The 72,089-nt window shown below is 37.9% G+C and overlaps 3 protein-coding genes across 3 annotated transcripts; 1 reads left to right on the forward strand and 2 right to left on the reverse strand.

Annotated features, from left to right (window-relative positions):
• Positions 1-488: 488 nt before the first annotated feature.
• Positions 489-4,558, reverse strand: LOC139739643 (C-type lectin lectoxin-Lio2-like). Its single transcript, XM_071650252.1, has 4 exons — positions 4,289-4,558; positions 3,357-3,623; positions 1,679-1,807; positions 489-901 (listed from the first exon to the last, which is right to left on the reverse strand). Exons 1-4 carry the CDS (start codon positions 4,362-4,364, stop codon positions 633-635), a joined length of 741 nt encoding a protein of 246 aa, XP_071506353.1. The 5' UTR covers positions 4,365-4,558; the 3' UTR covers positions 489-632.
• Positions 4,559-5,629: 1,071 nt separating this feature from the next.
• Positions 5,630-10,422, forward strand: LOC139739620 (uncharacterized). Its single transcript, XM_071650222.1, has 4 exons — positions 5,630-5,846; positions 7,157-8,009; positions 9,216-9,354; positions 9,937-10,422. Exons 1-4 carry the CDS (start codon positions 5,630-5,632, stop codon positions 10,420-10,422), a joined length of 1,695 nt encoding a protein of 564 aa, XP_071506323.1.
• A 15,588-nt stretch (positions 10,423-26,010) lies between these two features.
• Positions 26,011-48,600, reverse strand: LOC139739644 (tetraspanin-15-like). Its single transcript, XM_071650253.1, has 7 exons — positions 48,438-48,600; positions 39,994-40,179; positions 38,411-38,485; positions 37,591-37,686; positions 35,721-35,831; positions 32,695-32,868; positions 26,011-26,345 (listed from the first exon to the last, which is right to left on the reverse strand). The coding sequence occupies exons 1-7, from the start codon at positions 48,513-48,515 to the stop codon at positions 26,244-26,246; spliced, it is 822 nt and encodes a 273-aa protein (XP_071506354.1). The 5' UTR covers positions 48,516-48,600; the 3' UTR covers positions 26,011-26,243.
• Positions 48,601-72,089: the final 23,489 nt, after the last annotated feature.

A 72,089-nucleotide genomic window follows, 5' to 3' on the forward strand; every position in this document is an offset into this window, starting at 1 on the left:
CATACACATTTATATCTAATGATTTGTTAATTAAGTCAACACATTTAAAAGATTTGCATGTCTTGTCCAGAAAAAAAAAAACTGCAGGTCGTTACTATACAGGAAAAATCTTAGCATCAAGAACAGTAACAAAAAGACGAGACTAACGTTTGGAAATCTCTCATACCACGTAGGTTCTATCATATTCTTAAAATGTAATTGCTTTTATCTGTGGTACTTTTGAAAGTTTTTTTAGTAGGGTATTTCCGGGAATGACAAATTTCAGATGAGGCTTAATTGACCAATGCTTTGGTCATACAATTTATGCAACTCAAATAAATTCATGACAACGCCGTAATCTCACAGAAAATATTCACAAGCCCTAAGGTGGAAAGGTATAACAGCAAAAACATTGTTTGAATTTAACATTTGTAAATTCATGGGTGACCCCCCCCCCCCCCCCCCACCGCCTCCCTCCCCCGCTGGTAAAATATTTGGGAATACTTCTCTTCGTTGGTCAGCAGCCTTAACAACGCTCGCAGTTGTCCTGGAAACAGAATGAGCTCGTATTTGCTTGACCATCACACTGGTCGATACGTAACGTTAAAATCTTCATGAATCGATAGAGTCATCGTTCAAACACTGTCCATAATTTACAGGCGATACACGGGCTCGAAGTTGGCACAGCCGGTGACTCTCCGAAGGGCGCCTTGTCCCGTCAGAGTCAAATCCATTCGATTGATCTCACAGGTGCCGTCTCTAAGGAGATTGAAGGAAAGACACTTGCCTTCGATCAGGCAGAGCGTCGAGCACGACACGGTGGTCATAGCATGGGCCTTTCTCACCACGTGGCCTGTTAGACAGAAGTTGATCGTCAGTCGTCTCACTTCGAACGAAGTCACCAAGTTCTTTCCGGAAAGCTCTGTAAAACCAGCAATATTTGACATGAACATATATGGTTTTTTTTTCTCCACTATCCCAAGCCAAGACGAAGTATCTAAAGTTTGTGTATTTCATTAGGCCCTCCTTATCTATCTTATTTCTATCCATCTCTTTATATAATCCATCCTTAAATACATACAGGTCAAGTCTATGAAATACCTATCACATTAACTCTCATACTGTTTATTTCATTTTCAACGTTATTATTGTTATCATTATTATCATTATATTATTAGCAGTAGTACAAGTAGTAGTACAAGAAGTGGTCTTCGTGATAGTAGTATCATAATTATTTTTAAGGTTTACGGACTTTATCGACTTCTGACACCTGACACCTGACATCTCTTACATGTAATTAACTATTTTATTATCAGCCTCAATATTTTGTCTTCTTGTAATTTTACGCGAGACTGAGTGGATGTCTAGCTGCTGAGAGATATTTGACCAGCCCTGATCACACTGATGATATCAACGGCTACATTTCTTTATTCCGAAGGTTCATTAATCCGGAGGATCGTTAATCCGAAAATGAAGAAAAGTTCGTTATCCCGAAGTTTCTTTAATCCGAATATGAAATACGGTTCGTACTTCTTTATATAGTATGCATCTCTCTCTTCTCTCATTTTCATTTGACGATTAACAAACCTTGAGGTTTAATTTTCAGATTAATGAACCTTGAACAACGAACATCATCCGAAATCAATATCCTGCATCTACTATACACATACTCGCACGCCCACACACGATACCTACTCACCTGCTACTTTCTGACACATCGTGTAATGATAGCTGGCTGGATGATCATCCGAGGTTACCAGGGTTTGGGTGTTGAGGACCAAGGATGCGGCTAAGCTCTCGTTTATACTGGGCGTCTCATGGGCCCAGCCTAAAGAGAAGAAGTACGTCGCACACAGAAAGCAGTGGGGATGAATGCAATATCAAAATGTCAAAATAATGGATAGACTAAGGAGGTATCACACATATACATTGGATGCACTGATAGCAATTGGAACTTTGGGCTTACGCTTTACGACAGGTAAGAAGACAGCTGCAGAAATTGGTTAGCGTGAAGAGGGCAAGCAAAGAAAGAATAAGAGAGAAGAAAGAGAGACAGAAAGGTAAGGAGAGAGTGTTTGTGAGGAACAGAAATTACGTACAATTTATTCACATGGATGATTGCGAATAGAATTATCACCGTTAATAGAATTATTTGACACTACTTTTTTATCCTACACACGAAATTACAACAGACACGTACATTCGGAAATTCAATGGAGAAATATACAGCTTTCTTTGTATAGATTTACATGCGTTACTTTTGTCACTGAAGAAAGTGAGATTTATGTTTATACATTATTTCATTGTGAAAAAAACCCCCGGAATAAATTTGAACTGAACTGAACTGAACTGAACAGCTTGAGTAACGCCGAAATGTAGAATACACTAACACACGTGCATTTGTGCATTCTTGTTATAATGTGAAAATACTTGATATCATCAAGGAGCTATATATTCATTCTAATTAACTTGTTGTAGTTAAGCGTTTAAAGGGGCAGCCCATGTGTATCCTGAATGTATAAAAACTAAGTCTAAAATTTTAAACGATGTATATCACGAACTTGCATCAGAAGTAGAAATATGTATATATATATGTATATATATATATATATATATATATGTACATATATATATATATATATATATATATATATTGTTTGATTATATATGGATGTTATTGACTTGAACGATAATCCGCACTTTTTTATCTTTTGATATAAGCATTAATCTTTCTTTCCTTTATGATTATCTTTTGATGGGCCTAGTAAGATTATTCTTACTACATGTACTCTGGTGCAGTGTTTTGTCGTTAACCTGTTGGTGGTTTATTTCGTAAATGTTATTGTGCATTTAGATTTGTGTAAGTCATGTATCTGGGTCTTTCAATACTTCTTTATGACTTTAATTTTGCATTATCATGTTTGGTCAAATGTCAAGAAAGAGGATCATTATATTAAGTGATGTGTAGAGCTGAGTATTAATTCTGTTTCTCTTTGTCAGAAACAGCAACCTTTCTTATTTGGATCATGTGTGTGTATGTGTGTGTGTGTGTGTGTATGTGTGTGTATGTGTGTGTGTGTGTGTGTGTGTGTGTGTGTGTTGTTGATTGATCGTTTTATTTGAGGTTTAGCGTTTAGTAGCTCGAGAAGGTATCATGACGATATTCCAGAATAGAAAATGGGAAGGGAATCGTTTTCATTATCAATTAAAATACCATAATACATGCAAAACAAACTAGCAAACAAACAAACATACGACATATTAGCTCAAGATTATCAAATAATTATGGCAGATACAATTTTCGTTATTTAGACAAAATGTAGGTGATAATGATGTGACCCACTTGCAAGTGAATCGGGTATGACACGATAGCATACCTTGAAAAATCTCCTTGTCGTCAACGCAACTCCACGTTTTCGTACCCTTTGCACGCCTACAGCCGAGCCATATATTTTTGAGAACATTGGACGGTTGCAGTGCCAGACGGCTCAAGAAATAAACCTGGCGTCGGGAATGAGCGGTAACCAAGTCTCCACCTACCGACTGGCAAAATGCGAGCGCATCTGACCACTGCGACACGCCTTTTTCCTTAGAGTAGCAGTAGCCATCCCAATATGTCCAGTCGGCTGGACACGCCGGCGATTCTACGGAATAAAATGTTTCATTCGGAGAGCGCTTCTCACTGTTGTTTTCATATCGTGATGTCCAGTATAATAATACTATACAAAGAATGATGAAAACTGACGTAAAAATTCATTAAAATGCGAAAAGTCATCACAAGACTTTAAAGACCAACATAATAATATGGCAAGATCTTTCTATAAACTTGGGATGGGATGATTTAACAAACAAGGAAGACACAACGAAATTTTTTGCTGTCACTATGAGCAGATGAGGGTATCAAAATGTTACGTTCTAAATGATATTTATGAGTGTGGTTATAAAACTTAAATCTGGCTCGACGTGAACGTTTCTCACTCAAAAAGGAATAGGTTTCAACGCATTTGCCTTTCCCAGTTTTCTAATTTTGATTTTTTTTTTTCTGACAGTGGTTTTACAGTGTGACGTCCAACATTTCCCTGTAGTCATGATGCGACCAATCAATGGCTTCCTGCTCGGAAATATTTTTCATCAATCTTTAGTCATTGCACGCTGCCTAAACTTGGAGGAAGATATCTTTCAGAGCGATACAATCAATTTCAGGATTGAGTGCCGGGAACACCAGAAAGAATGGAAATGTCCAACTTTTAATAGGATCACTTTATCAACTCAGGTTTAGAAACGTGTCTTTCTCTTTCATTCCACTCACCCGACAAGTCTGCAGCCGACACTATGCCCATAGATGTGGTCAGGATGACGAAGAATGCCTTACAGATATCGGACATATTTTGTTTTCTGTTCCTCTGCGCGAAGCTCTGCAACTCGTTAAAAAGAAAAATAAGAAGCCTTGTTGGTAAATCAACAGACTATGCTCAATCAGGTGGTTCTAGTGCCTACTCTCCTCCAGATTCCAAAGCAGGGGAAGCGACTACCATAGGGTCTGGGTGCGATGCGCTGGAATTATGTCAGTTGGTGGAAAGAGCACTGAATAGTCTGACAAGTCAACAAACTCTGCCATGGGCTTCTGAGGAAAGAGAGAGAGGGAAATGCGATCGAAGATTGGCGCGCAAAATGTATTCGTTACCAGGAACGCGGCAGGCATTCAGCTTGCGTCTGACGCTAGTGCCATAATTATGACAAATGAGTTAGTTTGCAGTGATCGTATGTCTCCCCATTGTGTAAAGAATGCCATTCCATCTTACAATTGTTATTGCTTTCTGTAAAGTGAGAAAGGAGTCCACGCACAATGATGTCCTGCATAAATAGGCTTATTTGATCGATTTCCGATAACCACCTAGCGGTAAAAGAAATATACAAAACACCACCCTTACCCCTTGAAAATGTCCTTGAAAAACATTGAAATTTCAAATTTATTTCAGTTGATGATCATGTATCTCATAATCTTGTCACATTACAAGAACAATGCGCTGTCCGCTATCATCACTATTAAACGCTGACTATTTTATACAAGCTATAAGCAGGGAGGTCACCTCCCTGCTACAAGGCGTGCAACCTTCATATGCACAATACTAAACATTGTGTCAGATAAGTAACAAACAGACAGACAAACAAACGTTTTATGGAGAAATGAAGAAAACAGTTGGCAAGCACCAATAAATATATCGGCAAAATGAATTTGTCTGTCATTCTTATCACATAATGTCAGGGCCCCATGGAAGACCAGAAGTGACTATCATTGTCATGCACTACTGAAAATGGGCTACCCTCCGTATGTTTTTTTTTCTTTTCTGGACCTTTATATATGAAATATGCTGATTTTTAATACGGAAATAAAACGAACAAACAAAACACAATGTCACAGGCTAAAAGTTGCCCCAAGTAAGTAAGGACAGCTCAATCATTACACTAGTGATGTATAGACTAATTGGAGTTGACAAAGTACTGCCCACTTCTCATAATCTGCACCGGGATTGACACGCGATACATTGTGCAGAGACGTACCAGCAGAATGATCCATGGTTAATGCGCGTGATCACCTCATACAGACTGTTTTAGCTTCGAGGTACATGTACTAGTATCAATTTTTAACATGGCGTCAGACATAGAATCGGACGAAGGGGTGATCGCGGCCCTAGTTCGCTTCTTGAACCCTTTCCCTGGAAATTTGGAGGTCCTCATCTGGATCCAGTCAGCTACAGTTGCTATATCCGTCCTTGCCATTGCTGTGTTGCTGTGGATCTGTTGCCGAGGACGACGATGGAAGGAGCTCGACGTCGAACCCGTGCCCTTCATGTGTCTCTTCATAGGTCAGTGAGGATTGATAGCGAGATAACAAAACGCAATGTAATCTGCGCGTTATTGTGGAATTGATATTCGTCATAATTATTTTCCCTATATTTTTCCCCTTTAGATATGGAAAATGTTAGCAACAGTGTTCGCTGTCTCTTAGACTCATAATACCCGTATAATACATTGCAGTTACTATTGAATCATTAGACATTCTTAATAATCAAATACATATCTATTTTGAAACCTACTCCTTCAGCTATATTATAAACAGTATAGGTCCAACAATCAATTTTCGTAGGACATTTTCATTTGGCAAATTTCCGCAGGATTGTAAGGTGAAATCAGGTACAATTTTCAACACCCATCGGACATTACATATTATGATTAGAAAACAAAATGTTTTGTGGGATTAAAGATCCATTAATTTGCTATTAATGGACAATCGAGTTGAATTATTAATAAAGTCATGCTTTGTTCTCTCCATAATAATGGTGAAAAATCTGCACTTCAACTACTAACATGTTCATTACAAACTTACTTATGGATGCTTTTTTATACTGTAATTCTCGTTGCGTTTTTCTTTTCATTCCAGCTTTCCGGCTCTCTTATAGCGTGTGCTTTCAATTTGCTTAAAAAGTCATTGTTTCAACTGGACCCTTTGGTAGACAGTTCTCCCGCAACATCAGCTGCTTGTATACTGATTTATTTTTGTATTTCGCCATGTTACGTGATATGATTTTACACAGGAATAAAGTCATATCGAATCGTATGTCATTAATTCTGTGATGATCAATATAAGCAACTTTGCTGGTACCTTGTGACCGAAAACAAAAGTAGTACTCCTATACACACAGGTATACGTCAATGTATTCAGTTAACGCAAATCAGTATACTATCTCTCATAGGCACATGCTTCTTTTGTTGACACATAAGAATAACAGGCAACTCGTCTGGTTTCTTTATACTTCAAGACATAATGTAATTTTTTCCATGCTCGATTTAATAGTTTGAAGAGTATAGGCGAAAGTCTGACAGAATTACTAACAACACTCGACTATAATTGTATTAAGTTCAAGATATCCCCATATAAAATGATAATTACATGCATAACTACGTGTGTCTGCGTCGTGCATTCGTGTGTATATTAATGTGATACCGGATTCATCCTTTAACCATTAATGTTTTATATGTTCTCCGTTTGTAATGGCAATATAAACCTTTGTTGAATAGCGTAATGAGGGTTTTTTTGTATAATTTAAAAAGAAGAAAGAAAAGAACGCTGAATCTAAACTACTGCTCATCTTCTTTCTCTTCGTCTCCTGCTCAGATAGCACATGGCTGGACAGATTGTCTGTTTTTGCATGGCTGAACCGCACGCTCCTGCGTAATAGATGGAAAACAGAGCGAGAAATGCTGCTCACTGGAATCAGCGAAATGTGTCAGTCGTCTACGACGCAGCATGTACAACATCCAGTTCTTGTGACGTCATCCGTGAAAACAACGCTGGACCTTTTCTTTCGAGTCCAGAAGTACCCCTCTGAGTCGGAGGTTATCGTCACTGCTATCAACGCGTATGATACAATTCAAGTCATCCTCCATCATGGCTTACACGTGGTTCCTCTGGACATCGATAAAGATACTCTCTCCCCAAACATAGAGGCATTGCGTCACGTGATCAACGAAAACACAGTGGCCCTTTTTGTGTCACACCTGTACGGGCGGTTGTCGGACCTGACCCAGATAGCCGATATTGCTCACGAGCACGGGGTTCATTTATTGGAGGACTGTTCCCAAGCTTGCACCAGCCCCGTGGACAGCGCCAACCCCGAGTCTGATCTGGCCTTCTTCAGTTTTGACACCATTCACCCCTGTACGGCACATGGCGGCGCCATAACCAGAGTCAAGGACAAATATCTCCTGGCCAAAATGAAGGAACTGCACGAGACTTATCCAGTCGGCTCTGAAGTGAAGTATGTGGAGAACATACTGAAAACTTCCGTGGTGGCACTGACTCTCAACCATCCGCGGTTCACCAAACTCACCATGTTGTTGTTGAGACCGTTCAAGGTTGACCTCAAGGAGAAGGCAAATGCGTTCCTAACAGCGCCCCCACAGGCTGGATTGTTACGTCTTCTTCGAGACCAACCTCCAACGGCATTGCTGTTCATGCTACACAGACGGTAAGAACCGATGCATGTGATAACAAAACAAAAACAACGAATACAATAACAACATAAAATCACTCAAATTCAAGGGTTGATGAAATCTGTTCCATTTAAGATTTGAATCGAATCTGGAAGAAAATGTGTTAGCATGCAGAAAATGTAGTGTACACCAGAATGTACAGACATAAAAACCAGGGCCTAGGTTTATGATTAACAAGCTCCGTCGTTATACATGCATGTTTAGTAGCAGAAATATGATGGTCGAACCAGCCAGGTGAATAACCTGAGAAGTCATAGATTTAGAAAAAAAAAAATGCTCGTACATACAGTGGCAATCCACAACTTTAAAGGTCTCTGCGATAAATGGTAGACCAAATTGGACTTCTTATTGGAAATAGTAAAAAGACTGCTATTAATCAACGTTTGCGTCTATAAAGTGCATTAGATGACGATGACAATAACAGTGAAAAGGATAAAGAGTGCAATGATAAAAGTATGCTCTTGTCATTTTTGTAGCCTCCAGCGCTGTTTTCCTATGAGAGGGCCCCACCATTGTTCTTGTTCTAGCATTACCACGTACAACTTTTGGGAAGAGAGGAACATTAGCCTACAGTCTACAGTGTATAGCTGGTAAACGGATGATGTTCGTCACTCCGACGGTTCATTATTCCGAAACAGACAGATTCTCTACACAAAAGTACCTAGGTGTTCGTTAATGCGAAAATGAACATTTTAGGGTACGTTAATCCGAATATTTTGTGGCATTATTCCGAAAGTTCGGTTTTCATCCGAAAATGAGTTCAGATTCGTTATTCCGAAAATGGGAAACAATATGTGTACTCTAACGAACCTTCGGAATTATGAAACTTATTTCATTTTTGCATTAACCAGCCGTCGGAATAACGAACTTATTTATCATTTTATTCAGACTAACGAAGCTTCAAAGAAACGAGCCTTAGAACCTTGGGAATAACAAATCTTCAGAATAACGAATTGTAAGGGTACCGCGGGTGGGATTCAAACCCAGGACATTATTGCTGGAACAATAATTGATCAAGAATCTCGTCTACTGTGACCCAAAGGTTGTTCTTTAATCAGTATTACACGTTTCCTATTAGGTGTTTGTCATAAAATGTGACCCTGTATATGACTATACACCATTATGATGTTAAAATTATTGATAATAAACTTGTTATCGATCTTTGCACATGACTGATGTAGGTTGAAAAATTTCGATCCGACCGATTTCGACAAGTCACGAGAGACAGGGGACTACGTGTCGGAGAGGATGCCGCAGGTTGCGGGGCAGATTGGCATGAAGGCCCTGGTGAGAGGTTACTGGCTCTATCCTATTCTAGTGGTAAGTGGTAAAATACACGATCTACAAAATCACACATTCTGCCCTGCCTTGACATAACAAATCAAGTTTAAAAAAATGTTATGTTTCTTATAAATGAATAATAATTATCAGTAGAATATAATATTTTTTTTAACCTAAAGATTGGTATCAATGCAATTATTATGATGTTTTGACGAAGGTATTTTCAGTAAGATTCGTGTTTCTGCTCAAACGTTAATGTTCAAGTATATCAAGTGAAGTCCTATTTAAAGGCAGTAATAACCCGGATTTTGATGAGACATTGTATGTCACCGCGCTTCTTCCTGTCAAATGAGGACAGCATGATTTCATTGATTGTCTGTCAGCATGATTGTCTCTTTCACACAGAGATATGATTTCGATTGTGGTAATCAGAAAGACTGCTCAGTCAATTCCAATTGAATCAATGGCAACATCGTTAAAAGATGATAATATGGTAAGAGTGATAATATCGTAATTAAGCTGTAATACTCTATCCGCCTGCACTTTGTCTTCTTTGGTATCCGTATAATCACTTAAAGTTTCAGACTACATCCCCGTTCTATTTGTGCCGTTATAATGCAGAATGATCCGGACGAAGTTGTACGTCGCTTAAATCTTCTGGGGATCGAGGCAGCGAGGCAAGTAACTCAGTTGACCCTAATCACGGCTCCTGCAACTCAAAGTTCCGTGTCTGACTCGGTTGAACCTCCTCTCATGGGAGTGGATTCCAGCCAATGTCCACTTACCACAGCCACCTTCATCATTGACCACGTCGTCTACCTGCCCGTCCACAAGCGCGTCGCGCGACATCACCTTGAGCAGGTCTGCCTCGCCGTTGAGATCGTTGTCAACAAGCTGGCCATACTAAAACGCTACCGAGCCAGACTAAAGGACGCCGCCTCGTCGGCGCGAGGATCGCACGAAGTCTCAAACTCTGGTCCGTATGGTCCAGTCGCCTCTCGGAAGACCAAGGATTCGAATCGTAGACGCACTGTTTCCTTCAATCCCAGCGTCAAGATGTTCGCCCAAGTACCAGCTTCCCAAACAGAAGGACCCAAGTCAACATGATCCATTCTAAAGTTCCGTTTACTTCCTCGGGACGACTACCAGTTTTCAAGATCATTAGTAATGGAGTATTGAGAATTAAACTTTATGGGCATAAAGTGTTATCTTGTTATGTCAATACAGAAATATTCCTTCCAGTTACAAATACACAGCTACTGAAAATTATTTTCATCTTTGAGCAGTGAACAGTTTATAATGTGAATCTGATATGCATACCTCTGCAGCCACAGCCCCTGGTTTGATGTAAGCGTATTAACTGATTAATGTTTTATACTCCTTTTAATGTGATATCTAGATTCTTTTAAACCATCGGTGTCAGGACATCGCATTAACTTCATTTTCCCTCTTCATTTCCATTTCATCATTCGGTCGTATCATCGCCGTGTCATAGGGGTAGGTTTGCCTTGTCATATAGATATCAAAGCCGGCAGCAGTTCCAGAATAATTCGCATGTGATCACGTCTCTTAGACAAAATTGTGTTCGTGCCCACTGTTATCCTGAAACGCCATGCAACAACACATGTGTCACAAAAAATCATAGCCTGCCATTCGATTATGTAAATAACGACAAGCATACATGCAAGGGTGTTTCACAATTATTGAATTGTACCACCATACTATTTTAATGATGATGTACGCACAACGACGGAACTATGTATTAGCTATATGTGACCCTGCACCTCAAAACAAACAAAAAGTCGCCAGACATGAATTTTTAGTTAAGACCATATTCTGAAAGAGCAGACTTTAAGCTTTAAAATGAGGTATAACTCAAATCAAATGGACTCTCCTAACCTATCTAAATATTGGAAAGAAAGCACAAACTAAGGAAAAGTGTGAACTGAGAAAAGAGGCTCTGAAGTACAGTGTCTATACAAGCGCTTAATCTTTACCAAACCGTGCTGGCTTTGCGATGAATGGGACAAAAAACAGGAAGTAAAACCACCAGAGCAACAACAATGAAGGGATTATCAGATTAAACTGAAATCAAATATGCCTCATTAACACATTCTGTCCATAATCAACGCCAACTTTCAAAGCAGTAGCACTATCTTTTCAAAAGTTTTTAGGGTTGGAAGTGAAGAGTGTGGACAAGGCTTTTTTAGAAATGAAAAGGGGATTCTAAAGACACACCTAATCACACATATTCTACCAAAAATGTTCGAGATAAATTGCAAAAAAAAAAAACACACACACTTTCCTGCCCGTTTTATGATACCAAATTTCAGCATAATGTAAAAGAAGACCCGCTCTTTCAGAAAATATGAAAAAGTCAAGTTCGGCTAGGTTGACCCATTTCACTTATTTTCAGTCCTCACGCAAAATCAGTGTGTGCGACTTTATGCTCGTTTTGAGGTGCACGGTCACATATGGTCAAAAGCATAAGTATAACTTAAGCATAAGTTATGCTTCACCTCCTCAATCAAGTTTAGAGGTCATATTACTCGCACGAGCGCTGGTAGACATAACATCTGTGTATTTGTAGAATTGTGGTTTGTGTAAAAGTTAGTAGGCATATAACTAGACAATAGGTATTGAAATACTTCCCCTTACATGATTACATTCAAAATATAGATGCCGAACAAGAATAACACCTCACATACACCATTTTATGATGAAATCTTCTCAAATTTCAAATGGAACAATTATTTATTGAGTGTTTTCTCCAATTACACCTTGCAAGTGTAATGTACATAATTCACCTGTTCTTCCTATACACATTCCAATACTGGGAATCCAGTGTGCATGTACCCGTTGTTGCCATGTCGGGAAAGGCACCATCAAGCCTCCAAGATCCTAATGAGAGCTTTGCCAGTATGCCAGGAATATGCATGCAGTTGGCATGTAGTTGTAAACCGACCCGTTTATTACGCCTTGCATTACAAGTGCATGGACTTTGGGAGCGCTACGCATTTCACGGACTAGGTTACAATAATGTAATGTACATGAAAGTATTGCTGTAAAAAAATAGTAGTATCCGAATAGCTTAACCAGTCACCCTTTCTTTCTAGTAGTGTACGACAAGAGATATATAGTAAGATTACATTGTTGAAAAGTTTGGGTCCCGAATATGCTGTTCGCCACCTACCCTCGGTTATTTACTTTCCCATAAATTAGTTTTCTAGCCCTGATTTTTTTCACAGCATTATTCAGTCTTGCTTTCCAGTTTAAACTATCATCAGTTTGGGTAGTGCCTCCTTCTTACATGTAGAACGTGAAAAAAACATGTAAGATCAAGAGCTGAGTGCACACTGTCGCAATTATCGACGTATTTACAATGATAATTATGTGATAGCACCTCATGACGTACCTAAGGGCCCTGTTTTAAGGCCCTGTCACACCGCCCGAACTTTGTTGGAGCGTTCCTTGAACGGTAGGGAGAGGGGCCGAGTTTCGACAACGCTCGTCACCGCGCACAAAATGAGAAAAATCGAAAACACGGGCGTTGCCTTAGCGGTGCACCGCTGAAGCCGGCGTTGCTTTAGCGTTGATGTAACGGTAGCGAGCGGTAGCCAGCGTTGGTTTAGTGGTGACGTGAGCGTTGATAGAGCGGCGTTCTGCGCATGCGGGCGTTGGCTCGGCGGGGGTTTAACGTTGGTTCAACGGCATACCGCTTTTGACTACGGAGCTGAACGGATTGCTTAGATAGAAGTTCTGATAGATTTTTGATAGAATTCAATAGTTGAAGTTCATCATGCCACGTGGACAAAAGAAAAGGAAGGCTGGAGAAGGAAAGGAAGCAGCCTCCAAGAAGATCATTACTGAGTAGGCAGCTGAACCAATGGAGTTAGGTAAATATATGTGGCCCATTGGTTGTGTCAAGAAATATTAACAACACATTACTGTGAAAAAATATACTGTTATGTATTTTACTTGAACATTTGAGCAAAATCGATATAGATGAGGTCTGTACTCAACGGCAGCTCACTTCCAAATGGGCTCCTGGTCCATTTCTCCCCGTATTAATAGCCAAATTCTGGTCCCGCTCCGACACCTCCATACCAACGCCAAACCAAAGTTCATCACCGCAATGGATCGCTGCTTCAACACCCGACACCGTTCCAGTAATCCCGTGTCCGCTCGTAAAACGCTTACAACCGCTCCACCAAAGTTTGTGCAACGTTTAATCACCGCCCGGGCAAAGCTGGCGAAGCAGCGGTGGTCCAGCGTTCAAGATTTCTGCGTTGGCCTAGCGGACCCGAGCGTCCACGAACTTGCGTCTCTTGAGCGGTGCCAAACTTTGACTGGGCGTTGTTGGAGCGGTGGTGAACTTTGCCGGAGCGGAAAGTTGCCCGCTCCTCACCGCTCGCAATGTTTTGTGCAGCTCAAAACTTTCGGAGCGGTGGGAGGGACCATCAGCGGTGGCCGAGCGTATACGGCGTTGCCTTAACGGGGGCCAACTTCTGTAAAACGGCGGTGAACGGTTACGAGCGGTGATGAATGTTTTTTCACCGCTCAGGAACGCTCCAGCAAAGTTCTGGCGGTATGACCGGGCCTTTATAAAGAGTATTAATTGATTATATAGTTTATTTCTATCATGAGTCTATGGCAGCCTGTGTGGAAAGGGAATTTACAATCGATCTTACCTTTTGATAAAACAGGGCCCTGGATTCTGAAATGCATCATTCACAAAAAGATACCATTGTGTGTCCTTCAGAGTGGTTCTGACTTGTGGTATGGCACCAGATAACATTTTTTAAGCCTTTTTACCATGGTTGGAAGTTTCAGGGAGAGTATTAAAAAAAATCCAAGCACATTTGTGATCTCTTGATGAAGACTAAGTTGGTTTATTGTTAAAGTTTCATCTCGCTGTAACATGATCGTGGTGTGACCAACTGTTCGTTTCTTATATATTTCTAAATAAGCCCCCCTTTTCTTTCACCCCCCCCCCCCTCCCGTCTCTCTTCACCGTGTTTACTGAACCATTCATATAAGGTGCCCCATTCACTGGAATTAGCCTCCAGTTTTAAATCAGGAAGATTTATGGATAATACTTATAACAATGTGTGAACACAATGAGTGGTGCGATATACATGTAGCACGTACAATAGAAATAAGTTTCTTTATTTAAACAGAAAAAAAAATGTGGAAAAGACAATTGTACACGAAACACGTAATTTATCCAACAGCATGTGCGTGGCATTTTAAAACATGGAAAGAAATCAAGAGACAGCCCTGGGTGTTCAGACCTACTTTCAGAATTCCCCGTAAATTACTACACGTAGTAGTATTATCATGATCAATCAATAGAGCACGCTTGTATCTTATGGTGGCGAGTGTCTACAATAGACTGCTTAAAAAATAAGAAAACAAAAAGCAGAACAAGATAGAAACAGAACAAGGTGCAACAACTGCTCAGAAGGCATTTCAAGAAGAGTGTTGTCTGATATTTTTTTTTGACAAACTGTTATAAGCTATTGAAATCCTTACGTCTGATTGGCTGAGAGTAAATTTTCCCCAACAAATAAACTTGTCACACAAAACGCATCATGAAATACCCCTCCCCGCACAGCGGTTCCACAAGTCAGAGCGTTGCGTTGTGTATTGTTTCGTCATAAAGGCGCGCATTCTGAACCAGTCAGCTGTCGCGCGCTTACCTGCATGGTTGCTTCGCTGCATGCGTACCCTTCGTTACTCGGACAACAAAATGTGACCTGTAGCAACCATGGCTCTTTGAGAAAATGTTTGCAGCAACGTCTATTCCAAGTCATTCGCGAAATCGATCATATTCCATACCTGTTACATCTTGAAGAAAAAAAACCCACACAAATTGAAATGTTCAAAAATCAAACGAAGGTAGGGCATTAAAGGACAAAGAAGAGAAATACAAATAGGACTCTAGGTATGGAGATGGAAAATCAGGTAGAACAAGACAACGCACGCAACAAATTCAAGTCATTCTTTTCCTCCTTAAAACATCGAGCTCGCATTTCACTGCTCTGTTCATCTTCATCCGTCGTGCCCTTTCCCGACAACAGAGATGCTGCCCTCAACGAAGAGCCGACGGAAAGAGACGATGTAGGCGGAGTCGACATTCGCGAGTCTGTCAAAACCAGTCGGGCATACGGCCTCGTCGATCTCCGAGTCATCGACCAGTTCGATGAGGAGTACGAAGATGAAGACGGGGAGGAGAGAGCCGTTGTAAATGAGGAGGACTATGTTTACGAGTATGATTCCAGCGAGGATATAGGCGATGATTTGATGTGGGAGATGACAATGGGAAAGAAGATCCACTGCATGAAAAGGGGCAACAGACCGGTGGCTTTTCGACTCTATCTCTTGGACATGATTCGGTACTCGGCGAAAATCAACGACCTCAAATGCCTCTGTATGTATGTCAGGGAGCTCCAAAAAGTAAGTACTAAGTAGTTTATATCCGCTTTGACACGAGTAATAGGAATTTGTGTTGTGAAAATACGATTGCAGCACGGCACAAAGTGGTGGTCAATCATGATCGATTGAATGCCAACCTTCGACAAAACAACTCGTCGTTGGTCACAATATAGTTTCAAATCATTGTTTTCAGTTCAATTAAGATACCTTATTTCCTCATAATCATCAAAACATACAGATAATACAAGTTTAAACACGAGCAATTTGTAAGACAAGATATTAGTGGGTTGGTGTTCTCTTGCAAACAACATTGCCGTGTTAATTGGAAAGGGGGTATAAGGTTCAGGGTTGTGTTTGCCTTTGTCTCCATAGTCTAGCTAACTACTAGGAGGCTGGCAGACGAACCTTTCCGACCTCCGGGTCTGACCTATATGACCTATGACCTAGTAAACACTACAAAAATCCCTCTCTGACAGAACGCTAAATCTCAAAACAACCCCCCCCCCCAAAAAAAAAAAAACCAAAACAAAACAAAACAAAACAAAACAAAACCAACAAACAAATAAACAGACAGACAATACTTAAGTAATTCGGTACTGTACTTAACCCTATAAAGCCCAAGGGGGGGGGGGGGGGCACGCCCACACCCTTTACCCGATTTCAACCAAATTTGGTGACTTTTCCTAAAATCTTATTACAAACATTTTAATATATAATTTAGGTATGTCCGATAATGCTGGTTGCCATGGCAACCGTAAACTGACAACCATGCTTGTCAGATTTTGAATGATTTTCTGTTCCAATTTTAGTTAACAATATAATAATGGATGAAATGGGGGTTTTCTTGGCTCTAATTTGCTGAAGTACCAAAATGTGATGTAATTATGGTTGTGAATCACCCGGAAATGGTCTTCTTATCATTTCCTTTATTTTTTATATGACATAGGCATCACACAATAGATATAATAGAAATAATCGGAAATACAGTATTTTTCAAAGACTACCCTTTTATTTTGTGTTATCTTCGCACAAGCTTCGCCTGTAATATCTTTTGTTTATCATATTATCAATCTGCAAACTCAAAATTCAATATTTTGGAAATATGAAATGTGATACCAATATATATACCCATTCCAAGCAATACGTCATGGGTTTCATTATATTTCTTTATATTGTAATGAATGGCGCCCCCACATGTTGACCTTGAGAAATGTCAACCATAACTAATAGTCAAGGTTGACTTTCTTTTCCTTTGTGGTAAATATGGAAATGATTGATATGAAATAAAAACATATATACTGGGGATAAAGAAATAAAAAGAAAAAACATGATTTTAGTGTATTTCCTATGAATTTCTTTATATTTTTGTAAATAGCGCCCTCAGTGGATGTTCTTGAGAAATTTAAAAAGTTGGGTCATGTAGAGTATGAGTTGCTCTACCCATGTGCCAAATATGACGGTCATACATCATAAGAAGTTATATGGGGGGGGGGGGGGGCACAATGTGCCCCCCTTGGGCCTGGAAGGGGTCAAAATAGCTTGGGCTTTATAGGGTTAATAAATGTATCATTTTCGATAGATTTAAAAAAGCATGCATTACTAATTGCCTCATGTGATGTAATTTCCCTTATCACACACGAAGGATTCAAACTGTTGTACGGATTTATTATACCAAAGATCCTAAGGATCTTTGATTATACCTGAAATAGCTCTGTTAGCATGGTTAGTTGATATGCAGCGAGCAGTTGTCTGCTTTTGTAACTGTGCCATTCGTGAGGTCCTTCTTATTCTGAGTTAGACCAGTTTTCACTTGTTTCCCGTTCGCATGGCTTTACTTTTGTTAACACTGGGAAGGAGTATGGTGTTTATGAGAACTACGAGCGGATCATCAAGAGCAGAAGCGACCCGAACACATCCCGCAAGTTTCGCATCGACCGTGCTTCCGAAGACCTCATCATTCGACTGGCGACGCTATGCGTCGGGTCGGCGGTCGGCTGGAAGCGTACGCTCAACCTCATCTGTGACCGGCTGCAGAGGAGCATGGAGCATAGGAGGGTGGAACCCGAAGACCTCCCGGTGATGTTCCGCCCGGGGAGCAGTATTGGTATCAAGGAAGTTCGAGGTGAGAACTTACGTGTATACATATTACAACATGAGGATGCCACTTTTTAATTCCGTCAGTCATTTAGAGATGAATGTCGGGTTGATAATGAGAGAAAAAAAAAGGTAAAATGCGTAAGTGTATAACAACATGTAACAAACATGACAGAAGAGAGATTTTTTGTCAAGTCGGCAAAATGGGAGACATTCTTATGAGCAGTAATACTGTGTATTATCATAATCTTCCATTCTTGCCAACCCTGATATCAAGGAAATTGGAATAACTGGAAGATAATGCGAAATACTGTGTTAATCATCACCCGTGTCTAACACAATTATTTTCTATTAGCGGGTGTTGACAAAGACAGGAACACAAGGTTGAATGAAGACGCTTCTTTCATAAAACCTGTCTCAAGAAATAAGGATGTTCCTATTAAACGAGCATAGTTTGCACGTATGACAACATTTTTCATATGGGACTTCGAGGCCTTTAGAAAGGACTACTGCCTTCAAACGGTGTAGTGCACTGCTATCGACTCCAACATTTGTCTCAGAATGTCATCGGTAAAACATCTCAAAATGACAGCTTTAACTCCTCTTTATTTTGATTGTTATACTTAATTACTTTCTTCAAACTCTGGTCTGAACACACCGGCTTTTCACAGAGGTCTGGGTGAATGTGACAGTGCTGGACTTGACAGGTTACGCGATTCAAGGGAAACGTGAGGGCGTGAGGCTCCGTCGAAGACTGAAGATCTACCTGAGTCTCCGTCCCGTACTCCTCGTAAAGCTGGGTCTGGGGCACACGGGGCTGAAGAAAGACAAATTCGTCAAGCTGCTCCCGTTCCTAGCGGGTTTGCCATCCTTACAGGTTTGCATTGAACAGTATTATCATGTGAAACACTGACTTGTAGGCGTATTTGTGTGTGTTCGTGAGAGAGAGAGGTGGATATATCATTGTCATGATTGTAGACAGATAGAAATGATCATTGTAGTAAAGCGCGCATTTTTGATCTATAGACGGAAGTGCTAGTGTCCACACTCACTTGCAAAAATCCTGACGAACAGCAAAACAATGTCAATAAATGAATGAATACACTTTGTGGAAATTTTTCTTTCCACATAAAGAAATTACTGAATTGAAGAGTAACCGGGTCTACCTGCAAAACTGAAGCTTTTGCTGCAGTTTATGGTGAAGTGGTTTCATACGGGTTTTTTAAAGGTAGGCTTTCTTTTGTTGTTGTTGTTTTTCTCCTTTCCGCTTTTGCTTATTTACCACTGTTTGTTCTGTCCCTCAGGAGCTTGATCTTCGGGGAAACTACTTAGACAACTCAATATTCAAGCACATCTACCCATTCCTTGGTCGATCGGGTGACCACTTTCGTTCCGGGTTCCCACGCCTCCGCTGGATGTACCTCAATCACAACGTCGACATTCACCACCTCCCCGTCCGTTTCGTGGTCGGCCTCGACCGTCGCTGGCCGCCGGTGGACTACCGACCCACGCATCGCGAGGTGACAGATCGTCGCGCGTCCGTCAGCGATTTTTCAAAGGTGCAGGATCTGCGGGAAAGAGTCCGTGTGAAAGCGCTTGCGATAGAGGCCGGATCAAGCCAGAGACCTCGACACAGCAAACGCCATTCTAGGCGCCGGGCGAAGAGAAGACGCAGGAGGAGGGAGGCGTTCTTAAAGACGCTGGCCGACACCAACGGGCGCGTTCCCAGCGATTCGTCGGTTTCATCGTCCTCGTCTGTTGTCAATCCCGCAGACGTCGCAGGGGAGGCTGGCGCCCCGGTTCCTGATATCGATACGGCTGATGCGTCTGCGTTGAGGGCACGCGCAGCTCGAAACCACAACGACAACGGAAATAACGCACACGGTTTGTGAATCTCTCTGATACTCGATTACGTCATACCTAGCATGCTGTGCGCAAAATGAGGAATTCTCACTCGCTCATCCAACGTTTATTCGCGTACGTTCTCGTATACAATTAAACTAAAAAAATAAAATGATCAGATTTAGGCAGGGAGTGGCATATCCTTTGTTGATTTATGTTTTCTCTATACTAGTATGAACCGCCCAGTACCCACTTCTCACGTGATCTCCGTGCAAAATACTTTTCACTGAGGTTTGATACCAGTTGGTATAACATGATAGAGTTTGTTCTTGCAGCTACAGCTGACTTTGCCATTAGTAATTGTACGTGTGATGACACTTTTTCCGAATAATACGAGGAAATTTATCTATTGATTTGAATTTCTGCTGCAGACGACTTCAATTACGAGTTCGACAATGAAAATATCGATGTCCAGTCAGATGAGAGTGACTATGACGCTAGCAGTGAAAGTGACGACGATGCTCAATCTTCGCAAATGGAAGACGGAGATGACGTAACAGACGACGAGGTGATCGATGACGGAGATGCCATCTCGGACGATGACACGAGCTCGGAGACGAGCTCGGAGGAAGCTGATATTGATATTACTTCCGCTAGCCTTGACGACTTTTTGATTGATAAACGTGATCCATCTCGGGAGAATTTACTTTAACTCAGCATATTATATAAAATACAGCTGTACATGGTAAAGTGTGTACACTTTTTAACATGTCAAGCAATGACAAGCTTTCGGGAACTACCACGCAATGTTACTACGTGTTGTTTTCCTTTCATTATCAAGTTGTTTTGCTCAAAAAGTTACACAGAGCTTATACAATCGGCCCTTGTGTTTAACTGACTTAATTGTTACGCACCTGACAAAGCAGTATAAAACTTGGCTTAAAACAAAACAAATCATGATACATGGCCGCTTTGCTAACTTCAATCCTAAAACGGTAATGTCGGTACACCCCTCAAGTTGCTAGAAATAATCATTTCCTACTCATGACGCAACTTGAGATTCATCAATTTGATTTCGTAATGCAAAGTGTGGACGAGCATTAAGTGCCGAGCAGCGTTGCTTCAATGCGTGGAATGCAAAAAGGTTATTGTATGTGTAATCGTCGCGCCAATAAGTTACTATATCTTTTGTCCACCTACACAAGCTCTGATTATCGTGACAAACGTGTAACAATGGAGAAATAAGTTTTGTGTATGCTTTCCGATTGCAGACATGAATAAACCTGGATACTTACAAGGTTTAAAGGGAAAAGTTATATGCGAGTGTCAGTGTCACTGGTTGCAACTGATCTCGAAAACGAGATACATCGTCTTGAGAGACAGCGGACTAACAGACGGGGGTGGGGTGGGGGTGGGGCTGAAGAGTGTGGAGATGAGTAAGGACAGAGAAAGAAGAGAATATTGGGGGGGGGGGGGTATACATGGAGAAAATTTGGAGAACATGGATCTTGAGTGGGGCAACATATCATCGCTATGTTGAAGACTAAATACCATTGAACAAAAATGTGCCATAACGTGACGTAATATCCAGGATACATAATGACGATACAGGGGAAACTCGGTATAACGAACACTGCTATAACGAGATATCGGTTATAACGAGGAAATTTTCTCGGTCCCAAATTTCCTTCCACACAAGTCTATGTAAAATGCTACTCTTATAGCGAGATCGGCTATAACGAAATAACTGCTATAACGAGATAAATTTTGTGACTTTCAAACAAAGAAAAACATAGTAAATCAAACCTGCTATAGCGAGGTAAAGCAAAGTGCCTTCGGTAAAGCTTTACTTCGCCTGTGCTATCATCTTCCGAGATTGTAAAGCTTGATGCGCCAAAAACTGTCTTGTACACACATAATCATTTTCTTCAATGCACTCCAGCTAGCACTGCATGTTGTACGTGTGAAGTGTGTGTGTGCACGCACACTGATACATGCAGAAAATGTGGTGGGACGGCCATATGTATACATGACATCATCATGATGTTTGGCAGGTGTGAGGCAATCTGATGCTGTGATTGGCCTTCTACTTAGGGAATTCCCCGTCTTCACACACACGCAGTCATAATGTACATACAGAATGTGTCACATACACACACAGCATTGTGCAGATCATATTCAAGCTTTCCACACAACACACACCCATACGATAACCATGCACATACCAATCCACAGACGATCTTGATACAATCGCAAGCTATATAAATTTACAAATTCAAACATCTACAATTAATAAGAAACACATTCTTGGCAAAAACATCTTCTTACCCATAAAGGTGAGTAATTCCCTCACACACAATATCAAGTTTTCAGTATTGATTGAAATATGATGGGTAGTCCCACATGTGCAAATTAATGTCATTATTTTATGCCTTCTTTTATGCCTACTGATATAACGAGATATCGGCTATAACGAGGAAAATGACTCGGTCCCGACCATCTCGTTATATCGAGTTTCCACTGTATTAATGGTTCAGTGCAATTATAAACCATGAATATTACGTCATATGAGATCGACCGATGTTGCTGTTGTTGTTGTTTTTTTTCTTCAATGAGAGCGTGGGTAACGTTCTTTTTCAGTATTGGCCTCACAGACCACTTTGTAAATCGCTTCCACACGGTTACACATGGTTTACTTTTAGTCAGCAGTAAAATTTTTTAAATTCTTATCTTAAGATTCATCGCACTGTTTCAAGCCACTAAAGGAATTATTGATTTCTCGATGACAGAAATAAAGCACTATTCCTGCCGTCTTGGAATTCACAATTTTCAGTGCATCGTATAAATATACGATCGTATACACGATGGAAGCATGAACATATCAGACTCGCTCACACTATAACTTATATTACACAGCTTGAACACGTGGAAATAATGTACAACCGTGTACATGCACTGGTTTCCATTATAGAATCTGTCATTCCTGTTTTTATTATTGATATAAATTTTGCTATTGATATAAAGTGTTTTTAAAACTCATTCTAAGAACACGTTCTCTCTAATGGCAATATAGATACACACACAAAATCTGTCACATGCACGTATCTACAAAATATCATCTATCTATGGTACAATTATTGCCATGACGCAAATTGAACGGCTGTTAAATGTAGACCTAAAAATACATCTCATACAGGTGCATACACTTCAGTGCACACCCTGTATTCTGTAAAGCACTCCTTTTACTGGCATAATTCCAAATACATGTACTTCACGCACTGACAGAGACTGCCTACATCCATTACGTAATTGGAAAGTTGACTTTCGGTGAAAACAAAATACAAACATGACAAATGGAACCATCAAACAGCACCTGTACAAGTAATATTTCTAATTCATCACATGAATGCTTTGATGACCAGTTTGATAAACACAAAGGCCCGAATTCACGAAGGTGGTACAAATGAAACCATGGTTTAAACCATGGACAAAAACCATGGAGCGCCAAGTGTCGCATGGAATATCTAACGTTACGAAATCAGTCATTTCGTCGATGAAATGATTATTTTGTAACGAAATGACAACATTTTGTAACTAAATGAACATTTCGTCCACGAAATGATAATTTCGTTAACGAAACGGTCATTTTGTCGACGAAATGACCAATTTCGTAACGAAATATTCCGTGCGACACTTGGCGCTTCATGGTTTTTGGCCATGGTTTAAACCATGGTTTCATTTGTACCACCTTCGTGAATTCGGGCCTATGAGAACGCTGCAGGGGGTTTCAAACTTGGCACTGCTACAGGTGCATCATGTCACTTTGTACACAGGGAAAGCTGTTTGCAAGAAATTTAATGGACAATAAAAATATATTTTTCTAACAGGAATTTGAGCAACAAACATCGTATGGCCCATTACCTTGACCTTATGGTGATACCAAGCCTCAAAATCGAGTCAGTGGGCTGCCAAGCATTTATCGGTCTGCCACTGAGGACGTTTTGAGGGTTAAACCATTCATTGGTGGAAATAGAGGATTTGCGGTAATAGGGTGGCTGATGAAAAGATGGATATATTGGCATGGTGCAGACTGCTTACCCCAGCCAAGGAGCTTCAAACACAGCACCCTTTCATGTTGAGGTATAAAATGCTTCTAGGTGGGGCACAAATAAACTATGTATACACGTACACAAGGTGCATGTTCAAATAGATAAACAGAAATCGAATCAGAATATGTCAGAATCAAAATGAAAGGTAACTTGCAATAGTTCTTAACATGAAAATCTGAATGTAGAAAATCCAATTTCTGGACAGAACGCTGTACACACACATACCACACTACAAACAATATGCACAGAATACACAGATACTGTATAATCAAAATGTTTCATTAACAAAGTCAGAAGCAAAGCTCTATTTATAAACAAAAACCATAACACACTCGGAAGGTGCATAAAACATCCCTTACATAGCATGAATAAAGCAAGCAAGATGATTTTGCAGACAGAATATAACACACTGAGGATGATCAACTTGCCATTATATAACCACCTGCATCCTAAGAAAGGTGTAAGACAAACTCTAAAATATAACAAATAATTATGTACGCTTTCCCACTTATTCTTGTACAAAATATTTGCCTATTCATTTCTGAAAACAATCAGCAATCTCACATACAAAACTGTACGCTGCATCATAAGTTTTTTGAGACTGCATGCCCTCATACTCATCTCCTCCCCATCGTTGGCTAGCAATGCAGTCTGGGTTGAAGGTAAACAGACAATATCTAAAATAACGTTTATTCATCAAGGTTTGTGTGATGTAAAATAAAAAACTTACATACCACGTAATGTCTATCAATTGCGGGCGACCCTGATTTAGTCAAATATGATAAATATTTCATATTCATAATCATGCAAGTCAACTACTTCTCTGTGACCAACTGGAATCATTATCAATATCAGTCTCTGAATGTACAAAAATATCAGCCTAGACTTTCAAGGCACATTAACAGTTACAACCGGAAGCACTTGAAAGGGATAACAACAGCAAGAAAAAGGTCATTTTAACACATTTCAGTCTCTGTCACTCAAAGCCTCTGTATATAAAACTGATTTTGGATGCAATTTTTGACAGCCTCTTTTACATACACAAAATGGGGATAAATATGATGCATTGTGCATCGCTCTACACAAATGTTAACAGAGTGTTTTACTAAAAGTTTATATGCGTAGTTTCTGAATTTGATTCACATGACAGAAATAGATACTGTGCACTATTAAATTTTGTATGTAAACAATAGGCAGTGATTGTACTACATCTTTTGTTCTGAGGTGTTTCACCTTCATTATACAATTATGGCATTTTATTTGATCCACTAGCATTGAGCTTGTCTTCATTGCTTCTTTAAATAGATACGTGTGTTTTGGCAATTACAAAACTAAAGGCAAGTATAAAATCTAATCACAACAATATTTGGCTAGCTAGGAAACACATAAAGCTTTAACAAATCTTAATTCATCTATAATTCACAAATGTATACTACTGTAATTATATCTATTTTATCGCTGAAGCTTTTCAATTTTTCGCTCCGTATCAATGACTGTAACTTCACATGGCAAGAAAGTCTGACATTCGTCCCCCTTGTGATGTAATACAGGGAGCTTTCACAGCATATCTCCATCTTATCCGCTTCTCTGATGAGACAACTGTATCATGAGTGGCCACGCATAACATAGCCACAAAAGATGTTGCCACATGAGAAGTTTGAGTAGCCATCTAATTATACACGAGGAGATTCGCAGCTCTCCAGAAATCATAACACCGAAGCAGAAAACTTGACCAACTTACATGTAAATAGGTGAAAGAAGGACCAATTTGTAGGAATCATTAAATCTATACTTTTGAGGAAATGGACATTAAGGCTTTATGGAAGCATGCTTCATCACACTTTAATGAGTATGCAACGAATGATGACTGCTACAAAAGACCTTCCTATGCATACTAAAAGATGTTCATTTGCATACACATTGTATTCATGATTATCTGAAAGTGATATTGCCACTGCAGTCTTGCTATTGAAATATCTCTAGGATTTTTATGATCATTTCACAAGCATTATTGCAGGAGGAGAAGAGGAAAACCAACTTTACAGGAAAAAATAAATTGGTGAATTGATTAATGAGCAAATGTCCACAAAAATATCTGAGGAAATCTCCATATACTCAAAGCCTACAAACTTCAGATACACATGATAGAAAAAGGGATACTCTTTTAAATACATAATAACCAAAACTACCCCCCCCCCCCAAAAAAAAAAAAAATAAATAATAATCAGCCTCGTCGACTAAAAAAAAATATTTCAGAGCCCACTAGAAGATCAGCCCAGAAGGGTTTTGGTGTATAATGTGATGTACAATCACATCATGGAAGACATCATGCATATGGTTTTATAGGTCTCTGCTTTTTACCCCTAACTAAAATTCTATGACACTCAGGCATCGTATGCTCTTCATGCCAGCGGTTAGGATGAGGATGCCGACCCCAATTCTGACCTACTTCTTGTCCGAGGATGTCGGTGCCTGGTGGTAATCATACTGGTCCTGGGCCTCCCTGATCTTAGAGATGAAGAGCCACGTCAGGAGACATCCGAGTAACTGACAAAGAAAATCAACAACCCACAAATTGTATAATAAATATGACAATGATTCCACAGTAATCATAAAGGGAATGCCTTCAAATAATCCTACAATTCGGACTAAATGGTAGAATAGGCAACTGTTGTACTCAATTCTATTGATTTCCTTTCCTTTATTCAGTTAGGCAAGCCAGCTAATGTGCTTGTATTTCTGAATTTTTCAACACGGACAAAGAAATACCCTATTTACTTCACCTGTTCCTACAGAGTGCCAAAGTGTGCTGCCACAGTCATTCATCACCATGGAAACTGGTTCTAAATAGCCTCACCTGGTCGAAATATGTGAACACTATTGTTGCTAACCATGCCTGCACCTGGTTCCACCCCACGTCAAAACAAAAGACTGTGACATCATCGCTTTGGCACTCCATTGAATGCTGTTGTCATGTGTAAATCTTGAACAAGTTTGTACAGCTGATTATTTGATGTACTAATTGTCCATAAGATCTCTTGTGAAATTCTTTTACTTGGGATTGGCCTTCAGTTTGCTCAAATTAGAGACGCTTAAAAAAGTATTTGGGTTTCTGCAAATAACCTGTCCAAGGAAGTATGCAAACATGAAATGACACATGAACAAATTGGTTTGGGGATTGATTATTTTTCTCTTTTACTATTTTGAATCACAATTTCATGCATTTCTAGTTTTTAAATAGGATTCTGATGATAGCTTAAAACCTTGTGGAAGGATTTCTTGGTGCTTCCATGATACTGTGGAAACTGATCAAATTAATAATAAACGTTTCATCCATAGCCAAGACACTGTTCTTTTGGACTGGAATATTCCAATGCTCTTATGATAAAATGTACATGATTTTGAAAACTGAATATCATATATTCCTGACTTTGATCCTAAAACGAAGAAAGCAACAATTTATATTTTAAATGATAAATCCTCGTCTGAATCACAACAGAGTGGCATTAGAAACAATAGTGCCAGTGTGTCCAATTGTGCTATGTTGGCAAAGCAAAATAAAGAATAAACCTCACACATATTCAACAAGAAATCAAAGATCATATAATCAGACAACTAGAAAATCTGTCACTACAGACATTGAAATAAATGTAGAAAATACCATTGCACCACAAACTGCCAGTATAGAAAGATTCTTTCAAAGAATCAACCAAAGTTCTGTAAGTTTAATAAAGATTACCACTGCATGAATAATCACAAATGGAATGATTCAGCTTGTGCAATCAACTAAAATATTTTCTCTGCATGAATTATATAATCTGTTAAGCAAACACCAAGTCAGTATATGCCTTTCACTATCAACTTGTTTCTATAGCTTGTTAATGTTAAATTAACTGCAATGGTGTGAGTTCGTAAAATATATTGATGTATTAGGTTGTTAATCATTTGTTTGATGTCAATTAACAAATATGATATTTGAAATGAAACCTGCTAGTATTGAGGGTTAAGCATATTTGAATATATGCACATGATGACTAGTTTATATATCATAGTGAAATCCAGTAATTTATAATCCATACAGCAATGAAACCATGAGAGTTATATTACCTTTTAATAAATAGGTGAACATTATTCCTTTAGATGAGATGACAGAGTAGTTTTCTAGAAGTATATATATATCCCTAGTTGGCACCTTAGGGAGACATATTGGGGGGAAGTGTCTTCATTAGGGAGACAACTGGTCATTAAGGAGACAATTTTCGTGTCTCCATTGCGTAAATTGCCATTGAACATGTATTTTAAAATTTGCATATAAAACAAATGGAAATGTCTTCCAAATGACCCATCTAGGAGTATATATATATATATATATATATATATATATATACATATATATATATATATATATATATATCCCTAGTTGGCACCTTAGGGAGACATATTGGGGGGAAGTGTCTTCATTAGGGAGACAACTGGTCATTAAGGAGACAATTTTCGTGTCTCCATTGCGTAAATTGCCATTGAACATGTATTTTAAAATTTGCATATAAAACAAATGGAAATGTCTTCCAAATGACCCATCTAGGAGTATATATATATATATATACATATATGTATATATATATATATATATATATATATATATATATATATAACCATAACACAATTTACTAATGTTTTCATTGTTGTAAATTGCTGGCACCGAGCCAGTGTCATCTCTTTTCCTCCCTTCTCAGTAAAAACAATAAAAAACAAAATCAAAATTGATGCAATTCTACTCAAGCTTGTCTTAAATCCTAGAATGTCCCATGGCAACAGGAATGACAAAATTCTTAATCGTCCAATTTCTGCAGTATGCATGTTTCTCACATTCCCTTAAAAAAAAATAGAAATACCACAAATGCATATAAAAGTCTATAAACTCAAAACTTCATTCCATCTTCCTTTGGTCCAGGGGCATGATGGCCTCCAAGGATCAACCAGAACATTATGGAAGGCATACAGGCACCAAGAAAATGGCACCACCAAACATCATCTTGTTCTGATCTCTAAACACAGTATTTACGTACTGTTCATTGTTCACTGGTAGTCTGCATGTGTGGGCCAGTATACAGAGATGCTGTAAAGTTTGTTCACTCAAGGACTTAACTAAATAAGGCAGATTTTTTTTCTGTTTTTTTTTCTTCTATTTCTTTCTTTTTCTTTCTTTAATGCTCTGAGGACAAGGTTGTCTGCCTCACGTAAGTAAGGATTGTGCCTTCCATTACAGTTCCACTTCAGAGGGAGCGACACCTACATTGTAATCTGATTAAATCACGTTATGGGGTTTCCTAAGTCCAGGCTGCACACAGCAGGGAGGCATGTCTAACCCCTTGTCTTCTAGATATTGTTATTCCCCTGCGAACCAAAATATGACACACCCAAGGTCCCATAAACATTGGGTTAAGATGCCAATAAATATGGTATAGTAGATGACATTTCTTAGGCGCATGCACGAATATTATATATGGCATGACATCTATATGGAGCTCAGAGTGGGCAAATCAACAGAATATACACGTATACCTAGTCATAGATGTAAAAAATTGTAAGGCAACATCTGAAATCTACACTCCTTGCGGTAACATTTCTGTAGTGTCACTGATTGTAATACTGCAAGTATTCAGCACAACTGAATGACCTCGACCTTAAACCACCACCATTAATAACAACAACAAAAAACTCCAAATGAGTATTATGTCCAAGAGGTGCAATGAAAAACCAAGATAATCATTCAGTTGAGTCCCTCCCAGATATTGAATAAGTGAAATGAGAGAGCAGAGTTACACTCAGCATTAGTGTTATGGCAAGAAACAAAATTGTAAAGCAAATGAAAGAAGAATAAAAACAAGAAAAAAAAAAAGGATTCATACTTCTTTTGCAAATCCTGTATGTTGATGATAAAGAAAAATGCCAAGAGGCAACCAAAGAGCTGAAGAAGAGGAAAGAAAACACTGGTCAGACATTCACTGAATTGACACCTTTATGCCAAACTCTTTGGTTGGCTTCATTCACGCCATGTCTCAACATAATAGTATAGGATGGAGGTATGCCTAAATAACTTTATTACCCTTACAGAGCAAGGTTATCATGGATTCCTTCATGGGGGGGGGGGGGGGGGGGGGGGGTGGGGGAGGTGAGAATGCCGCTTTGAAGTCTAAAAGATGATGAATCACCATAAATGATGTGCATGCATCATCAAATATGATGAACATCTGATATCTTAATGTCTGATATCTTTTATTCTTTTTACAATTACATTATGGTTGCAAGAGCCCCCAAGTTTTTTTTTTTTCTTCTTTCATTCTTTTTGCCCCCCCCCCCCTGCAATAAATTGAATATGACATTAATGCAACATACCTGCAGTGTCCCCTGATGTGTCACTAACTAAATTGAAGCTACAACTTGAGGGGTCTTACAAAGAACTACATGTACAAACTATGCAGCTTTGCCTCAACAGGGATCTGTACACGCAATAAAATCTACCTGTTCAAGTGGATGGAGAGATGGTTAAAAAATTACAGTCTTTTTGGTACACATTAGCCTTGGTTCAAGGCCTTTTTATAGGGGGCCAAATGTGACCGTGTATCACAAAACAAACAAAAAGTTGCACCCCTTAATTTTATGTGAGACTCAAGAAAGGTGAAACAGGTCAACCAAGTCAATTTTTAGTTTGTCATATTTTCTGAAAGAACTATTCTTCTTCTACATTATCCCTAAGTTTGGGATCATAAATTGAATGGGAAAGTGGGTTTTCAGCAGTTTTTCTACAACCCCCTTTTTTTTGGGGGGGGGGTAAAGTAGTGTGATCAGGTTTTTCTTAGAGACCCCTTTTAATTTCTTGAAAATCCTTTGCACACTCTTCACTTTCAACTCTAATAACTTTTGAAAGGATGATGCTACTGCTTTGAAAGTTGACATTTATTATGAACAGAATGTGGTAATACAGCATGCTCAATTTCAGCTTAATCTGATAATCTCCTCACTGTTGTTGCTACAGTGGCTTACATCAAGATTTTTGTTCCATTCATTGCAAGGGTAGCACTGCTTACTAAAGATTAGGCACTTGAATAGACCATGTACTTCACAGCCTCTCTTCTCAGTTCAAACTTTTCTAGAGTGTGCACTTTCTTTCCAATATTCATATAGCTTAGGAGAATCCATTTGAATTGAGTTATACATCATTTTAAAGCATAGAGTCTGCTCTTTCAGAATCTGCCCTGAACTAAAAATCCATGTCAGGCAACTTTTTGTGTGTTTTGTGAAGCAGGGTCACAAATGTACCATTTGTACCAATCTGCAGTCTTTGCCCCTGAGAAAAATATCTGCCAAATATGTTTGGAGTGCCCGTTGAAGCTCATAAGAATGAAAGGGTTAATTGTTTCCTTGAGACCCAATGGAACATAGGGTTTGAAAAACTGCCGTGAACAAAAGTTATACAACGCGTATTTCCTCTCTAATATATTTTCCTCCATTTGGCAAATGGAAAACTGATTGTAATCGGGCATCTCTACATCAGGGCTAAATATGTCGAAACCGCTGTTGAAACAGGTATTAGACCAAGTTCAGTGTGGATAAGTATTTGCATAGGGCACAATCACCTTTTCATGAATATTAACATGGAATATTCACATAAAACATATGTAATTAGTGCATCAGGATATGTTCAAGTCAAAGTACATGTAAGAATGTGCATTAAGCCTTGCAGTAGATACATTATTGTATCCTCTTTAATACGAAGTCATGTTGGTTTTTGCAGATTCCTTTGAGTCTTCCCATACTAATCTTGGATCTCACTCTGTCCACTCAAACATCAAGACGCAAGTTTTAATTGCTTTAAAGGGGATGGCTAGTAACTGATCAGTGGGAATGCTGGGTATGATTGTTCAAATTCTTGTGGGATTCATTTAAGAGTACATTATATATCTATTGTGTGAAAACTATTTGCTTCAGAATGGTATCATATTCAAGTAATGTGCAGTTTAAGGCCCCGTCACTGTACAGGCATGCTAACCTGGAAACATAAAACTGCACATTACTTGAATATGAGACCATTCTGAAGCAAACAATTCTCACACAACAATAGATAAATAATGTACTCTTAAATGAATCCCACAAAAAATTGGAACAATCATTCCCCAGCATTCCCACTGATTCCCACTGATCAGTTATTAGCCATCCCTTTCAAAGTTCCAGATCATTTTCCAAAAGATTGGACTATTATTACATATCAGAGATAAACATTAACTGCAAAATAACATATCACTCTTTCATACGCAGGATATACAGTGCATGTTCATCATCTCTTAAAACAGCGCTTTAACACATTAATTTCATGTGTATTACATAATTTGCAGTCATTCACTTGAGGACATTGCATAATGTCAATGGGATGACAAAAGTTTGTATCTCAAATCTTGGTAAAAATTGCTTTTCTTGACTAATTGTCGTAAGGATCATGCTATTACTTTCTTGTACTTCAATATAATGTGTTTGTCAATCCATATTTTTGGTGTACATGCATGCACTATGAATTGTTCTTCACACTTTGCATTTCCAATTCGTGAAATTATGCAATCACATCACAATTTTATGCATCCTTTGTGTTTTTTCATGATTATGTGGAAATGAATGCAATTCAACTGAATAAATAAATGATGCCCTGTCTAAATCCTAGCTGTCTTACAGACCCCATTTGTCATAGTGCTTTAGCTGCTTTGTGCTTTTCTCTCTCCTGAACATTAAACATTTGATATACAAGGTTCTGTCAACACAACAGCAATATATTCTTTGCGTATTTCTAGTAATAAGCAGGGATTGGATAAAAATCCATGCTTTTTGTCACAGAGGGACCCACCTGCGGTAGACACAGGCCCAAAGTAAGCCCAATGAAAATGTCGAGATGGTCTTGGAACCAGACCAGCAAGGCATCCGTACAGCCCCGGACAAAGATCTTCTCATCAAGCGCAAACGGTCCAGGGTTACCCTCCCGGATGCCTGCTCCGCACTGTGTGTTCACGACCATATCAGTCTGACAGAGAAATGAACATGTAATTCAATTATTGTTTGCATCAATCAACATAACTAACTAACTGACAAAAGTATTTATCTGCTTCCATAGCTAGTTTGCATCACATATCAGAATAAAAAATCTTGTCCCTATAGATCACTGCAATAGCTATAGCATTCAGCTTTTATAGTATACTTTGCCTCATCTTCAAACAAATGCACAGAAGTACTTGACAGGACACAGCCACTTCTCACCTGCTGAAACTACAGGGTAAGAGTTTGCCACAAAGCCCATACTGTTTGATATGAGCAAACTGTTCAGATTCCTAATATGGATTTAAAATGAAGCTACCATGTACCTCATGTATATTGATTCTGTTTGTAAACTTCTGATGGTCATAATATGCACTGATACATGTAACTAAAGGATGACACACTGAATGAGATTCTGGAAGTGGGATAAATTTTTTACTCAGTGAATGATGGTGATACGATTTGAAGGCCAGACATTATGGAGTCTGATTAAAATATTGCTCAGGATCAATAAATCACCTTGCAGCCAATTCAACGCCATCCAGTATCACAACATAAGCAAGGAAATATATGAGTCATGTAGTGATTTAAAGCACTGTTTGAGATATGATAAGCGGTAGAGAGACTGTGCGATATCATGTTGCCATAGTTCCCTGAAACCTATCTTCATGCGGGTATTAAAGCAAATAAAAAATGTGAAACATACACATCATGTGACTAACAACCCATTCCTTTCCAGAACCATGCATACCAGGTTCCAGTATTGTCAACTCATAGACAAGCACCAGGTATACTGTCCCCAAACTGTACACAAGAGGGTGTGTAGTGTTACACTGTAGCCTCAATTCATGTTTATTGTATTATGCTGAGTAGGAAAAGAACCTTTATCAAAAGATATAGAGTTTTTGCCATCAATATCTGTTCATTTTCTGTCTTAGAATTTGCAGGTATTTTGTATAGTTTACCTTTTTCCATGCCTGATGTAGTAGTGTGCTTGCTTTGCTGCAAAACTCATATGAAGGTGTATGCAGGAATCAAGGCTGAGCTAACAAGATCTTGACATCACTGACCCCATTATATTTGGGTGCAATTATCGTGTATAACAAAAGATTTTGTAATCTCAGTGCATGATCTATTCTTATAAAATGGGTTCAAGAATGTAGCCAATAGGAAGCACTGAAATGAGACACACCTCCTTTCTTTACTTCAGTACAACTGCACTGCCTGTAATCCTATGGTAGATTGCCGATCGTCTGTGCGCGCGGCGGCTCCTTTGATGAATTGCATGCATACGCGTACGCGCTGTCAATCCTGTAAACAACTTCTAGTTCGGGCTGCCGGCCGGCCGGCCTGTCTTCCCTTGTGCATAACATATGTGGCGTACGTACGTATACTGTATACTATACGTACACTTTGTACAGTACAGTAGACCAAGCGTTATGGGACCGGACGCGTACATGGAGTCACTTTGAAGAGCAAATCCAACGATTTAGCAGGTTAATTCTCACGCCGTTTTCAGAGTATGTTGTCTAGTAGGCCTATATGAGGAGTCTATATCAAGTCTTTAAGGTAAAGGGTGCATATTCTATGTAAAATAAGTAAGTTTTCATGCGGGTGTCCGGAAACCCAACCCCCCATTATACTTATACTGTATGTGCGGGACTTCCGCGAGTGCGACGTGCGTAAAAGTTTGGGACGAACATCTTCGGACGTCTTGACCCACAAAGGTACGTGAAAAACGCTGAAAAATGATGTTAGTTTTCGAATTTTCGACCCATTTTATAAAACAAATGATGCACAGGATTATTTCGTGGCGTTAGTGTAGGCGTAGCTCACTCTCGGGTATTTACAATGTAGTGCAACATGCACTCGGCTTCGCCTCGTGCATGTTTCACAATTGTAAATACCCTCGAGTGCACTACGCCTACACTAACGCACTCTATCCTGTGCATCATTTGTATAATATCTCACATCTGATCAATATCTTGCAATGTTTAATGGCATGTGCAGTTCACTATGGAAAGGGAATACATGCACTGTTTTCTCACAGGTGGATTACCAACCTGTCCATTCAACCTGTTAATTATAATGGGCAAAAAGATTGTAGTTTGGGGGCATTGAAGGTTCTCAGAGAATTGCAAACAAAAAAGGATTAAGTACAAGACACAATAATTTATCAAAATTAATGCTTTATTTCAGCCAGATTTTTTCCAGACAATTGATTTCCCTTCTTCTGCCAATCACAGAAATTCAAATTTGTCCCAAGAAGGATGAGTCAGTCAGTATAAATCAATCTCACAATCGCTATCAGCAGCAACTTAGTTTTTTCCTGCAGTGTGCTGCATTACAATCTGAACAATCAATGACATATCACCGAAATTCTAGTAAAAAATAGCAACTCCTGCAAAAGCATGAAAACTTGGCAGGACAACTGCAGTAAACCCTGCGTTCACATTAGGCTCAATATTGCAGGACCTTCCCCTCCAAAACCATAGTGTGGACTCTCACCACGACTTATACCCTGTCCCTGTGAGTCAAGTTGGGTCTGGGGACAAAATTTGGAGGGGAGAGTGACCTTGGGACGTAATCAGTAATGCCCAACTGTATTCACCAAATGCACACATGTGCGACATCTGGTGTCAAGAGGTAGGGCTTGCCCCAAGCCCCGATTGCCCCCGCAGCTCGGGGACTGTCACGATACATCTGTACCATCGTGGATGGTGAGTCGTCAAAAAAAAAGATCACATCATTCTTTCATGACTGTCTCTGCAATGCGTGGTCTAGAGTGAACGCAGGGTGTCTTGAAACCAGGTGAAAAGGCAGCTTCTTCTGTGCCGTTACCTTGCTTGATATACAGCAGGAGTAGGGCACACCACAGCTCCCCTTGTCGTTGCAGGCAAAGTAGAGGTTCTGCTCCCAGTCCTTGTAATCAAAACCTCCACAGCATTCAAGCTGTATTCATTAGAATACAAAGTAAACTTCAGTGAAATGAACAGAACAGGAGAGAAAACAACATAGTATACCGGACAAAAATAATGTCATACAAGCAACAAATTGGTTCCTTCGTTAATTTTGTATAGCACAAAGAAATTGTCAGAACTGTTTGCTGACTACTGCTTATCACCTGTTTGAACCTCAAAGGGTCAGTTCTCACTTATCCATATACAGTGCACTCCTATTACAACGAACACGGTTATAACGAAATTTCGTTACAACGAAGTAAAACTTCTGGTCCAAAACTTAACACCATTAAAGTCTATGGTACAAAATTCGCTTATAACGAACACGGTTATAGCAAAATTTTCGTTATAACGAAGTCTTTTACGAGTGCCACTGACAAAGAGAAACAAAAGAAATGTGCTCCGTTATAACGAAATGCGAATTGCTTTCGAAAAAACGTAGCGGTAAAAGCATTTATAGCGTCTCTACACGGGCGAATGCTTCACATCACTGTGTGTTCGCTTCTTGTGTCACGTACATTTTTTGAGGGGAACTTCCGTTTTGTAATACAATACCAGGTAATCCCATCCCATTTCACATAGCTTTCCAACGTCCAGAGCAAACAGAATATGATATATATGCGTGGTTTCCTTGTTTTCGTTATATATATATTGTATTAGTTCGGTTATAACGAAAGAAAACTGCAGGTCTCGAGCATTTCGTTATAACGGCAGTGCACTGTACCAGAACAGACAGCATGATAATAAACAACATTACTCAGCTGGAGACATCATGCGCCAAAACCTGCGTCTCCTAATTGGAAAGCAGACTTGTATCTGACTGAGCCAACTCGACATTTTGGCTAACTGGGCGAATTTTTGGCAAATAATACAAATCACAAGATTTTTTTTTAAACATCTTTTATAGTGCCTGTGTCAAAGTGCCAACAGCTTATCCTCTTCTTCATTCCTTACATAATGTTCAACTGGTGAGAGACTAGACTTAACCCACTCCTTACAGGAACCTGGTTTACCAGATTCTTGTGGGAGCAACTGATATACGGGAACCCTGTATACCAGGTTCCCAAGATGAAGGCAAGAGTGACTTCTTTCGTGGCCTAAATTAATGTTTCTTTGTGTTGTAATGCCCAGAAAAACGGGTTTGATAAAACAATAAAGAGTTTAATCTATCACCATATGTTATCTTTCTGTTGGAAAAATGTGTTTATCACAACATTATTGATAATACCTTTTTTTCTGATTTAGTTTGTGCTTGTTCTGCTACAAAACTCGAATGAACATGTACATAATGATCAATGCAGAGCTCGAGTGGATTTCCATGCTCGCTGACCCCAGTCATCTCATTCAAGTGCCTGGTTTTGTGTAGAACACAAGAGTCTGTGAGCCCATCAGCACACGCTCTATTCATACCTCGCATTCGATCAATTTTTTCATTGTTCGATGGCACATATAGTTGACCATGGGAAGGGGGTACATATACCCCTTGACTGCTTTCGCAAAGGTGGATTACAAACCTGTCTGTTCTCTTATCGACAGGCAAAAAAAAAGTCTGGTCGGGGGGCATTCAGGGCACTCAGAGAATTGCGGAAGGAATGAGTTAAGTTTGATTTGAGTTGACAGTGCAGCCCAGCAATTTTTCAAAAAAAAAGGTTGGTTGATACATGTATGAAGTAATATTTTCACAAATCTTTCATTTAGCTGCATTTTGATGATGAATCCGACATTCTATCAGCCTTCTAGTATCTGCTTACCTTCAACTGGATAGTGTCGATGGCAAAGTGTATGTCAGGGTCATCGTAGTAGTTGTCAAGGGCACCCTTGAAACTGTTGCTCACAAGAGCTTTTGCCTGCAAGGAAATTATACAAAGAATTAAAAAAAATGAAAATGCTCACATGTTATACATGAATGTTGCCTACTGTAATAAATCAACATTGATTGATTTTCATTTACAAGTACTGTTATGATGAAGTAAAAGGAATGCATTAAACAAGATTTAGTGTTGGTTAAAATGATTCAACCTGATATTCAACGCTTTCATGATAGTAGATAATTCTCCATTATAGATATGAACTCTTGCAAATTGGAATCTATGCTATAAACAGGAATAATACAATCATGAAAATACAGTTTTTGTGGTAAAGACTTTATCCATGGTTTGTTGTGTATGATCTCAGACTCTATATTGAACCCCCCCCCCCCCCCCCAATGTGATAGTGGGCTAATCATGTCTAATCTCATGCTTTTAAGGCATTGTCTGCACAATTCATAAAAACTGGTAATTTGGTATGAGCATTCTCCCGATATCAATGAATTCACAAATCAAAAATTGCAATTACTGCTGGCAGCAACAAAACTGCTAATACATTTCAGAATCTGCAGTTCCATGCTACATCACATTGCAAATGATGACCATTATTCCACAACTACGTATATACCTTTTGAATCGGTAGCAATTTGTAAGAGAAAGTAGAAAAAGAGGAGGCATCGCCCTTTTCTTTCTTGTTTGTGCCTCTTCTCCTAAATCTATCATCAACTGGGGAAGAATCCAAGCTTTGAGACAACTGCCGTACCTTTGTCTTGAAGACGATAGCCATGATGGCAGCTATCAGCTGCAGCATGAAGACGATCGTGATGGTCCAGCCAAACTAGGAAAAGGTCACACCAATATCACAACATACACTTGAATTAAAACATTCACTTGGCAGGTGATCAGAGGCTGCTCTTACTATCACAAAACAAATGAAACGATGTGCTTTCTATCTCAAAAAGTGACAGCAGGGCCATACAATGCAGTTTAAATCTGCCATCGTCATACCTGAAAATGACTACTGTATATGCCGAATATTTTGCGATCTTCTTATTTTTATGAATTTCGCGAGTTAAGTGCTATTCGCAAATTGTAAAACATGCAAACATATTAACTTATCCCAACATGAATGTGACATGTGCGCATACATTTCTATGTTCAGTAATGTACTCCACAATTGTGAATTCCCAAAATTGTCGGGAAGTTCCGATTTGCAATAATTTAGACTCGCTAAAACGTAATTACATTTGTATGGCGTATACAGTATATCAACGTCATTGAAAAAAAAAAATTGGTGTGTACATGTATTTCTAATAAATTCATTACATTTATGACATACAATGTAGCTATTATACAGTACTGCTGATACTGATATGACAGATGTCTAAATATAGGTTTGAAATGGCTGTTAAACATTCTTACTTGGGTAAAGACACAATTTGACAGAAAATCTGACTAAAAACATGCAAAAAGTGAAAATAAGTTATCCCTTGGTGATGCCTGATACATGTACGCCTGAACGAGTGTTCTACCATCTAATAATTGGGCAAAGAAGAACTCAAGCATACCATATCGTTGCTGGGGTGACAAGACCTTGTATCTGACATTTTGATGAAAATGACTTTTTTGGATTAATGGTCAAATAATGGGTTAAGCGATGTCCTGTCCAAATCCCAACTGCCTTACTCCAAAAATAAAGCCACCATGGCATGTCAAATGAAAGGCTGTCCCATTCGCTGTAGTGCTTTGGCAGTCATGTTTTTTGGCTCTCCTGAACATTTGACATTTTGTAGATATGAGGTCTTGTTGCCCCAGCAACGATATATGATCATTACACACTGTACATACATTGTACATACTTATAGAAATAAAGCACATTAGGATCTCTTGCAGCACAGTCGTGTGTATAGTTTATATGATGTAGATTGCAGATATTGTATCACTATTGCGTAATTACAGGAAAAATTATTAAACTGATGATAAAGAGTAATTCAGGAATATCATCCTATGGCTAATTGAAATGCTATGTATGTACACTGAACTTAACAGTGATCTCATATTCATGATCTAGGGTGCTGGTTCTGTCAACTTCTCCATGGTCTATCACATAGAGATCATCAGTTACTATGCCTTCAACTTCAACCTGAAAAGATTGAAGGCCGCAACTTCAATGTATTGTTTTTTTTTTTTATTTGTATCATTTTTCACCTATAAAGTTTTGGTTTTGAGAGATGAGCTTTGAAATGTGGTTTCTCAGTCTGACTCACTGGACTTCACTTTCTACAAACTTTTAAACTTCAGAAAAGAACTGTAAAAAAAAAGGACAATAAAAATAAATCTACTTACAATCTTCAAGAGAGTGATGTTTTCCCTCAGGGCTCCGACACACCCGATGAAAGTCAAGATGAACATACAGCAACCGACGAAGATGAGAACAGACGATGGGCTGAGTATGACATTGTCCACAGCTTGGTAGTTTCTCTTCTCAATCTCTGCATAGATGCCCACCCCCAAGAGTGTGGTGCCAAACAGCTGCAAATGGAGTGAAATGCACATTTTGATTTTCAAAAATTTATTGACAATGTAAACTGTTAAAGTATCAAACAAGACAATGAAAGGAAAGTTTTCTCGATAGTCTTTCAGAGCCTGCATTTTGTTGTGATTTACTAATGGAATGCTGGCTTGAACAGGGTTTGTTGTACATTGGGCATTCTGGACACTTTTGCTTTGAATACTCTTTGCGCAAAGGTGTATGGATTATGCTGAACATTGATGCAGAATGCTCACACATCCCAATCTGAGTATGAGATGTTGACAGAGTGTTATCAAAGTATGATTTTCTTTTCATGTCTAATTCTCGAACAGTGAATAGAAAATAACAAAGAGAAGCAAAGTGCAGCAAAAAGGAATGAGAGCTTGTGAATCATGATAGTCCACTGGCTTAAAGGGGATGGCTAGTAACTGCTCAGTGGGAATCAGTGGGAATGCTGGGGGATGATTGTTCCAATCCTTGTGGGATTCATTTAACCCGTTGAGGATGGTTTGATTTTGCTACAACACGCAATTCCCATAGACACCTGCCCGAGTACTCGGGACTCGTCCTCAACGGGTTAAGAGTACATTAAATGTTGTTGTGTGAAAATTATTTGCTTCAAAATGGTCTCATATTCAAGTAATGTGTTGTTTAGTGTTTCCAGATTAGAACGCCTGTACAGTGACGGGGCGTTAAATTGCACATTACTTGAATATGAGACCGTTCTGAAGTAAATAATTTTCACACAACAATAGATATGTACTCTTAAATGAATCCCACAAGAACTGGAACAATCATTCCCCAGCATTCCCACTGATTCCCACTGATCAGTTACTAGCCATCCCCTAAAGTTTGCAAAACAAGAGTTTTCTACACATGTGCATTGTGTATCTGTAGCACAGATGATAAAAGTTAATACTGACAGAGACTTTCTACGTATTCCAGTCCCCTTTGAGATACAATGCAACAGTTTAAAGGCACACAATGTATCCCATGACCTATCAAAGGCATTTTAAAGGCCATGATATGAGCTCCTAACATACAAATGTGAATCACACAGAGGACAAAGGGGTCTTCTGTTTCCTTGTGCACTTATGGGTCCAGCGTTTAACACATCTCATTCTGTCTTGCCAGACATCATGTACACTTATACGTACAAATTTATCATGTAGATCTAAGTACCTACAATGTGTACATGTACAAGTGTAAGATGCTCCATCCACTTCAGTTTCATTCATTTGAAGAAATGCAGTATAATGTATGTATGCTGACATTTTTGAAAGAATAATAAATGACAGCAAAAGAACAAAAATTTAGTTGACAACACACAGTACAGAGAAATGCAGACAAGAATAGAACAAATTACAAACATTTAAGCATTATTCTGTATGAAGTATAATCTTCTTCACATGTTTCCATACAATGCAAAGACATACAAGACATTAATAAGATAATTTCTTTGATGACTCATTGCTGTTTCATTTAATCATTATTATTTCCTCATTTTTATATGAATATATAAATACAAGTGTATGTGCGTGTGATTCATGCACCTGCATGTACATTGTATCAATGGTAAATACAGATATGTACAAAAATGTACATGTGTGTACAAAACCAGATCCTGCTTCTTGTGTTCAATCCCTTGCTAAAATGAATCAGCAAATTAATAGCCTCATGGTAATTGTGATCACCATGATATTTCCTGCCAATATACAATGAACAATATATATGTGACTGTTGCGAAGCGTGCAGGGTGGGGAAAACAGTTCAGTGTTCAGCGCTATTTAAAGTTGGTGAGAAAATGTATTTCATATCATGCCATCAAATTGCTGGGAGTATATCTGAATTAAGGTAAAGACTTTGCTGACCTGAAAGGAAACATTATGACATTGCTAGGGTACATAATACTTGAAATACAGTGAGAGCTGAAGACTTCTGAACTTTGATGAAGTACTGGTATGCTGAAAAACTCTGGATCTAGTATCACTCAGCCCTGTGATGCAATGTGCAGCTATTAAAATCATAGCAGAGTAACGCTGGAGAACATCTTCAAACGTGTCAGAATTATACATAGATCTGTTTTCAGAACACTGCTTGGCAATGCATTACAATCTGTTGCTGTTCTGATGAAGAAATTGGCAAGTGCAGTTGAAGGGCCGTATGTAAAATAGTAATCTCGATGGTGGCTTCAGGTTGACATGCATCTTGGTGCTTGGGCTGGGTAAATATGGTCCATCAGCTTGAGGTCAATGATGCTGTACACATAAGTTTGATTTTATAGAGGTGCAGAAAGACTTGGCCATCTCCCTGTATTGCACTGAATACTGACATATCACCATTTGCGGTAAGCCTATAATAATCCTCCTAACCAAACACACCTTAAAGTCTATCAAATTGTTCTTTGCAATTGCAACAAGGTTAATCAAACATGGGGTATGCTTAACATTGCACTCTACAGATTGAGCTCTGAGGATGTGTCTTGAATTCATGTGTCACTCTGTAGTGTAAAGTTCTGTCAACAAGAGGAGGGGGCAAGAGGGTGTGACACCCCCCCCCCCCCCCCAAAAAAAAAAACAAAAAAAAACAAAAAAAAAACAAAAAAAAACAAAAACAAAACAAAAACAAAAACAAAACAAAAACAAAACAAAACTCATTTTTTAGGATGAAATTACTTTGGAAATTTAATCATAAAACGTACACCTTTTCTTTTTTTTCTTTTTTTTTTTTTTTGGGGGGGGGACTTTTTTATATGGCATACAATCATAATGTTTTTCCTGGAATGCAAACCACAAAGTCCACTGGAGTAAAACTCTCAGGAAAAAAAGAGGAAATTGCTTTACCACAATGCATCTTTAATACTTCGCATCATAATCAACCTCTGCCCGATACTTTGTAGAGCACAAAGGAAACTGACAAGAACTCCCTGAAGTAGCAGGGAGACTGTGTACACATCCATGATTGGAATGCACATCATAGGTTTTAGGCTACATTCACTGCACACAATGAGATATGAAAGTATGGTGGGAGTGAGAGTTTTTACCCAATGGATATCAGTACTGCATTGAAAGTACATCTTCAGGCCACTTTTATGGAGGCTATGCTCAAGGTATCACCGTGGTTTACTATAACTAAGTTTACCATAATCCATTCTTATTCTTTTTCAATGTTTTTGTCTTAACTGATGGTAATATTTCATGATCATGATATCAACAAAGATTTGAATATAATTTGGTTTAAACTTATAGAAGGATATAGAAGAAAAATGGTGAATGTTACATTTAAAAAATACTAAAATTCTGTAATTTGCAATCAAACTATCACACTAAACGCAACAAATTTGGAAAAAATATGAAGTGGGTAAAGATTCATTAAAAACTTGTACATTGCAGGCACCTGTCAGTCATTCTTCCAGAAAAAAAAAACAACAACTTATAATGATATCTAAAAATAGAGCATTACAATGTACAGTTTGTAGGTTAGTGGAATTAGGTAAACAACAAACAAATTCAACAAATTAGATGAATTGAATTTCCCACATGATGCTGTTTACACAGCCCAGAAATGAGTCAGCTTCTGCATCACACTACGACGATTCTAGTCATGTCCTCCCAGTTCGTGCCCACACTACAGGGACAGGATATTGTGAAATCGTTGCCAAGAGACAAGCACGTCCGTGATTCACACGGCACGGCTCCCTCGTCCCGCACAGGATGGAGAGTGTGCTTACATTGAATACCGCGGCCTGTAGACACACTACTTTGGCAGTATGAATCATGGAACCTGCCCAGGTCTGGGGCTCTCAAGGAATGTACTCTTTACACTTTAGGAGGGGGAAAAAGAAGGGGAGAGAAATAAATAGCAATTATAAATGTACAGTCACTGATTACGAATTGACCTTATCTTTGCATGGGCTACACATGAGCCCAGTGTTTATAGTTCAGTCTTACCGACTAGTAATAGAGCATTTTAATACTAGCACTCACAATAATGCTGATGGAATAAGTTTATATTTTGCTTAGAACTACAACTGGTAGATGGCTAATTGGTTGAGGTGAGAATTTAGCTTTTATCTTCTTGCAGGATACTTAGAAACCACTTCATGAAATGTTGAAAAGCACACAATTCTAACAGGAATTCATTTTTAATGAAAATTGGTTTTGAAGTAGCTGAGATACCTCAAACTCCTAGAAGTATATGTAATTTTAACAAAGTGATCCTAATAAAAGGTGGGACCCACCTTATATTAGGATTGCTTTGTTTGGATCTTACCTCAGATATTTCAAAACCAATTTTCATCAAATAAACTTTGAATTCCTCTTCCAGGAAGAGGTTTCCTGCATCATTAAAAAGAAAAAAAAATCATTGAAAAAATGCTGGAAACTTCAAGCCTCATCTCAACTGAAACTATGTATACCACCCCTTTAATGTTTACAAGATGGAGGCCTATCTATTGTACCAAGAGTGTTCGCCCAGACTGGAAACCGAAAACAACATTTAACAGAAACAGGGAAGTGAAGTTATAACCTCAATGCACAGCTGCCAACAACTGCAGATCAAAATAACTTCCAAAAAAAAAAAAAGGAGAAAAAATTTGTTGATCTTTCAATCTCCATACTACTGCAAAAATTCTCTAATATAATAATAATACAATTATAAAGCGCATAATAAGCAGGTGTATGTTTCTCTATGTGCTTTAATCTAAAATTTATGCACTTCAGCTTTTATCTGTTCGAATCATTTTCCTTGTTTCATCATTTCAAAGGATATTTGTACAAAGCATCATCTGTAATGAGTCATCAATGTAAATATCCACAGGGTGTGGTGGTTGGTGGGGGCGGGGGGGGGGGGGGGGGGGGGAGAAAGAATTCATGTTCTCCTGGCAGGGTTTATTTCACTTAATAATCAGGGAGGTGGCCACCTCCCTGATCAATATATTACACTTACAGTATGGTACTTACAAACTTTGAATTCCCAATAACATTCAATAATTACTCTTTCATATTTCATAAGTGGTTTCTCATCATCTTGCCCTCCCCCCCCCCCCCAAAAAAAAAAAAAAAAAAAAATATCCTGATGTGCCGTTGCCAACCAGAACTGGACTTCCCCTTTAAGTTATAAATGTCACAGATCCTAGAGCTGGCTAAGGCCTACTCTTTACAAAGGACTTCACAGTCAGTCATTGCAGCTTATTAGTAACAATCACACTGCACTCAGTCTGCTGAGAGCATTGATTTGCAACTTGTGCCAAGATGGCACTGCAAGGTGAATGCACAAAAGTTGTATCCTCTATCTATTCATAGTCATACAATGTGGAGTTTTCCAATCCACTAGGGCAATGGCTGACCTTCTAAACAGACAGTGGAGTTAATACCTCAGTTGGGAAGGACATTTTACACTTTAGTATGCATACTGTTTACTGCCTTCTTTCAGAAAGAATGACCTACACGTATTTACAAAAGGATAGTCCTTGAGAATAGTATCAGGAACTACCGACCTTGTTAACAGCCATGCGAATGTGCCTTAACCCTCTAGCCTCCATAAGAACTTGTTTGTGTTCACTGTAACTGATATTCTGAGGTCTTGGTCCTAGGAAGATTAATAAAAAGACAATAAAAGAAAAGCAGCAAACTAATAAAACTGTACAAAATACCATGCTCATTGACTGTCCATAATTTATCAGCATGATAAACTGAAAGACAGCACATCTCAAACAGAACTTGCTTTGACTGCTAAAAAAGTGTACCTTTCTTTGTAGACTTGTGCTGTATTGCACTGGCACCTATTAAAATGATGATTAAAATTTGATTCCACTCAATATGCTTAAAGTTGACTTAGCCCCTGATATATAGTAAATTCAACAAACACAATAGAAGTTGATTTTCAAGAAAATCAGCCATGAAATATGGATTCCAAATGGAAGTTTATACGTTTCCCATTTCAACAAAGTGATATTGTCGCAGCAACACGCAACATACATATACCAGAGGTATAGGGATAGGTACACTGTACATACAAAGGACAGGAGAGACAGCAAAGACGGGCAATCTAAATAGTCTGTTAGCTCCTGATCATTTAATGGTGAATGCTGGTTGATAACACATTATAGATTTAGTTTTTTTTTTTTATTCTTGAATATCATTCAAGACTACACCATACAGTGAAATTGTCTACACTGTATAATACAATTGTATGTCAAAATTTCATCCAAATCATATCACCAAGAATTGTTATTACGTAGAGATCCCCTTTACTGTACATTATATGGCCAAAATTTTATGACAAATCCACATCAATACAAGCTCAAGGCATACTCCACCTAAAACATTAAAAAAAAAAAAAAAAAAAACACTGCACAAGGCTGCATCTCAACTTGATGGGATCGGGAGACAGCACATAATATCATTTTTTGGAAATTTCAGTAACTCGATATACTACACGTATGTATAAACAATTGCACAACATGTACTTGTTGCATCGGGCTGGCACTCAAAATGTACGGTACCCTTACTTGTGATACAGCTAGCTTTCAAACCAGGTGAGGAAAAGGTAATTTTACTATGCGGCAGGCATTTCCCATCTAGATGCCTGCCCAAGTTTACTTCAACAGCATGGGGACTCAGAAATGTCAACCTGTGGGCTGCATGCTAGCACTGCACGGTCAGGACCAAAAACACAGAAAGGTGATCCTCCATGCTTGTCCTTCACTCTACCTGGTGGCTACCCATCTTCAAGTCAACCCTAAGTATTCTGTGGTAGGAATAGGATCTCGAAAATAACAGAACCACAACATGTATTTCTCAGCATAAACTGGCAATATCACCACAAAACTCAGTCTTAACTGAATTTAAAAGAATTTAAGTGTGATACAGAATGGGAATTTACTCTTGACTTTGTCATTTAAAGGGACTGTACAGTACTGGTTGAGGTAGGGATTCATGTTTTGAACATTCTTAAGTAAGATGATAAAAAGCCTCTTATGAAATATAAAAGAGCATGTAATTTTAAGAAGGATTCAACGTTTATTTGATGAAAATTGGTTTTCAAATGGCTGAGATATCCAAAAAAGTGCTAATAATAAAAGGCGACATGCCCCAACTTTATTAGAATCTCTTCGTTTCACCTTGTTTTTGGATATCTCAGCCATTTCAAAACCTATTTTCATCGAATAAACTTTTGATACCCCTTAGAACTGCATGCTCTTTGACATCTCATAGAGTGGTTTCTGAATATCTCACATTTAACGTTAAAAGCTAAATCTTCACCTCAACCAGAACTGTACACACCCTTTAAACACCCGAAACATAATGCACGCCCGCTACATGTTTCGGGTGTTTAAAGGGTGTTCGTCGGCCCGTATCATGTTTCAGTCCTTCGGGCATTGCAGATATATGGGAGAAATGAGGAATTTGCCATTCAACTTCGGTATGAGCATGTGCCAGGAAATGTTGATAGACACAAGGCGCTTCATAAATTAATGCATTAAACCGTGCTAAGCGTTATTAGGATACCTCCAATGGTCCAGTCAGGCTATTCAGAAAATCAAATGTGACCCTGCATCACAAAACCAACAAAAAGTCGCCAGACATTCTTTTTTTTTTATATAGTTTAAGGGCAGGTTTCCATGATGATTGACATTCATCATTTAATATTCATACACAATGTATACGATGTAAATTTACATGATGCAGATTACATTAACATATGAATGTGTTTTCTCAGGCTACATTAGAACATGTTAGCCGAGGCAATATTCATTGACATTATGTCATATACTATCAAGTGGAATGTGGAAACCTAGCTGTCCTAACCGAGTCCCTCATCTCAGTGTGAGTATAAAACAACACTCTCGCCAGCCTGAAAGTGAAATGCGAAAAATTATTCCTCAAATATAGAATGAGAGGTTAAAATAACAGATAGGATCTCTTCAGGTCTTAGATGCTAATGATGCTAGATGGTGGATGAGATTAAACGTTTGTACATGTCATTGCCTCGAGAGATCAAAGTACGATACAGAGTCATGTGAACTAACCACTACTTTCATTTTGGCTTGAATGCCATGCGAGAGAGTGAAAACGAGATGGACGCCACCGCACGGACATCAACACAAATCTCCGCCGCAGCTCCCGGGTCATTTGCTGTTGGCAAACCCATTCGGGAGAAGCTCGCTCCCTTCGAACGTGAAAATAGTAAAGCACCGACATAGACGTATTGATCAAAATCCTCCCGTTTATGAAAGCCATGACAACCAACTTACCCAGAAGAACACATTATAGAGGAACACCAGGGCCTTCAAAAATGTGTGGCCGCAGTCGGGTTTACGGATCAGGGGCATATTGGACCGCTAATGTCGTCGACTTTACTGCTTTCTCAAGGACAGGACCAGATTCCACACAGAAAACGTACGGGACGTGCTCAAGTTATCACCCATTCGCACTCGGTCATGTATGTAAACAACAACAGGCACCTTCGCTTCTCGATCTCGGTACGGTGCGCCTGCTTATTGGTACTTTTACATTGAACAGTAGCCCCTACAGATAGCTACACACACGCACAACGAGACTACTCTAGTACGGGTACGTACGAACAAACACCCCCCCCCCCCCCCCCCCCCCCCCCTCCCCATGCCATTGCATGGAATACAAAGCGAAACTAAAATAACATCACCATGGGGATTGCACATGGGATGATATGCAAAATTTGCAGAATTTGGTGCCAAAAAGGGTGAAAGCGCCAACATAATTATGAAAAGAAATTATCAAATTTTGCCCTCTGTCATTTGTCATACTTTCATTGCTTCACTTGATCCTTTCCATCTCTCACTGGGTTTTTTAAATGGGTCCCATGGGACTTCCTTAGCCCTGCCACACCACACTATTGTCGTGCTTTCACAACCATAGTAGCAAGGTGTGGCCTTGAATGTAAATTCAAGGTAAATATTTTGCCTTTTAATAACTTTGTTATGGGCCCTACTGATGTGAAAAGTTCAATTTACTCCGACAACGTTAAATGCGTCAATTTCAATGACATGATTATCTGGGCTCAATCATGTCAATTTGAAGATTTGCTACACTAGGCTTAAACTCTCCAGTTACATGATCATGCGGATTCAGCTTTTGCAGTGAATAATATATACAGTAAAAATAGCAATAGCAAAGCATGTGAATACATTAATGAAGTTTGTGGAAAATAGGAAAATCCGTTCAAAAGAACTTTTTTTCTTGCTTTTTTTTTCAAGTTTTCAAAGTTTCATGTGCCGTCTTTACTGGATAAGATGACAATTCGTAAGGTCACAGTAGGGCAGCGTTATGAAAATATAGATATGAGAAAATTCAACAAAGTTTTCCGATTTCATGTAGATAATTATTACTGTAATATTATGTGATGAAACGCATCATAAAAACCTATCAAATTAACTGAAATGATTTCAAGACTGTTTAGTCTTATTCACTCATGGTAAATGATAGGACTCCTAATAGGCCTCTACTTTAGTCATGACGATTGAAGATATTCATAGACCCTATATAAATATAATCCCAATGAAAACTGGCATTAGAACTGGGTAAAAATTATATTTGAGATAAAAAGAAATAGGCCTAATAATTTTGAGTTCTTTTCCATGATACTTAATCGCATCTTTCTGTTCATTAAACCTATCGATATAAATTCAGCTTGTAAAACAAAGTCGCATTACACTTTTTTTTTCTTTCCTTGTACCCAGATACTAGTCTCAGCTGACATGAAGACGACAAGTCATAATTTCGTATGTGCCACTAATATTTTCCAAGCATGATATTTTGTGAAGCAGAACTTGAAACCCCCCCCCCCCCGATATTGCTAATGGTTAATCTTGTGATCGAGAACTAATACCTGAATAGAAATGATTTCTCTTTTTTTTTTTTTTTGTTTGTTTAGAGAAGCAAGATTGGCAATTTCCCACCACAGAACGACGATAGTTAGGCCTATTGTCATACCATGCTTGTTGGACGCGAGGAAACATGATTTTGGCTCCATAAATAGATTGCTCTGTATAGAAATGTCATTATAGAATGATGACTACTGAACGATAAATCGCAGCTTTTTTTCGATTATGGAGATCTGTAGGGCCTATAGAGGTATATCTTATACAAAATATAACCCAATAAGGCACATCATTGTAGTGGAGGTAGGGGGTGAACCGCCTGCAGCAGGGAGGTGAGTCACGCGCTTGATCGTGGCACTGAGATACAGTAGCAAAAGACTTCTACTGCTCTTTGGCATTGGCAGCATTGGATGGCGACAGCGCCATCTACAGACTTGCGCTAATGGCATTGAGACTGAGGCCGTGGATAGTTATACGTGATAATACAGTATGTCCCCCAAAAGATTACAATCAAAATTTTGCATTGATATTGATAACACCCAATATGATTAAACCGTGTAAATGCTACTTCAGGGTCTGAAAAATATAATATTTTAGCTCTGTTTTGCAGAAAACCCCATAGAGAAATGTGGAATGTTGTAAAGCATGTCATTCATGAGTCTGATTCTTCCAAGTTTAGCACTTCGATGCTTTTGTGTGTGAATACAATAGACAGAACTTGGAGGGAAGAGATTCTTGACATCCTCTACAAAATTCCTCATTTCTATTAAACTATTCTTAAAGATATCATTGCGGTGGATCCCGTTGTATTTTTTGTTTTGTTTTGTTTTGTTTTGTTTTTGTTTTTGTTTTTCGTTAGGGGAGGGGGGGGGGGGGGGGGACATACGGTGTTACAGCCAAGATGATAGCTGACGTTGTCTCCCTGGCGTGAACACCAAACCCAAACGAGACATATGGAATTGGACGATGATAATGGTAATCTTGCACAGCAACAACAATAACAACAATATGTTTTAATTATCTTTCTACTTCACAAAAACAACAATGTCATTGCAATTGATTGACAAATTGCCCTACATCGACGTAAATAAGCACTGAATTGATAAGTGTTTACATAATATTGCCCTACATCGACGTAAATAAGCACTGCATTGATCAGTGTTTGAAACACTGACTAATTAATTGCTTATCTACGTCGATAGAGGGCAATTTGTCAGTCAGTTGCAATGAAAACATCTCGACGGAAGAATTACATGAATTTGAATAACAACAATGTCATTGTAAAGCAATAATCATTGTATGATTAAATTACGTTTGTTTCTTTGCTTTTGTGAACACAAAGTTGAAATAAATTCAAATTAATCTATTGATCGATCTATCCATCCATCCATCCATCCATTTTTTTCCATTATGGCAAAACAAAAAATCCATCCATCCATCCATCAATCCATCAATCAATCAATCAATCAATCAATCAATCAATCAATCAATCAATCAATTAATCAATCAATCAAAACAACTGTAACCAAAAAAGTGAAAACAATAACTACTGCTACTAATTATACCACCGTTAGGAAAGTTACAGAAACAATAATTGTATGATGATCATAATGAAAATAAAGATGCAAATTAAAGATACATAAAAAACCGTATAAGAGTTAAGATAATGTATGCAAGAAAGATTTACACGCGTATATTGAAGTTGACATAAAAAGTGGAGAAAAGGAAATTTTCTGGATGTTCAGATGAAAAAAAAAGATGTTGATCATTATGATGAAATTAAGGATGAAAAGCAAAAGTCACATTCAATGATCAACTGGACATACTCACTCTCGCTTTTGATGTATGAATGTGTATTATGAAATTGAAAGCTCAAATAGGAACATCGATGGCACAAAAATAGAACTGAAAGTGCTTTGAAGTGCATAGCCAGCCCATCGCACTAATTTGAATGCACACAATAATGATGTCTAAACACGAAACTGAATTAATGTTTACATCCGAATTAGAACTTGTGACCATTGATTTGGATGCCTAAAACAGATTTGAAAGCACTAAAACGTGGAATCGTTTGACCAATATCAGTCCATTGCTTAAAAAATCACGAATTCGAATGCACATAAAATGAAGATGGATGACTTTTTTACGAAATCAGCCGGGAAAACATTATGTTGGTACATGTATTACTGTAAAAATTATTATCATAATCCTTGTAATGGCATTATCATTTTGCATGAGGTCATTTTGTAATGTTATTGCATTACTTGACTGAAATTACATGTATTATCATCTACATCAGGTTCTCCAGAGTGACTTGAAATAATTCTCATTCCGGTGACAGTGTAGTTTTGTTAATTTCTGTGATTATCCTATCAATCCGCTATATAGTTTGCTGTCATATCCCTCTTTTACAGAAGACGTTTCACTTGCATTATTATGTCTTTCATTGCTTGCCAATTTCCCTTATAGTACTAGACAAGCCACTTTTAAAGCTATACTTGATCTTGAGGAGAAAACGCCAGTAGAATTGGCAATTTTATTTGATTGTACTTGAGGTTGAGATGAGTGGCCGATGATTCATTAGGTAGTTTAATAAAGTCGAAAAATACACAGTTGTCCAGTTCTTCACACCCTTTCGTCATTAGTAAGGTAAATCCCCTGCTAATTTTTGTCTGGCTAATCCTTGTGGCAATGTTTGATCTATAGGACGAATTGTCACTCTGCTGGTAAGCACCAAAGTTTGGGCGGGCGTATTGATTGCAGTACAAAGGTTGTACACAATACATTGACACGCCAAACAAACGTTTTATTAGCAGAGCGAAAATGATCAAACAAAATGATCTGCGAAGTGGACTTTGGTCTTAGGACTGGTGTCGAACATCTTTGTATAATTGCTTCAGATATAAGAATATCATCATAAAATCTTGCGACAAATAATTGTAGACTATAAACAGGTTAGCACTTATCCATGACCTTTTCCTCTATTTTGTGTGTATATGTGTAACAGAACTTAGCTCACAAAAACTGTTACCATCTACGTCCACCACGAACCCGTTTACTGATATCCGTGAGTTTCACCTGACTTTCCACTTTACTGTTTAAAGATGACGCGTGTCAAATTATTATAAATCAATCTAACCACACACTTTGAAAAGAAAAAAAAAATAATTCGAGAGAGATCTGTTCTTATATCATCTCTGATCATACTTTTCTTCACATAGACTGTGAGCCACTCTTGAGGATCAGTACATCGTGTCATTACGGAATATCGAAGGTTGGTGCAAAGTCTGCATGACTGTGACCCTGTATAGCTGTCAATGAAATTGTCAGGGTTGCCTATTTCATTATGTTTTGGTAGTGCATATCAAGTGAACAAATGAGAGCTATAATTCAATGAACCTCAGATCTAAAATGAAGAAGAACTGAAGCAAACCATGAGTAAAAAATATTATGCTCGGCAAGATGTTCTTCTTATCTCAGTAACACAATGAGTGCTTATCGCTACCAATACGTTATTGGTAACCTGGTCGTTACATCTATTACACTTGATTCTTAATAGAATGATGTTTATCTACCATAGGGCCTAGATATATCGTATTCACACAACTTTTCCATGTCAATACCAATACAAGCAACTCTTGAGTGTGATATATTATGAGCTGAGTGTGAGATATTATGAGCTTATAATATCAGCCGTCTATTGATTTACCGGCAGAGCGGGGGAGGGATAGTACGTGTGTGTGATTGTGTATGCGTATGATGTGAGCATGGAGCTATTAAATACGACGTTGTAACTCCATGGTGTGAGAAACAGAAAGAGATACGAAGAGAGAGGGGGAGAGATACCAGGATCCGTTTGATTTCGACGCCATTCGTCAGTAGGAATCTACGTGCGCGCTGCTGCCGAAATTTAATTTGATGCGTTTGTTTACTCTATTAAGGATTATTTGAGCTTTATTCCGACTCGACCGGTAGGGCTGTTCTACAGCCACAGTCACTGACAGTAACCCCATTGTTTTGCGACCGTTCGGCAGACACACAGACCCAGGACCGACTCAAATTCTCTTGATCAAAGGCATTTGTAAATCTTCATTTATAGTGAGTGTGAGCACGTGGCAAAACGGACAGAAACTTAAGAGTTGAAACAAGCTGAAGCTTGAATATCTTGCACCTCGACATCGCCCATCTTTCACAGTCGCTTTCCACGCTGTGTGGTTGTTTCTGACGGCAGGGACTATCAACGACAAGAGGTCGTGTTCGTCCACGGTCCAGGCCATTGGTGCTAGATTGAGAGACAGGTAAAACATTCGTACTGTTTGCTGTCGTTTATTCCAACTTTTCTTTGGTTCTGTTTTATCAGAAAAACTGTAACATACTGTGCCTTATGCAATATCTTACTTGGTGAGATGTGAAAGAGTTGCAATTCAACGTACGTACATGGAACAAAATTGGAATTCATGGATGTTAATCGTAAATGCTCTAGGTCTATTATAATGTAAGCCTAGATTGTATACTCTAAATTGTTTCAGCCAATTAAAATAAGAACCATGAATTCCTATTAGATACACTGAAAGAAGTCGCTGCACCTTTTAACCGAAATTATACAAAATTATATTAGGCCTACTGCATGATCAAGTATAAAATGTCGTAAGACAAAATTTGTTACAAAATCGAACATTCTAAGCGATATTCTTTCTCTATTTTTCTTATTTTTTTTTTTGCAGGGGAAAACATCACAGTGCAGACAAAGTTATGCGTATGGTCTTAGTAAGGTTAGCTTCAAAGTAAGATCTAGGGACTCCGAATGTCTTTTCCAATTCCAATGACTAATGATAAGATTTCAATAAACATTAATTGATTTATTTGTGTTTGTATGTGTGTGTGTGTGTGTGTTTTATTCCTCATTAATCTCTAAGAGGGATTACATTCTTTACCTTCGGGCATTGTCGTCCAAATACCTTCGGCGATCGTCATTACCATTCGTATAGCTAATGTAGGCAGAAATCAAAGTTGTGAGCATTCTTGTAAGAAAGTATAATAGGCATAGATTTTATCGCTGTGATAAATATTCAAACATTGTGCTGTGACGATTAAAAACTACACTACGTTTAGTTTCCTGTTCTTAAGATGATGTCGCAATAGCATTAATATAATTATTCAACGGTTAAGTGGCGTAGATTTTAGCATTATTGATAATTGTTCAATTAGGATGAAATAGCTAGTTTTGAAAAAAAAAAATAAATTGAGAAAACAATGCATCACGAGGATCTATAAATAGCAGTCTCACAGAGGAGAGTAATAAGTGTAAACCAATTCTTCTTCATTTTTCTTTTGGCCGTGAAAACACACACAATGCACGCAGTTGACAGTAAATGCCTTTCTATATGCATCACACCAGTTCCTAATAATTCGGTCTGTCTACTATTTCATGCACGTTGCAAAGTCCATACTTATTGCAGCCAGTATCAGAGCACGTCCTATACGGCATGTCTGGGCAGAGTGGAACTGTGGCCATTTTATCTGGAGATCCGACATAAACGCCGAATAACAAACACATTATGCTGATAAGAGCTCCTACGGAGCTTAGGGCAGAAAAGGAGAGGGAAGGGGTGAATTAAACATTTCGTAATGATGTATCTTCATAATCACACAATACAAACAAAAAACAGGTGTGAAGAGTATAAAGAGTCTGAATCGCAGTGGGTATTCTCGAAAATTTAATATAAATGTCACTGACGCAGTGGGAATTCCGGACCACTGAAAAGTCAATCTGAACAGATAGAGTAAACTTTCATAAACACAACAATGAAAATGTGATTAAATTCGGATGAATATCTAGAAAGTTATAGAATTGTACATTCTCGCTTATTTTCACGAAACACTTCTTGAAGAACAGTCAATATCATGACTATGCAAATGAATGACTTGTATGATGCCCTAGCCTCACAACTTGCCATATTATAGTTTGTATCCATCACAATCTTTAAGATTCCATTTTAAATCACATCTGGGTTCGCATTTTTTTTTTTTTAAATCTGAGACGTGACATACACGATTCGCAAATTTAGCCTTAAAGGGTGCAGTGTACAGTAAGGCGTGTGGTCGAGGTGAGGATTTAGTTTTTAATGTTTTGTGAGATATTCAGAAACCACTCTATGAGATGTCAAAGAGCATGCAATTCTAAGGGGTATCAAAAGTATATTTGATGAAAATCGGTTTTTAAATGGCTGAGATATCAAAAAACAAGGTGAAACAAAGAGATCCTAATAAAAGGCGTGGCCTTTTTTGGATATCTCAGCCATTTGAAAACCAATTTTCATCAAATAAACGTTGCCTTTCATATTTCATAAGAGGTTTCTCATTATCTCACTTAAGAATGTTCAAAACATGAATCCCCACCTCAACCAGTACTGGGTAATCTACTGTTAAGTATACCTTGTATATAAAATTTATAATAAGGGGGGGGGGTCGAGACTAATAGCCTTGCTGATCCCTGTTGCTGTAATGAAGTGAAACTTTAGTTATAACGAAACATACAAAAGTAACAGAACAAAACTGTACTAAGACTTATTTTGCCGTGCTGTTCCACCAAAGCCGAACAATCGGCTTCTTCGGGTGGGAATTGAAGCGTGCACAGATGTAGAACATTAAATTGCAAATGTGGAAGTTGCCAGTAACCATCTTTTCAACATAAAGTTGCATCCGAATGACTTCATTTCGACATAAATTTTGTTTAAATCGTTGTTGCACCAGGTGGAATTTATAGGCTTAGTTTGGTAATACAGAGCCATTTGCTTGGATGCTGGACAATGCTAATATAGACCAAGAACATCAGTTAGTCACTGTGTGTTATCTTGCAGTGGATGGAAGCACCATTCGAGAACTTTGTGTGTAATAGACAATGTGATTGATGACATTTTTTTTTTGATGCAAGAAATGGGGATGCCAGTTGGCAAACAAAGGCAGACTCCACAGTTTAGGGTAAAATCTACTGCGTTGAAATAGTCCCTTTTGTCATGAGTGAATGGGGGATATAATTCTCATCTTATGTTTTTATCGAATAAGACTCGCATCATTGTAAAGATTATGAATTACGTATTTGACGTATTTTTATAGAATGGATGAGCGCTAATGGCAATAATGATGGCCATTTTATTTATCCCTCGTCACCTCACAAGGCATTGGGGACTACCAAACACGTTTGACATGATCATTTTAACTTATAGAAATAGAGAGAAAATAATTTTGCAATACAATAAGAACCTTTTAAGAATTAGAACGATCCATCATGATAATTTTTATCGTTATTATAATGAATTGCCAATATCATAAGATAAAAGAATCGAAGTGAGAACAAGAGGAAGGGGTCGAGGAAATAAAATAAAGCACTTTTAAAATACGAAACTTTCTCGATAAGTTGTGTTTGAGTTTGCAAGGATGGGAGATACACCTATTCTCTTTCGTATATTTTCCTTTCAACCATTTGACTCAATATTTATGGTGCCCTCGTCAGAAATGAAGATTGTTCCAGTTACTTTGTTTCTATATCTTACTAAGCTTATTGTTATCGGCGTTATTAGTTTGATGTGTTTAAAGAAATCAAATCTACACCACTTTGTCCTTTCATACTCAGATGCGAAAACCATGATGGCGCATTTCTCTGTCTTGGTTATTCTGGGGTTTATTCTTCCTATGGCCTACGGTAAGTTTCCGTGATATAAGTCTGTAAAGCTTCACACACTACCTCTAGTGTGTCCACCATACGTCTTTATGATGTACGCTTAAAGGGATTGTACAGTTATGGTTGAGACTTAATTTCAGGTTTCTAACATCTTTTGGTGAGATAATGAGAAACCTCTTATAAAATGTGAAAGAGCATGTAATTCTATGAGGAATTCAACGTTTATTTGATGAAAATTGGTTTTGAAATGGCTGAGATGTCAAAAAAGAGCGATTCTAATAAAGTGTGGGACCCACACTTTATTACGATCGCTTTGTTTTACTTTGTTTTTTGATGTTTCAGTCATTCCAAACCCGATTTTCGTCAAATAAACTTTGAATTCCTCTTAAAATGGTATGTTCTGTACTATATCATAAGTGTTTTCTTTGTATCTCGCAAAAAGTTAAAAACCCAATTCTCATCTCCACCAAAACTGTACTATCCCTTTAAATTGATTTATAATGCTATGCAATTCTCCAAGCAAACACTACGAGGCCCATCAATGTATATTATTATGCATATTATATATAAATAGATGTATATATATATATATATATATATATATATATTTACATAATTATGTATGTGTGTATACAAAGTAAAAAGGCAATGATTTTTACTATGCTAGTATGGCTTTATACGCCTACCGTATAAGAAACACGTTTTTGTTGTTGTTGCTGCTGCATTTAACAGGTGCGGTTTTATTTCCTTATTAATCAGACAACTAGGAGACTATTTAACAGTCGAAGAGAAGATTTTAGTGGAAATGGCTTTATGGCTGCATTCTCTTTAAAAGTTGAACACTTTTCGGCCGAAGAGAAACATCGTCAGCTTTTTACTTGAATCCGAAAGAGGAATTTATGGACGCCAGCTCTTTGCACCGTATCAAAGGTGGCTTCATTGCATGCACCAAGTTCTATAAAAACAAGACGTATGTGATAAAATGTGCAATACGTTTTATTGCTTGGAAAGAAACGAAACGTAGCACAAGCTGTTTGTCAGAATTTGTAGTGAGCTAGACGTCACCTCGAGTCAACTTGACTAGATAAGGAGCTGCCTGAGAATTAAGTTTTAAAACATTAAATCATAAAAAGTATAGCTGAAAAGAGAAATCAACTTGCGGAAAGAATTGTCAACACTTAAAAGGGAATCTGGGTGATTTTCTTAATTTTACTTCATTTGCACATATACATGTAGGTGTTATGTATAGATTTTGTATTTATTGTGCATGCAGTTCTTGAGCAGATAGACCAATCCTCTAAAAACGAAAATAAAAACAAAAACAAAAATACACTGTACAAGGATGATGGCATAGGAGGTTCACGTATTCCAGTTAATATAGCAACGTAATTCCATTATGATATCACTAGCTTGACAACTTCATCTGTGGAAAATTTATGCATGCTTTCTTCTTTTGTTCTGCTTCCTTGAGCACCCGATCATGCGCTCTTATGTGAAGCTGCTATACGTCATCATCCTCGTTCATTGTAATTTTGTATGAAATTTGAAAACATTCTTATTGCTCATCGGATTCACTATAAATTTTGATGCTCTGTTCCCAGTAGAACCAATTAATATTCAAATCCTAAAGTCTGAAAAGAATCCGGAATTTTCCTGTGCTTTGAGCTGCAGTTAAGTGACCAGAGCCTTCTATTGCACAGCGCCATGCTCTTCATGGGTATCTTGGAGAAACAAATCCTTGTCTCATCCTGGAAAGACCAGTAATAGTAAACTCAGTGAGAAAAACTTAGTGAGAAAAAAGGGCAGCGATTATAAAGTGGTGTAGTTTTCATCGTTATGTAAGTACTTTGTTCTTAAAAGCAGGACATTCCCATTCTTCCCTCTATGAAAATGCTTTGCAAAGGAGAGCTGTATCAAGGCGACAGAGCACAAAGCAACATTATTGAACATCTGTGTCACAATAATCGCGTAATACAGAACTGGCAAGTCGTATATAAAAGAGGATCAGGTAGTACTTTTTAGAATTATTAGAGAGTAGACTGATTTCGTTTCACAGTAATCTTGGTAAGAAGTGATTGGTACGTCTGAACGATGAAGAGAAAAAAACATAATTTTAGTTGCTACGCTTTGCTTTGGGATATCTTACTCAATTTTGCATGTCTAAAAAGTGTGTGCTATTGTGCTTTGACTTCAGTGGATAGAGCTGAGACCGTTTATATAGTATCATTGGATTTTTATTTGGTTAAGATCTCAATGTACAACAGACACTGACAGAAATTGAAGTTGGAGAAGCTAGAATACTACCTTTCTCTATTCTCTACATTTACAATAGTTTCTCCTGAAATATACTGCGTCATCTCTTGAATTTCTGAATTCCAAATTTCATACAGGAACAGGTCAAAGTAAAAACCTTACATCTGACACCTAGTCCACGCTTAAATCATATTTTCGTGTACTGTGTACATTAAATGCCCGTCATCACTTGAATTATGACATGGATTGGGTATTAACCAATCGTATCGAAAAGGCAATCAAACGGTGTTTGAGTTTCGGGTGGGTTGCAATTGATATGTTTATCAGTACTTATCATACCTTTTCGTCACATTGAAACACCATTTCAAAGGTTGTTTTTTTTTCATTTGTTGACAAAACTGCTTCTTGTGCTACCATATACAAGCATTAACGTGTCATATAATTTGATTGATAGGATTATTCTGTTCTGATCAGTTGGTCATGTAAATTGTTTCATATTACTCTTTTGCAAGGAGGGATGTCATTAGAAAAACTTATATGTCGAGGCAAAATTTGTGATTCAATCCTCAGCTACCATTTATACAACAACAACAACAAAAAAAAAAGCCAGAAGCGTAAGGCTAAATGAAATAATCTAAATCCCGAATTGTAAATGTCCGCTTGTATTTTATGTATAATTGCCAAATAAAAAGATAAATAAATGAATAAACAAAAAAGATAAAAAGTGATAATAACAACAACAATAATAATAATAACGATAATAATAATAATGATAATGATAATAATAATTACAATAATTCAATTTAAGACTGATATTCGATATGGTTAACCTTGCTAACAATTTTGATTCAATAGCATACATTCACTGCAGGTTGGGCGGACAAAGGGAATGTCACTATTGAGACACTATAATAATGATAATGATAATAATAATGATAATAATGCTAATAATGATAATAATAATAATAATAATAAATGAATGAATATATGTACATGCATATACCTATTATAAACATTTAATATCATATGTATAATAATATTCATGTATATTTCTGTATAGTTAGAATAAACATATCGGTCAGGGGGTTTTGCCGACGGTCAGAGTTATATATTATTCAAAGCGATAGCAACAAAACAGTCAATTCTTCATGCTTATCAAGCTGTGTTTTTCTTTCACAAAGAGGATTGGAACAATCAAAATGTTATTCAGAGCTCGATACATATACGGATTTTTCTTGTGATTTTTGTAACAGGTGAACGGCCAACATGGACTGGAGGAATTGATCTAGCTTATACCGCGATAAATGAAAGCGAGGCACCTGGTGAGTGTGATAGAAAACAAAGCAAGAAACTATATATTATGAAAGGAAATATAGCACTTCAGGTTGACAATGATTATGACCTTATTACGTAGAAAAAAAATCAAACAGACTGAAAGAAATGTCATTAAAATTTGACATTTTATTATGAATGTTATTGGAGTTCAAAAGAGGTCTCAAATAATCGTAGAATCGGTGAGATAACGATGCCATGTCTCGCAAGATATATCATTACACATTTCATATACTATAGATCTTACCTAAAAACATCAAAACATGATTTGTTTTTTGCACAAATCTTTCTCGAGGGTTTCGAGTGTTAATACATTATCACCTCGTATATACCAATATCACTGTTGTTTGAAAACATGGGAAACTTTGCGTGAATGACTGCGTACGGATGATTATGATTATTTGAGCATTGCTGAATTGACCAATTAAGTCCTATCGGTATATTACAGACTTAAGATATTGTGATGCAAAAACATTCAAGGCATGCTTCTCATCTTTTATACAGTCTGCTTGATTCAGAAGGTGTATACATGGTGGAGTCTTTTTGATCTACTAGTATATATATGAAGAGCTTGCTTCCAAAAGGCGCTAATTCCATCATTTTCAATGGATTTAGCGCCTTTTTGAAGCAAGATCTTCATATCTGGCTATAAGAGTCACATATACTGATTTCATGAGCGTAATAATAGTATAGAAATTATTGTTTACTATTTAGTTTCTAATGATTATGGTCCAATTTACGTGTCATGGAAATTATTGAAGGCCAACGTGACGAAATCCTTGTTCTGTGCAACATTAAAACTTGATTTGATATTCTACCCCCACTCCTTCTTGTATAGGATCGTAGGCCTATTACTCGTAGCACCAAAATTGGTTTCATGATGTTACCAGACTTGTTACAAGTCAATTATGGTTGTCGTAGGGTAAACCTTGTTCATGCTTTCTCCGACCTGACTCACGGATAATCAGTATTCAATTCAATTTTTCAATTCAATGTTTTATTTCATTTTTCGACAAGAACAATAGTACACTACCTCTTGAAGATATTTCAGATGTCTGGGATAAAGAAATGAATCGTTCCTTGATCTCTGCATCACGCCTCTATCTGTATCTAAATCCAGGATATTTTATCGGCACCCTTGAGGCGATCGATGCAGATGGTGACCCACTTACTTACGCTATCGATGATCTAACTACCGAAGTGAATGGCAATCGTGAAAGAGACTGCTATGATTATCTCAGTGTGGAGAGTGACACAGGAAATGTTACCTTAGCAGTTGAACTCGATTATGAGGTAAAAGTTTCTTCACAGCTCTGCGACTTTGCAGCAACTGTTTTTGTGTTTTCGTCATGGGACCGTAGACCTAATATACATGGACATTCACCGTATCGTTAATCAATTCATGCACCCGTACATCTCAAAAGCGCCACAAAGACATTAATTTTTTAGCATGCTTCACTGGTTTGATCCCATGATCGTCACCGTCAGCAAGTCGGGAGAAGAACAAGACGGAGATATGAGAAATCTAAAACTATAATTATGCGCCGAAGAAAATAACTCACAAAAACCAAGTTAAGTTAATGTGCAGTTGTGGTGTATGTTAGGAAAGCATACCTCAAACAATTTCGCTTGGGAGAAGCAGGCAGTTTTTAGAAAGAAAGCCAACATTTTGCCGAAGTTTTTTTTTTTTGTCGTGAATCTACACAATCTTTAACGGCAGATTCTTTACAAAGTCTCTTCATATTCTCCTTATTCCAATAAAAACAAATTTCAACACAATGTCTTGAGGATAGAACAATTTGAACAATTTGAAAAATGACATAAATTGAATCGAGTGGAAACATGATATTGATGAAATCGGGGGGGGGGGGGGGGGGAATGCGTCTGAGCTATAGTTTACGTAAACCAGTTTGGAAAACGGTATGGCAGGAATACATGTTGATAACTTGGGAATCTTTCTACGTGACAGGTGAAAGGTTAAATTATTACATAATTTATGCTTCTGCTTCAATTCTGCATCATTATCACTCTCAACTAATTCGCCAGAGTTCTTAACGAAGAATTCACAGAGAGACACAAATGGCAGTAGATTGCAATGTCAAACGTTACTATTAAAAACAAGAAACAGGTTCTCAACAATCTCTTAAATGTTAACACTTTATCGGCCTATACATGCGCTGTTGGCAACACATTTCTCTCTCTAAATCGCAGTGCATATTATGTTCTGTCAGTTTGTTTTGCATATTCGATTCATCTAGTCAAATTGCAATGGAAATACAAGAAGGTATTCAGAAAACCTTGCGTGAGATGTTTCCTCCAGACCCACGATGAACACAGTATGAAAGAATAAAAGAGGTAAATCGTGGGACTGACGTTCTTGAAATGACAATTTAAAAGCAAAAGTTATTTCGATGTATAGACATTTTAATTTTGCGCATTTTGATCTACAGGAGTTTGACAAGCTAATCTGCCGCTGGCTCGTGAGCGATCCAAGTAATTCAGACGTGCAGGTTAGTAAGAGTATTATTGGTAATGTGAGTCTAACTCTTCCTGCGAATGATGCGCCCCTAATAATTCCACAGCCAGCAGGTGTTCTGTTTGTTTGTGTGTTTGTTGTTTGGTTTTCGACAGTAATGTTGAGGATATCATGCGTACTTTTCTACTTGAAGAGAACGGAACAGTACATATTCATATTAGGCAGAGTGACGGTCCATAGGGCGAATATACATGTACGCCCGAAAACGAGGTATCTTGAGGGGAATTCGCTCCAAAGGGGAAATTCTTTGATTCCCCCAAATGCCTTTCTGGGGCCTAATGACTACTCCACAGTAGGACACAGAGGGCGTAGTGTGTGTAGTGTACCATCAATACAATAAGCCAGTTCGTAGTTCCACCTTGCGCATGAGCAGAAGAAAGGTCATTCGTACCAACAGGCATGTTGGTTTTTAAATTCACTGAGATAAGCATCTGCGATGTAATGATTATTCATGTAATCCTTATTAACGCTGCTTGCCAGCACAACCACCTGATAGCAAAAGTGGTATTTGGCAATATCAGTAGAAAGAGATTGTATATACATTCAATGCAAAATAATGAAATGGATGCTTTCCCGTGTGTTAATGGATGGATCACTTTGGCCATCTGGTCTATGCAAGTTTATTCTTTGTTTGAACAGGATCAATGAATTTCATGAATTGTTATGTAAAGCTTACGTATATGTCGCTCTAAAATGAGTGAAGTGCCCCTAACCGACTGAGAAAGAAGAAAGGTCATTCGGACCAATGAGCCCATGAGCTAACTCCGAACTGGCTTATTTAGGGGAGATTGTCAGCGACGCAAATAAATAAATAAATAAATGAATAAACAAAAAATAATAAATGGGTGTATATATTGGATGTGCATAGAAAACGGGTCATGGGACAATGAAGGTATATCTGCTTTCTCTAAAAAAAGTTGTACATGTACTTATCAACATACATAATTTAGTGTGACTGTATAAGATCCATTTTGTGCTCTTGTCAACTCAATGCTGTATTGAGCCCATATTAACGCATAATTTTTCAAAAAAGGCAATATTTGCATTATTTCTGATTATCATTATGCTTTTTAACAAAACTTCCACAAATTGTCATTTATTCCGCATTTTCCCTTGTGGCTGGAAATAGCGTTATATATATGGTGAACTTTAATCCTCCCTTTCTCAATAATACATGATGATAGTATCGAAGTATGTACACACTAATTACTTTAAAGCCTCAAGTTTATTTGGTGCAGATTGTTTCGTTATTGTTTATTGCGTTTAATATTCGTAAAATCGCTAACAAAACGGGCAAAACTCCTGGTCTCGCAGCATACATCCTAGCATACCCGGAAGAGGTCTTGTAATAACATATGTCGCTTAAACGAATAATCAGGTGTGGCAATATTAATTCAGAATTTTATTTCAATAGTGATGTGATGTTGTAAATGAAAATTTTGTTGTTGTATTTTCTTCTTTTTATTATAAAAGTCACCCATAATCAGCATGTTCGTGGTAGACTGGAATGACAACTCTCCGGTATTTGTCGGGGGTGTTGGCCCGTATGCCCAGGACGTTAATGAGGTGAGATCATTGTATGAAGGGATATAAAGTCTTCAAATTCAAACATGCAGGCCCCGAATTGTAAAGTGGGGGAGGAGGTTAACAGGATTTGGTTCGTTACAAACGTGGTATATTAACGTGGCAAGTTAGTAGAAGATCTGCGTAAATGATGATGAGAAGTACCATTGTCATCACAGGTTATAGTAATGATCATTTTCATCATTACTGTTTTGCTTCAAACTGATTACTTTCAGAGATACATTATATTTCTGAAACTTCATATCCAGGATAGAAACCCTCGTTCTGCGATACAAATGCTTTCATCATTTGCTGCTGACATTATCTCATGTGAAGTGCTGCTCAAGTGGATATGGTTCTGTTTCGATTTGTTGCATTTGAACAGAACAAATTTTCAACATGTTTGATACATAACAGCGACCACAGTATAATGATCTTTGTATCAAGGAGTCTATCTCACATCAAATACAGAACATCTTTGCTCTCTGTCTCTATGCATTCTTACAGAATGATGATTAGACGAAAACGTGGACAAAAAGTACTGGCATGCTATAGTATATAAGATTATGTTTCGTTTCGTTCTGTTTTATTCAATTTATATTCTTTATCTTTAGACTGCAAACAGTGAAATGGTCGAAGGCATTAGTGTATATTTCTAAAATGTTTTATATATGCCTTCCATGTATACAAACATCCACGCACAAATATATATATTTCATTTCATTCATTTATTTATTTATGCACGGCACATACTTCAGCCCGTAGGCTGTTCTTCCGCAGGTCCGTGCGGATAAAAAATACAACATAGATATACATTTTATACAGAAATGATCAAAGAAACCAAACAAACAAAAACAAAACTCATACTTAAAAACCGAAAAAAACATATAGAAAAAAAACCACAATAACATGTTGATGAAACTGCGGCACACATTTCGACAGAAACAAACATGATCAATCAAAGATAACCATGTACAATTATACAAATGATCGCCGTAGTTTAAAATGAAATGAGTTCAGGAGAGAGAGAGAATGAGGGAGACAGACAGAAAGAGAAACACAGAGAGAGAGAGAGAGAAAGAGAGAGGAGAGATAGGGAGAGAGAAGCACATACAAAGGGGGAAACTGAAAAAGTTGTCAATTAACAGTTTCGGTCAAGTGCGTTTTTAAAGCTTACAAACGTTGGTTTTTGTTTCAATTCCAATGGTAACTTATTCCAATGCATTGATCCAGAATATGTCAAACTTTTATGTTTGAAACAAGTCTTAATCAAAGGTAACACAAAATTTAACGATGAATTCCTTACGTTATAGCTGAAAACTTTAAGTTGAAACATATCAAGCAAATATTTCGGACAAAACTTGTGTGCAATTTTATACATAATTTGTAGAGTATGTTTATGTCGCCTCTTATCCAGTTTATCGATGGGAGTGCTGTGTATAATAAATCAGTGGGGAACCTAGCTTGTACGTTCAGTACTGCACGCAGTGATCTATTTTGAAGAATTTGGAGTCTTTGAATATGAGATTTCTTTATATTCCTCCACACAACATCACAGTAATCTTATTTACTTTGAATAAGTGATTTATAAAACAAAAGGGCTATATCATCAGAAATAAAAGACCGAATTCGTTTCAACAAGTACAAATTTTTCACTGTACTTTTACACAAATAATCAATATGTTCATTCCAGTCAAGTGATTGGTCAACATAAACGCCAAGATATTTACAACAAGAAACTTGTTTAATGGTTGCATTGTTAATTACTATATTGATATGTTGCTTTTTAACTCGCTTATGTGAACCAATTATCATAGCTTCACATTTATTGGAATTTAGAACTAAATGATTACACTTCAGCCATTTAGATACATATTCCAAATCGGTATTAAGTTTGGCTTCAATCTGACTGATTCTCTCTCATGTGGTTCTCATGTGGTCTCTCACAATGTCGGTGATGAGTGTATCGGTATTTTCGTCCGGCTTTTCCATGACACCGTAGAATCGCAGACAGTTGCGGCGACTATACTGCTCTTGTTCCTCGAGCGCTGAGTTCATGGCGGAGAGTTTTCCTTCCAGCTCCTTCACTTTCTTTTCCAAGCTGTTCACATGAACTTGGTGTTGGTCGGCGTCCATTTTGAGAGCCTCATACACCTGCTGTGTAACTTGTTCAAGAACAGCTTCTTTCACGGCGCACACGAGAGCTTTCAACACATCATCAGAACAAAGAGCTTCCTTTATTTTCACTTCAATGGCGAGATCGAGAGTGGTATTACCCTCGATTGTCCCTGCCTCGGTTTGATGACCAGCGGTCAGTTCCTCGGTCATCGGTGCTTGAATCAGCCCCCTGGTCCGGGCGCGGGTTTTCGGAGCTTCGTGTTCAGCAGATCGCCCGTTGCTCGACATTTTGACCGTCAAATTACACCAAAATCAAGCGACGAAACAGTATCTTTTTGACGTTCAAGCTGTCACATCCTCACGTCTATGTCACAGTGACAAAGCACAACACCAGTATGTGCAAAGGAACGCGCAAATATCGAAAAATATCCACAACTCCAGGAGCAGCTATGATAGACGTCTCCTCTCCTCTCCTCTCCTCTCCTCTCCTTATATATATATAACGAAGTAAGGTAGTAATGCCTTTCAGTCCAACAGTGTTATTCATTCAGACCAAATTTTCGACGAATACATACGTCTTCCTCAGGGTCGACAATGACAATATATATTATAATATATACATTCAGATATATATTATATATATATATATATATATATATATATACATATATATACATATATATATACATATATATATATATATATACATATATATATATATATATATATATATATATATATATATATTTATATATGAATGTATGTTATATAGATGTCACACGATGCCGCCTGGTGGTAGAAGCTTTCGACCTCGGGTCTTCGTCAGCTTTATTGTCTGTTTATACGAAATGAAATAGAGGTTTTGAGCATAACAAATCATATGGAGTAATGAGCATAATACATTGAGTACAGTTTTTAGCATTAGTTAACAACTTCAGAGCATACCTGGCAACATATTTTGCAATTACTAAAAATCCATAATATATTACTGTAGTAATATATATTACATACAGACATATCATACAATGAAATACAATATATAGAAATACACACTATCATAACTAAACTTAATAAGGTAGTTACCTGCTAGGCAAACGTGTGTGTGTTTCTTTTTCAACTTCGTATAAACAAACAATAAAGCTGACGAAAACCTGAGGTCGAAAGCTTCTACCACCAGCCGGCATTGTGCGAAATCTACTCTCTTCATTATTGTCACAATCACATGACAAGTATATAATTCTTCCAAAGATGACAGAAGCGTTCGGAAAAATATCAGCATCATCCCACTATATATTATGTTATGATATACACACACGCGGTTTATCCTTCTCACACCAGGATGAAGGGATTGGTACAATCATCTTCAGCGTGAATGCAACTGACGCCGATTATCATGACGACACTATAACCTACACTCTCAAGAGTGATACTGTGAGTACCATTATTGATAAAACGGCAAGAGCAGTCATATTATTTCCTAGCAAGAAACTAATACTCAGTCATGAAAAGCATAAAATACTGAGAACCTGCATGAGCAAAAGGCAGCATATAGGCATTGTATATAGGCATGTCTCTTACACACCTGTACTTAGGGCATTATTTGCCACCAGCACGTCTAAATTAAAGACCATGATGTCGGAAGTCTGTGTTGCTAAGTCTTAGAACAGAACTCAAGGACTACGAATTACAGCAGAGTAGTTTGAACACGGTTCGTGAAGAACAGCGTGCACGGACAATTTAATGTAGTTTTTAAAAACATTTATATACGAACGTCCTTTTTTTGTGTGTGTGTGTGTGTGCTACCGTACTATAGTGCCGCGCTTCATTCTCAACTTCTTCTTCTTCTTTTTTTTTTAACCCGAGCCCCACTCATTTGGCTCCTTCAAAGTGTTTTGCGGCCCAGTTACTTATGTAGATCGAATGCAATTCTGTTATTTGGGGAAAATATCAATTGAATTGAATGGAATAGAATTGATATCGCGGGCAACCTCCAAGAGCTTCGCAGCCCACTGGTCACTGCTGGTTGAGAATTGCTGCTCTAGTGTACAATAGTCATAAATTGTAATGTGGTTTGCATGAAGCACACACATTATTACGTATCGAACGTTTTGTTTCTCTCTTCTAACCAGGGTTGTGAAACGGGAGCATTCATAATTGACCAACAAGGAAATATCATCGTTGATAAAGAACTTGATTACACTACAAATGTACAGTATGTGCTCTGCATTCAAGCAAGCGTGAGTATTACATCAGTTCCACATCAAGAATAACTATAAATTTACGTGTGAAACTCCATCTAAACATAAGTACGGTGGAAGGAAATTACTCTTGTTTAAATACAATTCCGTCGTCATTTCCTATCAAGATCACCGAGGGCTCAGAAATAACTTGTCTAATGTAGCTGTAAGAGTAGTAACACTGCTACAATCATACCATGTATGAAGACTAGCATTCTTTCAAAACGAAGAAATGAAAATTTATAAGTGTCCGAAGACGCTCTAAATTTCAGAGAAATTGCGAATTGAACTGCGTCATTTTTCTGTAATCGTATGTCAGTGTATATAGAGCGTTTTTTGGTCTCTAAAATGTCACTAAATAAGAAGTAATGGCTGACTAGAAAACCTAATTTAAGTTTCAGTGGTAGTGTTGCCACGTATCTTTGTATTTATTCTTGGCACTGGCTGTCTTTTTTGCTTTGTTTTGTTGTACCAGATTTGTCGAAGGTACAAGTCATGTAATTCATAAATGTTGCGTCATTTTGCCTGAAAGGAAAAATATACTAGTGTCATTTACCTGTGAAAAAAACAAAAAACAAATAACAAAAAAAAAAAAAAACAAATATAAAAAAATTCAGAGGCGTCAGGGTCTCGTACCTGTGTAGGTATACACATTGATATTTCAATTGAAAATATCCAGTATTTCAATATATGATACCTGGTATGCCAGGATTGTTTTATTTTGTGAGAGATGGGGCTTTACTTTTGCTTCGATCATCCTTTGGTACATGGTTGAAATTTATCTCATAGATATCATGTATGTAATATTGGCAGTCATCTCGATCGTTTTTCTGCAACTATTATTCGAAACAAGGGTACATAATACATGAAGTAACAACTGTACGTTCATCGTTAAGGCTGTATATCTATATATTACATATTACATATTACATGATTATATCTTTATGGATATCTATATCTATACTCTATTTTATTTCTCTGCAACCATCACATTGCATAATTTTATCGAAAATGATGACATGAAATATCCATGACAGATAAATGTTTTATTGGTATTTTCACATCAATTCTCATTTCTATCATTACATAATACGTATGCCAAGCCATAATTATTATCATCTTGCTTTAAGCAATCTAACGACTTTGTAACATAATTATTCATCTATGTTTGCATGTTTTTTGCCCCTCAATACATTAGCGTTATCCATTCTTATTTTTCATCGTTCACAGGATGGAGGGAGTCCAGAAGGAACTGCCGAGGTGCAGCTCGTTATTTCCATCAAAGACGTGCAAAACCTCCCTCCAGTGTTTTACCGCCAGCCTTACGACGAACAAATCTACGAGGACGCAGCAATAGTAATGCCGAAAACTTGTATCCCCACTTTGATAAAAAAAATCGCATACGTCATTTGTTATACAGAAAATATAGTATATATTGTCTTTATCAATATATATATATATATATATATATATATATATATATATATATATATAAAGAGAGAAAAAGTGAGAGAGAGAAAGAGAGGGAGTGAGAGCAATTAGACCTTTAAGAAAGGTCATTCTGTTATGCGACTATAAGAAAAGGTCAAGGCGTCTGGGTTAGAGGCAGAACATACTTGCATGTGTATAAAAATACAGACACAATTCCCTGACAGTACAACTGCTCCCTTTCAATAGTTGTGTGTTTTAAGCGGAATATCTGAATGTCTTCGAATTACTTCTCAAATAACAGGACATTACGAGGTCATGGATGTTCACGCTTTATCAAGGAATATAAGCCCAGTCCGAGTTCTGCATAAAGTAAAGGGTCTCATGTCGCTCAAATAAGAAGCAAGGAAAATAATTTCAGTATTTCGGATAAACAGGTACAACAAGAGAAATAAAGATGGAAATGTGCTAAACCAGCCAATCTGCAGCTGCTTTTTGATATGGCGCGTATCATCGTCCGTTACATGAATTCAACTGAATTCACTGAAATTCAAAACAGTCCATTTCGTCATCCAATATGGGAAAAGAGATCAAGGGAAGTTGGTTTAAGTACAATATTCCTTTGCATTCAGAAGATGTTCGAGAAAACGACGAGAAAACACACCCATGAGATAATTCACAGTTACAAGAAAGTTAATTGAGAAAAAAAAATTATACATACATTCCATGCATACCATATTAATCAACTATCTGTAAGCTGAATATTCCAAACTATAGTAATACAAAGTTATAAGGCAAGTACGCCGGCATTCCTTTTCAACTCTGTCTTCTTTTAAGTTCTCATACCTTCAACCTAGGCTTTGCAAGTATACATATTGTTCTTTTTGCATGGTTTTCTT

This window comes from Diadema antillarum, unplaced genomic scaffold (genome assembly GCF_040938485.1).
Source record: "Diadema antillarum isolate AM-2024a unplaced genomic scaffold, OU_Dant_1.0 seq00000809_RagTag, whole genome shotgun sequence".
Taxonomy (NCBI): domain Eukaryota; kingdom Metazoa; phylum Echinodermata; class Echinoidea; order Diadematoida; family Diadematidae; genus Diadema; species Diadema antillarum.

What these genes read in the sequence shown, in the direction of transcription:
- LOC139739643 (XM_071650252.1), bottom strand. Translation starts at nt 4,364, where the DNA reads ATGTCCGATATCTGTAAGGCATTCTTCGTCATCCTGACCACATCTATG. An exon ending in GTCGGCTGCAGACTTGTCGG is followed by an intron (nt 3,624 to 4,288) that starts GTGAGTGGAATG and finishes TTTATTCCGTAG; the next exon opens with AATCGCCGGCGTGTCCAGCC. An exon ending in GATGTGTCAGAAAGTAGCAG is followed by an intron (nt 902 to 1,678) that starts GTGAGTAGGTAT and finishes CTGGTTTTACAG; the next exon opens with AGCTTTCCGGAAAGAACTTG.
- LOC139739644 (XM_071650253.1), bottom strand. Translation starts at nt 48,515, where the DNA reads ATGCCCCTGATCCGTAAACCCGACTGCGGCCACACATTTTTGAAGGCC. An exon ending in TCTATAATGTGTTCTTCTGG is followed by an intron (nt 40,180 to 48,437) that starts GTAAGTTGGTTG and finishes CTCCATTTGCAG; the next exon opens with CTGTTTGGCACCACACTCTT. An exon ending in CCTGCTGTATATCAAGCAAG is followed by an intron (nt 32,869 to 35,720) that starts GTAACGGCACAG and finishes TTTCTCTGTCAG; the next exon opens with ACTGATATGGTCGTGAACAC.
- LOC139739620 (XM_071650222.1), top strand. Translation starts at nt 5,630, where the DNA reads ATGGCGTCAGACATAGAATCGGACGAAGGGGTGATCGCGGCCCTAGTT. An exon ending in CTTCATGTGTCTCTTCATAG is followed by an intron (nt 5,847 to 7,156) that starts GTCAGTGAGGAT and finishes TCTCCTGCTCAG; the next exon opens with ATAGCACATGGCTGGACAGA. An exon ending in CTGTTCATGCTACACAGACG is followed by an intron (nt 8,010 to 9,215) that starts GTAAGAACCGAT and finishes TGACTGATGTAG; the next exon opens with GTTGAAAAATTTCGATCCGA.